Source organism: Peromyscus leucopus, chromosome 10, assembly GCF_004664715.2.
Source record: "Peromyscus leucopus breed LL Stock chromosome 10, UCI_PerLeu_2.1, whole genome shotgun sequence".
Taxonomy (NCBI): Eukaryota; Metazoa; Chordata; class Mammalia; order Rodentia; family Cricetidae; genus Peromyscus; species Peromyscus leucopus.
In genome coordinates this window covers 73,550,617-73,612,680 of record NC_051071.1, presented here as the reverse complement: position 1 = coordinate 73,612,680, position 62,064 = coordinate 73,550,617, and the positions used below count along the sequence as shown (strand labels likewise).

The window sequence follows — 62,064 nt, the reverse complement described above, 5'->3', positions numbered from 1 at the left end:
CCTGTGACCATGTTTTCAAGTTTATTCATTACTTTCTCCTCTGTCAAATTTATATTATCAAGTCTTACATTGAGGTCCTTGATCCATTTGGAGTTGAGTTTTGTGAAGGGTGAGGTAAGAATCCAGTTTGACTCTTCTACATGTAGCTGTTCAGCTTGACCAGCACCATTACTTAAAGATGCTGTCTTTTGTCAATGTATATTGGTGGCCTCTGTGTCAATATCAGTGGCCTCTTTGTCATATATCTGGTGGCTGTAAGAATGTGGGTTTGTGCTTGTTTTCTCTGTTCTACTGGTCAGTCCGTATGTTTTTATGTCAGTACAGTTCTGGCTTTACTCTCAGTTCTACACTATAACTTGAAATGTGGGATGGTGATACCTCCAGCAGTGTTGTTGTTTCAGGATCGTTTTGACTGTGTTGGTTCACTTGTGTTTGCATATGAAACTTGAGATGATTTTTCTATTTGTGTATGGAAATCAGTGTGCAGAATCCTCAAAAACCTAAAAACAGATGATAGCACTTTGGGTATAGGTCTATACCCAAAGGGGTCTGTATCAAATTGTAGTCATATTTAGACATCAATGTTTAATATGTTAATTTCACAACAGCAAGGAAATGGGAACAACCTGTACCCTCATCTATAAACCCGTCAACTGACTAATGGATAATGAAAAGGTGGTATATTTATACACTAAAAATTTATTCACCTATTAAAAACAAAATTATGAATCTGTAAGTCAATAGATGGAGCTGGAACACATTGCACACAATTATCGAAGGACAAATACAAGAAGAAAAATTTAAGAATCCGGTAATCAGATTGGTGAATACCCTAATTGTCATCATAGAGCCTTCATCCAGTAACTGATGGAAGCAGATGCAAAGATCCCAGTCAAGCACCAGGCCGAGCTCCAAGAGTCCAGTCAAAGAGAGTTAAGTGGGATTCTATGTGCAAAGGGCATCAAGATTATAATGGGGAAACATACAGGACAGCTAAACCAAACTAGTGGGAACTCATGAACTGTGGATCAATATCTGGGGAGCCTCCATTGGACTGAACTAAGCACTCTTCATAGGCAAGACAGTTCTGTAGCTTGATATGCTTAAGGGGTACCCTGACAGCAGGATCAGGATCCCTCCCTGGTGCATGAGCAGCCTTTTTGGAGCCCACTGCCTATAGTGGGATACGTTACACAGCCTTGGTGCTGGGGGAGGTGCTTGGACTTGCCTCACCTGAATGTATCAGCTCTGCTGACTCCCCATTTGAGGCCAGGCCTTAGAGGATGTGGGAATGGGGCGTGGTTTGGGGAAAAAGGCTGGGGGACAGGAGAGAGGGGAGGGGGAATCTGTGGTTGGTATGTAAAATGAATAGAAAATTTCTTAATAATAATAATAATAATAAAGAAAAAAGAAATTTCTTAATGTGTGTCTTATGAATTCCTCTACCCTATCACTGTATAGGATATCTATTTGAATAATAAAGAGAAGCAATTAGAGTGTGCATACTCGCTGTATGCATCATTTGTATATACAGTCAACATTGGAAGTACCCTACCTCCACACAATATTTAAGATTGATTATAAGACTTAAATGTGTGTATATTACACCTTTTAAAGTATAGTAGCAACTATATTTAATAACTCTGAATGAGCCATGAGAAGATTTAGATTAATAACTTATGTGTGTAAATAACACAACACTAGAATTTAGATGAACTAACTTATGTATTTATATGACACAACATTAGACTTGTTTTACCAAGCAACTCTTATAAGAAGTTTACCAAGGAACAGATCAACAAAGAAAACTAGAATAAAATCATACTTTTATAAGATAAAAAATAAATTTAAGTGAGGATAATAATTTTAGGAACACCTTTAACAATTCTTACTGACTATGAAGTCTATATTGTCCCAAATGAAAGTATCAGGGATATTAGTTTCACAACAATGTGAATATACTTAGTATGGATATCTATAAAATTTGAAGTTTACAAGATGGAATATATTGTCTTCTATGCCTTTTACTTGGTATAATCCTCTAATAATTTGTAACCTTTTATATTTAATACAAACATTTTCATAATAACCTGTTCAGTTGTATTTATTATTGTTATTTTCTGATGAAACAAATGCTTTAAAAGAAATGGAAAACTTCATCCAGAGATCTGGAGAGTATGGGTGTGAAGGTATTTTCCCTGGGGTGAATGACAGAAATTTAACAGAAGAAAAGTCCAAGGAAATTGCACAGATTCCTTGTACAGATTCCCCAAAAGGTGGCGGTAAAGGGCTCTCATGGAATGCACTATATATCCAGTCTGTTAAAATCTGAGAAAGCCTAACTACAGATATTTAGTATGTAATATATTAAAATGATGATAGCTCTAAGTTAACCTGTTTCAAAGTAAAAGTTATACACGGTAAATGATCCAATACACAGAATGAGTTTTTGATTAACAGTAGCATTGATAAAAAATAACATGAATACAGAGAAGAGTGGTTAATGGACACAGTGAGGAATTCTGAAATTCTGAAGGTATTGCTAACAAGAGTACAGAAAAACAACCAATTCTGCCCAGTCACTTGCTGCTTTCTCTTGAGGTTGAGATACCAAACATATATGAAAGACAATTCAAGAATTTAGTGTGTGAGAGATAAAAAACATTATATTCTAAATTACAGTAAGTAGTTTAGACCTGAGACACTATGCTGTTCTGGAGATAACACTAGCAGTAGTACAGAGAACAAAAGCATTCTGGCAACTCACTTGGTCCTTTTTCCTGAAGATTATCTGAGGATTGTGTGTACACTAAAGATAATTCAGGGAAGAGGTAAACTTTACTTAATAACTGCACTAGCACAATAATATTAATGTGTATTAAAAGATTTTAATGTAGCATGAACTTTAGACACCTCAAGTAAACATAATTTCTTCATCTTAGCTATTATAGTAAATACATGCAAAATATGAATCATTGGTAATTTGTTACACTTCATTATAATAGAGTTTTCCAGATAAAACAATATCTTAAATATAGCCATGAAACATTATTTATCTGATTTGTCTAACATGTTTGGGAAATCGTGACTATATTCAACCTGAATGAATATGAACATAAGCATATACTGTCTCTTGCATTCTTTTTGTAATTCTAAATACTCAATTTCTCTTCTTCCACTTTCTCATCTGTCCTATGAAAGGTATTTTGTTATACAATCTCTGAATTTTAAATGCTACATTGAAAACCATGACTCCTGTAATAAAATATTGTTTTACAACTAATTACTTAAGTTTAACTTTCTTTCTCTAGTTCAGTTATTACATTTTTTTCTGAATGAAGCTAAGCTTTCCCAAATACCATTAAGAAACATTCTTCATTCTGTTTTATTATTAGTTATTCTATTGTAATTGTTTAAAGATTCACAGTCTTTATCATGAAGTGATCACATACTTCCTGTGATTCACATATGCTCTCCTGATTCTCTTAAACACTCTTATGCCCAATTGAGTGAACCCACTGTTTCTGTAGGAAAACCAGTTCTGACACGTTCTTGGACTCTTCTCACAGTGCTTCACTTGACTTATTAAATGATTTCAATGTGTTCAGCTGACAATCAGGTATAGTGGGTAGCCATTCCAGCTTTGATCTGGAAGTTCCAACTTCCATTGAGGTTTCAATAACTGTTACACCTACAAGGCGATGCCCAGAGAGGACCCTGAAGACCTGGCCTCCGTCTTCAGCACCCACATGGTTCTTCACAGGCTTACATAATCCCATTTACAGAAGATTGGATTCCCTCTCCTTGTCTCCAGGCACAACAGGCATTCACATAGTGAACAAACATTAATGCATGCAAAATATTCAGAAACATTAATTAAATAAACATTAAACATAAATAAATGAATTGTAGATACTTAAAGTATAGAAACTTTTATTGAGAATAATTTTTTGTTTTAATAACATTATTTTATTGAGACAAATGATCAAAATACTTGTTTTACATATAATTATTTGCTTTTTAAAATTCTTCCATAATGACTTACGTTGTTAACCAACCGGACATAATCAAGCTCTCCTTTGAATAGTAATTAATGCTCCCCGAGGATTTGCAGCAAATATGTTGACTCCATTACTGACAAATGGCAAACAATGGGGGCTTCAGATTTGACCCATTTAACACCAGTGGGGAGAGATGAGGCTGCTTTTTACATCTGTGCAGATCCTTAGGAGTCAGGGCTGTGGTTGTCTTATTTTGGATAATAATAATAATAAAAGTTTCTTCTCAAAATTATAACATGGTAAACATTTATTTAAAACCTAAGCTATGCAAAGTACAAAAATTCACCTTTCAAATTTTCAGTATATATATGTGTGTGTGTGTGTGTGTGTGTGTGTGTGTGTGTGTGTGTGTGTGTGTGTGTTGTATTATATCATCTCTCCTCATCAGAAATATTCTCTGTATTTTTCCTTTTCTTTACTGACTTTAATAAAAATAGAACACTTTTGTTTGTACAGAAGTGATAAAAAACACACATTTATATACAACATTTCTAGGATTTTAGGAGATATCGGCTATTTAAACCAGCACTTTCTGGAACATGGTTTGTTTTCTTTTATTTGAAAAATAGAGTGTTATGTTATAAACTCATTAAGATAAGCACTCCCACATGAGAAACAGGCCTCTCTCTATGATATTTATAATAGCAGGGAAGAATGTTACCTCTCCTGGCATTCTACTGTGTTATGGTATAGCACACTTCAGAATTCAGGCTGGATTAGCCATGTCCTCAATTGCAAAAGGGAAAAAATTTCTAAGGACATTAATAATTTATCAAAAGGCTCAAATTCACAGAGAGGTATATAAAGAGCAGAAAGGAACAATCAGGGTCATTAAGTATAAGGAACTACCCACAATGAGAGTTATAATCAATTGTGATTATAAATGGTCAATACAAAGTCCAAAGCAATTCCAGTTCCCTCTCAGGTTTGCTTACATAGGCACCACAATGATAACTTGACAGAAATTTGCCTCTTGTCTCGAAACTCTGGTACTGGCATGAACTTTACACACCTGTGTAACTAATAATTATTTACTAGATAACTGAAGTCTCATACACACAAATGATAATTCAGTTCTATTTATTTTTCTGTTTGTATTTAGGGCTTTAGAGGTCCAGTCTGTTGCTGACAAATATTTGTCCTTTTTCATCGGTGTTCAATATTTTGTGGTCTTTTTTTGCCTGAATATTAGGATCTCTTTAATGATGAGTGAAAAAATAATTTATTTTCTTCTACATTTATTGTAATCTTTTATTTACTACCTGGGGAAAAACAAACATGTATGTTTTTAATTTGTTCTCTAAGTTTACTTCCATTGTATTTTCCTTTAGCTATAAAGAGAAAGCTATGTGGTTATCAGCCAATCACCATGACCAGCCTGTGAATCCCCTGGACAGAGCCATCTTCTGGATTGAGTTTGTCATGCGCCAAAACAGGGCCAAGTACCTGAAGCCCCTTGTGTCTAACCTCACCTGGTACCAGTTCCACTCTCAGATGTGGTTGGATTCCTGCTCGTCTGTGTGGCAGCCATGGCTTTCCTTGCTGTAAAATGCTGCTTGACTGTTTACTGACTCTTTGTAAAGATGGGAAAGAAAAAAGAAAATAGGGCTCTTTAATAACATGGATAATATCTACAGCCATGATGGGAAAGACTATTCCATCCAGTTCTAAGACTGTGTATTCTGTGCAGCAAGATTATCCTTCTTAATTTAGAAGATATTGGGATACTTAATGTAGATATATATTTACAGCTTAAAAATTAAAGGATTAACAATTGCAAATCTTTATTTTATCAAGCAATTATATTTCACACTAATTTATTGATGTAATAATTCTGAGAATAATGACAATCACAGAAACATCAACCTGTTACCGGAGGAAAAAATAGAAGGTCTGACATTTTATTGAGATTTTTCAGATATATCATTTTTTTTAGGTAAAATGGAAGGAAATGGACATTCAGTGTCTGTCAAAGAAAACAAAAGCATGATCTGTTTAAAAAATGACAAAGCATATTTTCTTTAAACCAGCAAAGTAGATGGAAGAGAATTGAGGATACACTAAAGCCAAATCTATAAGAAAAAGACAGCTGTTCTGACTCCATTTTGTATTTGATTAGACAGTTCTCCATCCTATCCCTCCCAACAGTCATGGCAGCCCAGTCCACATGTTTGAGATTTCCATACCCCTGACCATTGTCCAGATGTATTGACTAAAATAATTGACAAATTAGGTCTAAAATAACCATGATCTGCCAGGAGTAAAGATTTCAAGGTTACTCTGACCCTGATCTATTGTTGATGTATCTTTGTAGGATTTGCCTATTAAAAATCTGGATCTCTGAACCTGGGCATGAAGATAATTTTTGGTGGATTAACATGCTTTTGATCTGGCCATTAATAAAAATGACTTAAAATAAATAATTCAGATACCAATAGAAAGTATTGTCCTAAATTTTTAAATAAATTATTCAATATTTAAAAATATGTACTCCACTCTTTCTTGTTGATGACGATGAACATTAAGCCATCTGAGAAAGTAGAAACATTTGTAGGATACAATATTTAGAAAAACAAAATATTAGCGCTGAAAGAAAACAGAAATTGGTAAGCCATATAATATTACTTAAAACTGCATTTGTGATCATGCCAAATGTTGTAAGTCTAGTACCCTAGACAATAGCTGTAGTGATACCACATTAAATAGAAATATAGACAAAAATACTTCCTCTTCTAGTAGTTGAGAAGAGTGAGCCCAAATTTGAATTTTCCACATCTCTCCCCATGTTTTCAGTGTGTCTATACTTTGTAGCTTGTTTATTGTATGTCTGATCTATCTGCTTCTCTTGCTTGTCTATATTGCCTGTTTGTCTGTTACAAAGGTCTTTGTTCATTTCTCTGTCATTGGGCGATTCCTGTGTCTTTCTTGGCGTCTTATTTTATAGGTAGCCTCCCTGGAGTTGTGAGTAGCAGTCTAGTCATCATTGTTTTACATCGAGTATCCTCCTATTAGGATACCATGTTAGTCTTTCTCAGTCTGGGTAACCTCACTCAGGATGATTTTTTTTCTAGATCCATCCATTTGCCTGCAAACCTCATGATGTCATTGTTTTTCTCTGCTGAGTAGTATACCATTGTGTATATGTACCATATTTTATTTATCCATTCTTCTGTTGAAGGGCATCTAGGCTGTTTCCAGGTTGTGGCTATTATAAACAATGCTGATAAGAACATACCTGAGCAAGTGCCCTTGTGGTATGATTGAGCATTTCTTGGGTATATGCCCAAGAGTGGTATAGCTGGATCTTGGGGGAGATTGATTCCCAATTTTCTAAGAAAGCACCATATTGAATTCCAAAGTGGTTGTACAAGCTTGCATTCCCACCAGCAGTGGAGGAGAGTTCCCTTAGTTCCACATCCTCTCCAGCATAAGGTGTCTTCAGTGTTTTTGATCTTAGCCATTCTGGCAGGAAAAGGTTGTATCTCAGAGTCGTTTTGATTTGCATTTCCTTGATAATTCCGGATGTTGAGCAATTCCTTAAATGTCTTTCAGCCATTTGAGTTTCCTCTGTTGATAATTCTCTGTTTAGTTCTATAGCCCATTTCTTAATTGGACTGTTGGGGATTTTGATGTCTAATTTCTTGAGTTTTTTTATGTATTCTGGATATCAGTCCTCTGTCAGATGTGGGGTTGGTGAAGACCTTTTCCCGTTCTGTAGGCTGTCGCTTTGCCTTGTTGACTGTATCCTTTGCTCTACAAAAGCTTCTCAGTTTCAGGAGGTCGCATTGATTGATGGTTTCTCTCAGTGTCTGTGCTACTGGTGTTATATTTAGGAAGTGATCTCCTATGCCAATGCATTTAAGACTACTTCCTACTTTCTCTTAGCAGTTTCAGAGTAGCTGGATTTATGTTGTGGTCTTTGATCCACTTGGACCTAAGTTTTGTGCACAGATATGAATCTATTTGCAGCCTTCTATATGTTGGTATCCAGTTGGATGAGATCTATACGAACAACATGGACTTAAGTGGGGGTAATGAAGTGCAAGGGTTGAGGGAAAGAGAACTTAGGGGAGCGGGAAATCCCAACTGGATCAAGAAAAGAGAGGGAGAACAAGGAATAAAAGACCATGATAAATGAAGACCACATGGGAATATGAAGAAGCAAAGTGCTAGAAAGGACCACAGAAATCCACAAAGATACCCCCACAATAGACTACTGGCAGTGGTCGAGAGAAAGCCTGAACTGACCTACTCTGGTGATAGGATGGCCAAACACCCTAATTGTCGTGCTAGAAACCCCATCCAATGACTGAGGGAACTGGATGCAAAGATCCATGGCCAGGCCCCAGGTGGAACTCCAGGAGTCCAATTGGCAAGAAAGAGGAGGGTTTGTATGAGCAAGAATTGTTGAGACCAAGATTGGAAAAAGCACAGGGACAAATAGCCAAATGAATGAAGACACATGAACTATGAACCAATAAGTGAGGAGACCCCAACTGGATCAGGCCCTCTGGATGAGTGAGACAGTTGATTAGCTTGATCTGTTTGAGAGGCATCCAGGCAGTGGGACTGGGTCCTGTACTCAGTCATGAATTGGCTGTTTGAAACCTGGGACTTCTACAGGGACACTTGGCTCAGCCTGGGAGGAAGGGACTGGACCTGCCTGGACTGAATTTACCTGGTTGAACTCAATCCTCTGGAGGAGATGGGAATGGGAGGTGGGCTGGGGGAAAGGTGGGGGAGGGGAGAACAAGGGAATCTGTGGCTGATATGTAAAATTAAATTAAATTATAAAATAAAAAAATCTGGATACACACAAGAGAAAAAAAAGAAAAAAAACAAAGGTCTTTGTTCTATATTTACTGATCAAAATAGAAAACATGCTGTGGGAAAGGAGCAGAGATACTTTTACATATATCTTTACGGGGGTTTCACAAGGGAAGAAGTAACCTTACTGACACCAACTGGCCTGAAACAACACCCAAACCCACACACCGGGGTTATCAACTTATGTCCAAGTGCTGCCTTTGAAATTTATATTTTTGTCTCTTAGGGGTCATATCAGTATGGATTCTGTTTGCAGAAAATTATTACCACCACATACATATGCGCAATATAATACTCTGGGTCACAAGCATGGCATAACACATAGCTTAAAGCTACACACTTATCTCAGGTGTGAAAGGTTGTGACTGGAAGGCATGATGAGGTTGGTGTCACTGCTTTCTTAATCGCAGGTTAAACTTAAACAGGCTAAGCACACAGTAGGACAGCAGATTGAGTACATAATTCTAAACAATCTAAAGGTACATTTTTTCTTTTTTATTGATACTTCATGCAATATATTCTGATCATCATTTCCCTCTCTCATCTACTCCCAGATCATCCCTACTTCCCCACACAACCAATTCCATGCCTTCTTAACTTAGAAAAGTTATCAACAAATAGTACAAGAAATATGCACCTACAATCCTTAAAAACACAAAATCAGAAACCCTAATGTACAAGCAAAAGACCAATAAGACAAAAAGTGCCCAAACAAAGCAATATGAGACATAAATCTACAAAAATACCATTGGGTTTGTATTGTGTCAACAGTCTACAGTTGACATGAGGCTTATATTTAAATGGGGTTTATATATCCCATAACATTTTATTTGGAAAATAAAAACAATTTTCCTTTGCAGCAGTTGTTAATAGGACATATCTTCTTGTTTAGATATGAGAACTGGTGTCCCTCTCTTAGTACTTTGACCCCGTTGGATTGAACATGTTCAGTCCTGTACATGTTACCACCGTCTCTGTGAATTCATGCATGTGTTAGATCCATTGTATCTTGAAGAAACTGTTTGCTTGATGCCATCCATCCCTCCTGACTCCTACAATATTTCTGCATCCGCTTCCAGCATGTTCCCAGAGCCCAGAGGGTAGTGGTTTGATGAAGACATCTCATTTAGGACTGAGTTTTGCCAAATCTCTCATTCTGTATACATTGTCCAGTTGTGCATCTGTGTATTAGCTCCCCTGTACTGCAAGAGGAAGGTTCTCTAATGATGGCTGGATGAGACACTGGTCTAGGGATATAGCAGGGTATCATTGTGAGTCATTCCATTTGAAGTCAACAGATATTTTTGGAAAAAAGTACTACATACCTACCCTAGTACTCTTAGTATCATGACTACTTAGGTATGGTTCATGGCAATATACCATAAGAAAGAGGCATGGAGTTCTTTTAGAATTGAAGTGCTTAAAAAGAAATATAATGTGCAACTATTTTGAGAAAGATAAATATAGAGTTGGATATCATATTGAAACAACACTGATAATTATTTATGAGCTATCCAGAAATATATTTATAATTGACATATAAGCATAGCTGTTGTTTAATTACTGAAATAATTATGTCAATATTGGATAGAGGAGTCAATGTTGGAGGGCCATTGGTTTCCATCTAATATCACAATTCTGTCAAACAGGAACCAAAACAGGAAGTCATTTAAAGAATCAGGCATGGTGGATACTTATCTCTACTAATTCAAGATGTAAGAAAATATAAAATTAGTTTAAATTGCATCTGTCTTCACTCAGAAGTTTTCTATTTGCATAGTTTTTTTTGTAGGTACAAATAGGGTAATTTTTATATTACTCAAACATGTAAACTAAATCATGAGTCATGATGACTCTGAATCAGCATCATTGGAGAAGAAATGAGGTCAGTCATTTTGTGGTATCCTGGTAAAAATTAACCAATAGCTGTTTGTTTAATACGATGACATTTAGAAACAACCAACCTATCTCAATGAGTAGAGATGATGTGAATTGTGAAAGAGAAATTGAGATCAGTTTAAAAATGAAGAGACCCCTTGTGTAAAGTATTGAGAAAACTCATAACTGTTATGCAATTTGTGGGCACCTTCTAGAATACTTAGGAAACACCCATTTCAAGGACAATAAGTCAAGATCCACCAAGGAAAAAGGAAGTTCACTAATTCTTTCACATGATGTTTGTATCTATTATTTTTTTAAAACTCATTCACTTCCATAATAATTGAAATATTTAATCATATCACAAATAAACAATGAATTTACTTATGATTTCTTTCATTTATAAAATTCTACATCTTTAATAACCCAGGCATATGTCTTTAATTTGAATATAATTCTTAAAGGTAGAAATACCAACCACCATTGAGATTGGAGAAAAACTTAGAGAACCATGAGTTTAATTTTGAAAACACATGAAATTGAGTCAACTACTTCAGGAACACATTGTATGACTAACAGTTTTCTGAATTGAAACATGCAGAACTCTTTAGGTATTGAAGGATGTCTTACAGACATAATACTAGGTTTCTTCTTACATTATTTATGTAAAATATGTAATATTTTAAATTAAACACATAGGGTCCCAGGTTCATAAAGATCAATAATCCCCTATTTGGGAAACAAATAATATGTCAAGATTTTCATTTGATATTTAGCAAAGAAAATTTAGAAACTGAGCGAAAGTTAGAAATTGATACAGCAATTAATATGATTTCAAAATTTTCATTTTTTGCATTGCAAATATTAGCAGTCTAGTAGCATATTGCTAGCTATGTGTTGCCTCATGTTGAGAGAATCATATGCAAGAGGTTTGGAGTCCTATTGGAAATGAAATGTTTGAGGAAGAGAACACCCAGGAATTCTAACAAAGGTGAGTTTGGAGCTGGGTGTTGTTCTGTGGCCACAACAGTGGTCATATATCTGACATCCAAATGTGAAATGAGAATGAGTGTAAGTTGAATTGTTTTTCTACATTAGTTAGATCAGTGGAGTCAGGTAGACAGAGGATTTCATATTCTTGGGCCCACTAGTTTTTCTTAAATATCATCATTCCTTATGTACAACTGTCAAGCAGGAAACTGAAAAGTGGTTGTTTTGTGCTATAATTATGATAGATAGATATTTGTCCTTATTAAGCCAGTGTGTAAGAAAAATATTAATTGCAATAACATGTCTAATTATATAACTGAACACTTTTCCAAAGATATGCTATATTCAAGTTTTATTTCTTAATATATTCATATTATATATAAAGAGCATGTATAATAAATATCTGTATCTTTTGAATTTTTTATTTTTATATACTTCTCCTCTTAGGTACAGAAAGAGTAATCTTCACTTTGCTGAATTATTTAAGCTAAACTGATAAGTGATGTTGAAAGTGACTCAGCACTATTTTAGAAGAAATGAGGTCAACCAGTGTGAGATGAACTAGGAATAATAAAGAATTATGGGTCTGATTAGATGACTTCTTAAAAATTTATCTATTGTAATGAGTGATGCTAAGGTATAAGTTAGAAAAGAGATACATCGAGACAACATTGAATGAATTCACAAAATAGTTAAGTTTAATAAATCAGGTAAACTGAAAAGAATGTTAACATACAATTTAGGGACAAAGAAACACTGTAGAGTATTAAGATAAAAGTGCATCTATTTGCTTTACTGACGACTTTTGGAACAGTCAGGAATGACCTATTGGTAACATTACAAGTCAATTTCATTCAAGAAATCAGAAAACCTACCAATTCTGATCCATGCTGACTGTAGACATTTTATTATTTACTCATTCACAAATATTACATTTTAATTATATTACTTTACAAAAAAATGTTCTTATTAATTCCAGAATGTATTAGTTCTTTACTTTATATACACCCTTCTCTCTTTGTAATATGCTGGTCATCAATTAACAACTTATTTATCTCTGGGCATTTGCATTATGCTTATTCTAACACTTTTACTGTCACCTCCACTTGTTAATACAGCCCTTGAGTGCAATTTCCTCAGGGACTTTCATGAATCCTATTCTAATTTCTTCTGTTTTAATTACTTTTGCTTGTCTGGGGACCTGAATTAAACAATTTGTGTTTATTTGAACATTGTCTGGCTTTATGTAGGTACGTGTGCTATAAAATGTCCCCTTTCATCTTCTGCCCTACCTCATAGAATTTGGTGGACTGTGTTTCCATTCATTGATTTCAAGAAACTGTTTTACTTCCTTTATAATTTCTTCCTTGGATTACTGGAAATATCAAATGAAGTTTTCAAATTCTGTGTTTTTACAACTTACAATGTTTCTATGCTAAATTACTGTTTTATTATGCTATGATCATAAACTGTGTTTTTAATTTGTATTAGTTTATTGGGAATAGTTTCTGTGGTCCTATTCATGGTTTTTCCAAGGCAGTGTGCCATGTGCTGTTGAGGGGGATGTGTATCCTATACCTGTTGAATGTAATTTTCTGTAACTATCTGTTTAGCCAGTTGAGTTTATATTAAATTCTTTTTTAATTTCATAATTTGATTTAATTTTACATATCAGCAACAGATTTTCCTGTCATCCCTCCTCCCAACTCCCCCTCTGCCCTCCCCCCAGCCCCCCCCCCATTCCCATCTCCTCCAGGGCAAGGACTCCCCTGGGGATTCAGCTCAACCTGCTAGATTCATTCCAGGCAGGTCTAGTCCCCTCCTCTCAGGTTGAGCAAAGTGTCCCTGCGTAGGCCCCGGGTTCGAAACAGCCAGCTCATGCATCAAGGACAGGTCCCGGTCCTACTACCTGGATGCCTCCCAAACAGTTCAAGCTAATCAACTGTCTCAATTATCCAGAGGGCCTGATCCAGTTGGGGTTTCCTCAGCAATTGGTTCATAGTTCATGTGTTTCCACTACTTTGGCTATTTGTCCCTGTGCTTTTTCCAATCATCGTCTCAACAATTCTTGCTCATACAGTCCCTCCTCTTTCTCGCCGATTGGATTCCTGGAGCTCTACCTGGGGCCTGACCGTGGATCTCTTTGCACAAACTCCAAGAATACATCAAAACAATTATTCACCATGATCAAGTGGCTTCATCCCAGGGACACAAGGGTGGTTCAACATAGGAAAGTCCGTCAATATAATCCACCATATAAACAAACTGAAAGAAAAAAACCTCATGATCATCTCACTAGATGCTGAAAAGGCATTAGACAAAATCCAACGCCTCTTCATGATAAAGGTCTGGGAGAGATCAGGAATACAGGAAACATACCTAAACATAATAAAGGCAATTTACAGCAAGCCAACAGCCAACATCAAATTAAATGGAAAGAAACTCAAAGCGATTCCACTAAAATAAGGAACAAGGTAAGGCTGTTGGCTCTCCCCATACTTATTCAATATAGTACTTGAAGTTCTAGCCAAAGCAATAAGACAACATAAGGAGATTATGGGGATACAAATTGGAAAGGAGGGGACTGGACTTGCCTGGACTGAGTCTATCAGGTCGATCTCAGTCCTTGGGGGAGGCTTTGCTCTTGAGGAGATGGGAATGGGGGTGTGGGCTGGGGGGAAGGGGAGGAGGGCAGGAGGGGGGAGAACAAGGGAATCTGTGGCTGTTATGTAGAACTGAATAGTATTGTAAAATAAAATAATAATAATAATAATAATAAAAGGAAGAAGTCAAGCTTTCGCTATTTGCAGATGACATGATAGTATACATGACTGACCCCAAAAATTCAACCAAGGAACTGATACAACTTATAAACATCTTCAGCAACATGGCAGGATACAAGATCAAGTCAAAAAAAATCAGTAACCCTTCTATATACAATTGACAAACAGGCTGAGAAGGAAATCAGAGATACATCATCCTTTACAATAGCCACAAATGATATTAAATACCTTGGAGTAACTCTAACTAAGCAAGTGAAGGACCTATATATTAAATTATGATAAATTTTTGCCTGAGTGATCTCCCCATTGATTTGAAGTTAGGTGTTCAGAACTCCAATTCTTACTGTGGTAGAGTCTCTTATTCACATCCAATATTTGTGGAATATAAATGAATGTGTATGTATTATAGTGATTTCCATTTGTCAAACTGATATTTTTGTAAATATATAGTGATCTTAGAGATCATATTTTACACGCTTAAGTAAATTCTATTTTTGACACTTATAAGTGTATCTACTACTTGTAGTATGCTTTTGTATATGTATTTTCCAATATTCATGCAAGTGTTTGTTACCTATGAAGTAATTTTCTTATATATAGAGTCTCATGATTAGATGCTTGTTTGATTTAATTAAGGAATTTGACATGTTAACATTAATTATATTTTTTGTTTGTGTATCTATCAGGCCTTTCTTCACTCTTATTGTTTTTTTTTGTGAGTTGATAGAATTCTTATGGCTAAGTTGACTGGTAAAAGCACTATTGAAAGAAATATTTGGGTATATCTGTGAGGGAAATTCCAGAAAAGAATTAACTTCTCAGTTCTCCATGATGTGGGGTGTCCCTCTCACATGATCCCCTCACATTCACTCCTATAGACCTTGCTTGCACTGATGGATATGACCCCTTCAAATCACGGGACAAAATACACCTGTGTTACCAAAATTTGGATTTGATGAAAGACTCTGTCAATGTGATGAGACATTGACTACTACAGGTAGCTTCTATAATGAAAGAAGGTCTCTAGATGATGCCTTCTAGAGTTATTTGAAAATTTATAGCTTCATCAGAATACCAAGGCACACAAAAGATACAGGCAGCTCACATGTCAGTATCCAAGACCTGCCTGGGCAACCTTACAGAGATTGCTGATCTCAGGATGAGTGGCCATGGTGTCTCCTTGAGAGCAGGGAATATATGTACATATATATTAATATTTATTAATAATATATTTTAATAATATAATATTAATAATATATACATGTCTCCATCTATTTCTCAAGGTCTTTGTGGACTAAGATTCTGATAAGAAGCTATTCAGCTTCTTCTTGGGCTTGTGATAAACCAGTGGACATGTAAGTCGAAGCAACTGGATGCCTTATGAGAGAATATCACTCAGGCAAGTCTATTCAGTTGCTTCCCTATGGACATGTGTAGGAGGAGGCTCTTGCATATCTGCTTCCCAGGGCTTCTGTCAGTCAAGTGAGTTAGGCGCACTGTCAAGCTATTTTAGAAATTATATATAAGTGAATACATTAATAAACATCCTTACAAAAACTCTTGAAAATTGATACCCAGAAAATACTTATAAACTGTGTAATTAGTGCATCTTGTGTTCTGTGATGAGAAGAAAGTTGAGACTAACATTGCACTAAACCAATGTTCTTGCTACTATTCAAAACTCTTACAAACAGAAAAGTTATGCAAAGAGTTAACTGACCCTCAATTTGCTTTATTGTAAAACATGACATTAAACACTCATATGCAAATATGAAATAATGAATATTTGCTTTTACTATCTCTAGTCAGTTCCGAAGTTCAGTGCAGTCAATTAGTGTATTTGCTTTAACCAACTTGGGTTATATTTTAACTCATGGCTTTTTTTCATCTTGGATATAAGGATGAACAATGACAAAAAGGAACACACTGTGAACAGAGGATTTGATTTCCTAGGATGCCTGTGAAGTGGATGTCTGTTCTGCTGCTCCTGCAGATGAGTTGCTACTTCAGATCTGGGAATTGTGGGAAGGTGTTGGTATGGCCGATGGAATTCAGTCATTGGATGAATCTGAAGACAATACTGGATGAACTTGTACAGAGGGGTCATGAAGTGACAGTTCTGAGACCTGCATCTTCTATCTCTGTTGATCCGCAAAAATCACCTAGCCTGAAGTTTGAGACTTATCACACATCTGTCAATAAAGACGATTTGGAAAAGTATTTCAACAGGTTTGTGGATGTATGGACTTATGAAATACCAAGAGATACATGTTTATCATACTCTCCTTTGCTACAAAACCTGATGGATGAATATTCTGATTACTTTCTAAGTCTTTGTAAAGACACAGTTACAAACAAACAACTTATGACAAAATTACAGAATTCCAAGTTTGATGTCCTTTTCTCGGATGCCATTGGCCCCTGCGGGGAGCTGATAGCTGAACTTCTCCAGATCCCTTTTCTGTACAGTCTTCGCTTCACTCCTGGTTATACAATGGAAAAGTACAGTGGAGGATTTACACTCCCGCCCTCCTATGTACCTGTGATTCTGTCAGGATTAGGTGGGCAAATGACATTCATGGAGAGGGTACAAAATATGATATGTATGTTTTATTTTGACTTTTGGTTCCAGACATTTAATGAGAAGAAATGGGATCAGTTTTACAGTGAAACTTTGGGTAAGTTATGTTTCTTATCAGGAACTCATTGACCTAAATTTCCCAAGCATTTAAATGTAATATGTCCATGAAATACAAAGTGAAGCTGTCTTTTATAGGTGATCCAATGTAATACGATATTAGTTACCAAACTCACTAACCCTGTAAAAGCTCCCGATATTGATCAAATAGAAGCACGCAGCAGTCCTGACACGGGACATTCTGGTGAGCTAGACAGTAGCAAAGAGATGGAAGCAGACTTCCCTAAGTGATTCTTTACTCATCTGACTGTAATTTTTTCATCTGTTTTAATAAGTCACTAGCTAGTTAACCAAATCTTGATTACTGTAGATTACAGGATGACATATTTTACAGTTTCAATATGTATATGACATTCAAGAAATCATTGTCTTTTACACAGGCCACTGTCTTTATTTAAAATGAAAATGTGGGATCTGAAATCATGACAAAAGGTGGAGTGTTTTCTGTTCATTTTGAGTACCTGAGTTCTGTTCCTAGCACCCACCCAGGTTCAGTGGCTCAAAATTGCCTGTAACTTTGGTTTCAGGGAGCTGCTGCCCTTTTATGGCATCTGCAGGCACCTGAATAAGCATAGCACCTACTCACACAGACACATCAAGAAAAATATAAATCATAAAATATTTTCTCTATTTTCTAGAGAATTCCCTTATTCTCGAAAGATACCATGTCAGTTCACAGGCTTAAAAATGGAACTGAGGTTCCTGCCAATGCCACATCCTTTATTGTGTGCTTTCCTAACCTCCACTGTTTAAACACTACAGAAGCAGAGACACACATGCACTCCGTCTTTACTTTCTGAAGTCATGTTTTATTCTCTTAAAAAATGCCATAGTTAAGACTGGCCATAAATTCCTATTGTTATATTTTCTGAAAATTTTGATATTGTTTTTATAGGATAAGTACTGTTAATTTTTTAATATGAAACCGAAGTAGAGACACTAACGAGAAATTCAGACATTCATCAACTTTACAGCTCCTTAGACAAAACAAGGAAGAAGGACTAACTACAAACCGCAGTGACCCTGGGGAAGTCTGCACAGGGTACACAATGTGGTGTGACTTTTGGACCTGAAATGAGTGCTTATATTTATATTGTTCCTTTTCAAGTTTTAGGGAGGAGTAAGTGTGTGCCCATTCATATAGAGGCTTAGTGAGTTTTTTCATTGACTATTTATTATTTTAAATTACTGGGGAAACATGAGGTAATTCTTACAGTTTGCTTTAAAAATAAACCCACAGTGACATTTATGTATATTATGTGAGCCACAAATGAATTACACATGCAAATTATGTTACATGTCAATAAACACTGGTTCTAAAATGCACATGTTCTACATCAATAATAACTTTTTTCATTTTTAAGAAAATGTATTTTATATTCAGATGACAATCCCGTCAACTTTTCTCTTCCTTATGTGCTCATTTTCTTCATCTAGGAAGGCCCACTACCTTCGCTGAGACAGTAGGCAAAGCACAAATGTGGCTCATTAGATCCTACTGGGATATGGAGTTCCCTCACCCAACTTTACCAAATGTTGACTATGTTGGAGGACTCCACTGCAAACCTGCAAAACCCTTGCCTAAGGTAAATGTGCTTTTGTAATCTCTTTTTCATTTGATTTGATTTCTGGTGAAAGTGATTGAACACTTCTCTTTATATTTTTCTCCCAGTGATAGAGAGATATAGGAAGTGGAATTAAACATCCTGCTAACTAGTTCAATAAACTCAGGAAAGAATGTGATAGACCTGGGAAATATTCCTATCAGTAAGTTAAATTAAGTCAATTAGGGTACTTGGTGGTTAGCCATTTGATAATCCTTAGCAAGCAACTATGAGGACGTAAGTTTCATTCCCAATACCCATGTAAAAAGCTGGATGACGCCACACATTACTATGAATTAGTACTGAGGTTGCAGAAACAGGTTGATACTGGAAGCTTGCTGTCCACTATTCTGTTAAAAATGGTGAGATTTGTGTTCAATGTGAGACAGTCTCAAAAATTATGTTAAAGATTGATAGAAGAAGACATCAGATTTTAAGATTTGGCATCCATGTGCTAAAGCAAAGACAGGGAAGCAATCCAGCATACACACACACACACACACACACACACACACATACACACACACACACACACACACACAAACACACACACAAACAGATGTGCTCAACACATAAGCACATATACATACACAAACACACATGTGCAAAATGCACAAACACATATAAAACCATTCACAAAAGATACAAAAATTAAATTAGTTAAACTCATCGTATCACTATTAATCATCAAAAGCTATGATGAACATATATCCAAGGTAATTGTGATATCTAGAGAAACAACATAGACATAGTTTTTAATCCAACCAGTAAATTGTGGAAGTCATCTCTGAGAATACCCTATTTATGCACAATATCAGGAAATTATGTAGTACATGTTTACCACGAACATATGATTATTTCACAAAGAAACAAAACATTTTATTAATCATAATAGGGAGTTTGTGTTAACTGCCACATACTTACATACTACAACAGAGATATTATTTGATTAAATACTAGTTAATAATATTAAATAAGCTATTAGAGGAGAAAAATGAAATAGCAAGGGGAAAATGTCACCCTTTCTGTAGGATGAAATCATGTAAATGAAGATACAGTTTTATGGTTACTTCATATATGATGCTTGCACTCCTGAGTTTTAATTTTGCGAGAGGAAAATATTTAGAATGTTTGAGGCACAATGTGTGAGTACACGCTGTATTGATGCCTACGGAGTTCAAAGTCTTTGACATTGCCATTTTTGTCTTCTATGTTTTAACACCACTATTCTAAAAATTCCTAGGAACATTTCAATTTTTATTCTCCTAGTCTTCCATAGAGGTTTCATAAGTAACTTTTCTATAATTGTTATTTAGTCATGAAACAAATTCTCATCACAGGAAATGGAAGACTTTGTCCAGAGCTCTGGAGATCATGGTGTTGTGGTGTTTACTCTGGGGTCAATGGTCAGAGACATGACAGAAGAAAAGGCCAATGCAATTGCGTGGGCCCTTGCCCAGATTCCACAAAAGGTGAGGTAAAGTGTTCCATGTTCACATACTAAGTCTATGAAAGTCCTTGAAGGTCTGATTATAGAAATGACTGTGTGAAAGGTAAAGTTGTGAGAAAGCTCTCATCTACCTTAGCCACATTTAGAAACAGATATTCACAACAGATGAACAATGCTACAGAAGGTGTTTTTGACTGAGAGTGACTTGCATAAAACACGATGATCACTGTGGGCACATTCTGAAAGGCTGACTTGATGATGACTCGCTATCTAGAGTACGTAGATAGTCAAATGCATCAGAGTCACTTATTGTGTTTGTTGAATATTTAAAGTTGCTGCATACATTAGATTTTGCAGGAGGGCGCCTTTATTATTTATTATTTCTACCAGAATAACAGTAAGCAGGTATTGAAAAAGTTGGGAATGTAGCATGACTCTACATTATAACTTTCGAGTAGGCCTCCTCAGTGTACAGGTTGTGAGGGCCATATAAAGGAAGGGAGTCCCAGGCTCACCAACTCTCAATCAGAGTATATTTTTGACTAATTGAAAGAAAGGCAGCTAAAAAAAATATCTTTCAGTCTAGTCTCAACCGGACTGCCAATATGTGGAGAAGAAATAGATAAAGGAAAGGTAGAGATGGGAGCTTCCCTCACAGTGATTTCTGTGCATCATAAAAGATGAAAGACAGGACCCTGCTTGTCACCAGTCAGAGTGAAGCTCCTACTATCCAAGGAAGAAATATGAAAATAAACACGGAGTCCAGAGGAACTTAACGTTAAAAAAGTTTCAGAAGACCCACTTCATAAAACATACCACAAACTAATTTCCTATGAATTAAATTTGCATAGTTATGAACATTTTTACCTTTTGTAGAGTAACAGCCTCTCTTTAATCACTTACATTAATTTTTCAATCCTTTACATAATTCAGTCACATAACAAATTCTTGTTAGTCATGTGGATAATGTCAATTTTATGAGATTGAGAATTCTAACATTAGCTGCTATCATAGGCTTTAGTTTGGGACTGGTTTTCATGTCACAGAACATTTTGAACTCTGCAGGAAAATCTGCAATTCATCATAAGGAATACATAACAATCAGTGTGACATAAAGTAGTGTCATTAGTTTTGGAGATATTTTTCAATAACATCACCTATGAATAGCAAATTATTTACAGTAGACTGCAAAGAATCCTTGCAAAGATTAATATGCTCATCAATACCCAAAGCAGTTCCAATCCTGGCCCCAAATAAGTTAATAATTTTAGAATGCCCTGATGAACCTCATAAAATGTAGCATTTACTACATGTTTAACATCTATTTGCTACATCTAATGAACTTCTGAACAAGAGATATGGCTCAGTGTGTTAAATGTTTTCAGTGCAGTGTGATCAGCTCAGTTTTAATCCCCAAATCCCTTTGAAGTCAGGAATGATACTGAATGTTTCTGTAATACCAACATTCCTATCAGAAATAGAAGGCAGAAATAGGAGAATTCCTGTGGGCCAGAAGTAGAAAAAAAACCAACCAAACAAACAAGAGATTCTGTCTCCAAAAGGAGAGACTTCAGAATGAATATCTGAAGAAGGTAGTCTTCTCCATTCCACACAATCGCCTTGGAACTCTTAAACAGCATTAACACACATGAATTGGCTCATATATACTACAACATAACCCAGAACACCCAGGGAGGGAAAGAGAGAATGAGGTAGAGATGGGGGAAGATATTTCCAATCTCAGCGACAATCCAATAATGTGGATTCACCTTCAAAATTCTATATGCAATTTTCCTGCCATTAGTGACTAGACATTTGTATATTGACATTAAGATTCTTAGAATCCTAAAGCAAAATTGACTTCTCATGAAAAAATAATGATTGCTTAGATTTGAATTGATGTGAATCAAAAATGTGAACAAAACTTGTGCAACTAAAAACAGATCAAATCTGATCATGGAGAAGGGAGGTATATATACAATACCACCCAAAGCCATGGAACTATTGACAATGATTAGCATGTGAGAGAGGAAAAGAATAGCTCCTGATAAGTCCATCATTCTAAGATTAGAATATTTAGAGTGCACAATTGACCAATTGTGTTGAAAGATTCTTTTTTTAAGGTCACTAAGTGGAGTGGATAGGGAAGGGGTAGCTTAGGGAATATTGGAGTGGGGAAGTGAATATGATAAAAGCACATTATATGAATGAAATGAAATGTCACTCTCACTTGGTGTGGTCATAGTCATCATTTAGACAGCAGATGGAGTTCCAAAGTGCAGACAATGTAGGCATGTTGTGAGCCTGTTTCTCCACAGAAATTGCTCTACAAAGAACATAAGTCATTTTGGGTGAAAATGATACAGAAGGTTTAATGTCTTGTTTTAAAACCTATACTATCACCATCCAGAGTTAGTTGCACTTAGGAGAATGGAGCCTATACGTGAATCAGACTAAAGTTTCATGAAATAGCCAACTTTATTCAGAGAACTCGACAACATATACTCTGAGAGTTAATAAACATGAGTTAAGATCATATAAGTTGAAGCTCTATACAATCATAATGACAAGCCATGTGTGGCAAAAATATATCTTCCACAGAGGCACCAAAAGGACAGTTTAAACATTCTCTGGATGACAATGGCAAGCAGTCGTGGCTAACCTGAAGTTCACCCACTCCTATCTGCTACACCTGGGAGGAGAGCAAAAATACATTGCAGGAAATAATAGGATGAACGATGAAATTAAAACAGTTTCCTATCCTTCCATAGTAATGCATAAATGAAATTGGAAAATCTATAGAGTTCAGAAACTCTCTTTAAAACTTATTGTTATTTAGGGGTAATATAATACATCAAGACTCAAATCCATATAATTTTGACATTGGGTCCTTCCCTCATTTACTAATTGAGCAAGAAGAGTATGGTAAGCAGTTAGTATTTTTATGGCCCTTATGGTATAAATAAACCCATCCCAATGACTTATCCTCTTGTGATATACTACCTGAAGGAAACAATTTAGTGGTCAAAATAAGTAACTTTAAGGCAGCAAAGGATCTACATATACGCATATGCCTCCTTCATTTTCTTTTCTTTTTTTTTTTAATATTTATTATGTACACAGTATTCTTCCTGCATGTGTCCCTGCAAACCAGAAGAGGGCACCAGATCTCATTACATGTGGTTGTGAGCCACCATGTGGGTGCTGGGAGTTGAACTCAGGACCTTTGGAAGAGCAGCCAGTGCTCCTAACCTCTGAGCCATCTCTCCAGCCTGCCTCCTTCATTTTCAATGCAAAAGCTGTAATTCTTCCCTTGCCTCTCTAGATAAAATAAAGACTGCTCAATGCTGTCTCTCCTTTCAGAGATTTAATAGATTGGTTAGCACATAATATAGTATTCCTACACTAGAGGATTCCTAGTAGGCAATTAATATTTCCTAATAATAGTTGAATGTCATTCTTGAGTATTATTAAATTGTTGAGTCTAAAGGACATTTGTAGGGGGCAGGGGTGGTGGTTCTTAGCACTTGTTCTAGTAACTAGTTACCCCAAATATTACACAGTCCATGATCATTGCACCTTTTGAGGTATAATAATAAGCCTATTTTTATGTAGCACATATTGAATCAAGTCATATATGGATTACAGCTCTTTCTTTTTGGGAGTTACTAACAGGATATCATCCATATAATGAATAATATAGAATGAAAAAAATAAAAAGGAAGGGGAAGCACATGACTGTCCCTAGGTATGATGAAAGAGAAGGTTTATTATAGATATATGAGAGAGCATAGCCAGAGGCAGGGACAGGGAAAGGGGGAGTCCAGAGCGGACATGAACAGACTGAGCTGTGCCATGTGAGGGGAGGGGAGAGGTGAAGGGAAAGGGTAGAGAGGGGACCAGATAGCCAAAGGTACAAAACAGAGCAGGTAACAATAATGGTTGGATTATATAGGGAAGAACAGCAGTCCTCTGGGCTGGAGAGTTCAGAAAAGGGGGCAGATTATACCAGCCAGGAAAGCCCTGTGACATGTAGAAACTGAGGGATTGCCAGGTCAGCCTTGAAATGTGAAATAGGCACCTCAGCCATTTGTCCCAGGTTTAAAACCTAATAAATATAGGCCTCAGGTAGGGCCTCCCTCACAGGCTCTAAAAGCTTTCCTACATAGTATTGACATGTAATAGAGGATTTGCCATGCCTTGAGGGTAATACAGTCAGTCCATTGATATCAGAGCTGAGGTTCTTTATGATTGAGTGAGGAACAGAAAAGGCCAAATATACCTTATTATCAGGATGAATGTGTATAATATAAGCAATCTTTTTAAATGCAAAACTCTTAAAGGCCAATCTTTAACAATAGCTGTCTGTAGGTAAAACAGGCTGTAAACTCCCATTGGCCACATGGTGGTATTAACATTTCAGAAGTCAACAAACCAACTCCATTTACCAGATTATGTCTTAATTACAAAAACAGGAGGATTCCAGGGAGATAAAGAGGGCTCTATGTGCCCATTCTCCACTGTTCTCTGACTAACTTGTGAAGACCCCATAACTTTTCTCTTACAAATAGGCTATTCGGTGTCCAGACAGAGTCACTAGATTTTTATATAATTTTTGGCTTCTATGAAAAACCCAAGCCATGCTTTTGATCTTATCCATGTGGGAATATAGGTTCCCTAATCCCTTTAACTCTTTTCATAGTCCTTTTCATTTTTGGTAACCCAATCTTTTCATCAGCAATTGCGATTGTGAAGAATGGGCAGCCTGAAAGTCCGGCATATAGATTTCTGCATGAGTTTGTTAGAGAAAGTCTCTGAATCAGAATTTGAGTAATATAAGACTCGAGAACTTCCAATATGCCTCCTGGGCCCATACCTTGCAATTTTGTAGCATTTTGTTTAATCTTGCTAGAGTTCATAGTTCTCAACCTTATCAGGGTGGAGTTTTACTCCCCTATAACAGGCCATTCAGAAGGCCATTATTTCATGGTTATAATAGAAACATTATTTCCATGACCAATGAATTTTGTAAACATTTTTTCCTCTTATTTTTAAATCCAATAATGGTTTATTATTTTCTTTTAGTAAGGTGCTTAATGCTACAGTCTTATCTGTACTACTAAATCCTCATTCACACAGCTAGGTTTTTTTTTTTGTTGTTTTTTTTTAATGTAGGGATTATACAGACCACAAAAATAACTGCATTTTTTTCTCCTGCTTTAAATGACCAATTAGTAGGCACTGTGATCAAGTTGGCAATTTCACCTGTACAATCTTCATCAATGACTCTTGTATGAACTATGATTCCTTTCAAGGATAAACTATTGCAACCCGATAAAAGTCTAACTGTTTGAGGCAGGATAGGACCCCTCAACATGCTTCCCTGGTGTTGACTGGTACTGTTATTGTTGTCAGGCAATGTATTGCCATCCTTATCACATTTAGATCAGCATTTCTTAACCCAATGTTTTCCTTTCTTGCATATAGGGAACACCAGGAATTCATTGATTCTGAACATTCAATATTTGTAGGGGCAATTTACATTGCTTCTTTAAGTGGACACTTTGCTAATACCTGTTTTTGTATAGCATAGATTACTATAGCAGCTAATTTTGCTCTATGTTTATAGATCCATACATTTCTGCATAACTTTAGAAAGTCCATAACATTTTATGTCTCTCTTTGAGGCTTGATTAATCCTTGGCAATCTTCATTGTCATTTATCAGAAGAAATTGTTTTAATAATAACTCTTGAATTTGTTCTGCTTTATTGATTTTTAAATAGCAACTTTGAGTCTCCCTATGAAGTTAACATAAGGCTCAGAGGGACTATGCATAGATTTTTTTTAACTAGACACAAAGTCAGATTCCATATCAGTCTCCAGGCAGCCATGGCTACTACCCTAACATGTGGGAGAGCTGCAGGAGGCATGTTATGCACCTGATAATCTGTTGAAACCCACCTACCAGTCCCTATCATTATTACACATTTGACATTTCTAGGATTACTCCTCAGTCCTAGCTGTAGAACTTTTTTATGGGCTTCATCTGCAGGCCACAATTGCCACTGAAGAAGTTTGAAAGGGCTAAGAACTATTTTAGAAATTATATGAAAATCATATGGCAAACATTGTGCATTATTGTTCCAATCAAAAAGATATTCATAAGTACATGGAGCAGTAGGTACATAGGAAATACAAGCATTCTTAAAATCTTTCATTGTATCCATTCTAGTCACTGATAAATATTTTGATTTTCTTGAAATTTCACTGGAAGTACCAAACTCAGCTTATGGTGCCAGAGAAGAATTCGTAAATAAACTCCTTTTCGATGCCATACACTAGCTTGTCTAGATTGTAAAGCTAGCTTTCTCATAAGCTCTCCTAAATCCTCGTCAAAACAATAAAGAGAATTTAAGGTTAGATTTATTATCAGATTCCTCACCCCATGATTCAGGATATTCTTTAGGCAATACAGGAAACATCTTTAGAGGAGACTCAAGTAAGGGAGCTGAGGGAGTCAACACCTGCGCAGTTATCAGTGGTGCTATTTTTACTTTTCATTTATCTACACTGGGAAAATCTTCTCTTGTTTTTCCTTTGCCTCGTTTACCAGTTTTAAGATGTGATCATCCAGTTTGTATTCATGCCAAGGATTAGCCATCTCTTCCTCATGTTAATAATGTCATCTTGTTTAAGTATTGTAATAATGGTCCAAATCAATGCCCAAGTGACCCAAAATTGAATGGGAATCTTTTCTCCTTATTTATATTCCTTTTGTATTCATTCAGACTCTGTGCTACACTTCTTCTTCTGAAGAACCTTCTTCTGGAAACTAGGGATTATAGTCATAAGAAATTTGTACAGACTAATAGCTGTGATTTTGATACCTGTGCTCCTCCTTTAAAAAAAAAAAAAAGGATGCACAAGCCTCAACATGAGGCAAAGCCTTCCCCAGTTTCTGCCCCATTTTTCTCATTCACCTCCTTCTGTGAGATTCCCCCACTCTTATCACATAGCCAATTTCATCTCCCTGTTCAGAAGCAGCTTGTCACAGCTCCAGAAACAGTGGGTCTTGGGAGAATGGAGTTAATAAATGAGGCAGACTAAAGTCTCATGCAATAGGCAATTTTATTCAGAGAATCAGATAATGCATACTCTGAGGGTTAAGAAAGGTCACTAGAGCAAAGATCACATGAGTTGAAGCTGTGTACAATCAAAAGAACAAGCCATGTGTGACACAAAACAAACATGTTATTCCATAGAGGCTGTCTTAATTAGGTTTTTATTGCTGTGAAAAGACATTGTGACCACGGCAACACTTACAAAGAAAATATTTCATTGTGATGGCTTAATGAGAGTTTCAGAGAATCAGTCCATTATCATCAAGGGGAGCATGGTGGCATGCAGGCAGACATGGCACTGGAGCTGAAAGTGCTACATCTTGCAGGCAACAGGAACTCCCCAGAAAGTAACACTGAAGGAAGTTTGAGCAAAAGAGAACTCAAAGCCCCCCCCTCCCCCCCAGTGACACAATTTCTCAAACACAGCCACACCACCTAATAGTGCCAACTGCCTAGGGGGCCATTTTCTTGCAAGCCACCACAGAGTCACAGAAAGGACAGTTTAAACATTCTCTGGATAACATTAGCAAGCAGCAGTGGTTAACCTGAAGTTCACCCACTCCTCTCTGCTACACCTGGGAGGAGGGTGAAAACACATGCCAAGAACAGTCATGTGTTTTGAAGAAACTGAGGTCACAAGACTCTTGTCCTGTTTTCTTAGAGTGTTCTCTCAAGCACTCAGCATTCTCTTCATGTGACTCCATTCCTGGACAATATTCCAGCGCTACACTATGCAAGGTTTCTTCAGGATGGGTCAGATGGCTCCATATTGGTATTGGCCAACATGATGGCATTGTTTCAAAGAACTCCAGACCAGAGAGGGTTGTACAACACAAATATTTGTCATGAATAAATAATCAAGGACAAAGACTTGAAATTCATTTAAAAACATGGAAAAAGTGAATAAAAGTAAACTCTGAAGCATTTACAATGATATTAAAACTAGACTATTCAAATTATCAAAATATATTTATATAAAATAAAAATTATTAGTAATGTGCTAGCTACTCTTTCTGAAATTGAATTATATCACCATGGTAGTGTATTAAATATTTTCATACATCATCAACCATCTCATTTGTCTAAATATCTCTGCTTGGAAAATGATGATGCTCAATCTGTCTGAATGGAAAAATAATCACAGAGACTGCTTACACATTCTTCATCTCAGTCTCTCAATAGTTCTCATTTCTCACCTCCTCTGATTTCTTCCTCCCTCCTATGGAAGGTATTTAGCTATGCTTATCTAAACTTAAAAGGTTCTATTTAGATTATTTCTATTTTTGAAATTATAATACAATTGCATCATTTTCCCCTTTCATTCGTCACTCCAAGCACTCTCATATCCATGTTCCTTGCTATCTTTCAGATTCGTAGATTTTTTTTATTATTTTGATTATATATACATATGCATATATATGTATATATACCCACTTATATTCCTAAATATAACCTGCTCAGTCTATATAATTTTAAATTTCTCCAGCAATAAAGATTATCTAACACTTAACAGGTACTTTGGAGATTTGATGGTAAAACACCGGACACCTTAGGAACCAATACCAGAGTCTACAAATGGCTCCCTCAGAATGACCTTCTAGGTAAGACTGGAAAGCAAACCTATTCTACTTGACTTCAAAATACCTTATATTACATCTAGTGAATGAATTATTTATTTACAATAACAAGTTCTGGTATACACTTTTGTGTCTTTTTTAACACTCATTTCCTCTTATCTGCCATGTACTCCATGTGTTCAACTGGAAATCAGTATTTCATAGTTCAAGTCTCACGTCATAAACCAATCTGCAAACATCTCTCTAAAATTTAGTATCTTCTTGCTCTAAGATAGAAAAACATTTCACTGAGGTTATGAGGATAGGATCTTCATGTAGGTTTTCTTGTGATAAGGAGAGAGTAAACTAAATAAATGATGTAAACTAAATAAACAAATGTAATTAATAAAAAAAGAATATGTAGAAAATCTGCTCTCAGTTACTGATAGTATACATTTTTCATTGCAAGACTAAGTATGCTAACTAATGCTAACCAGAATTCATCTTATTCTAGGTCATCCAAAAACCAAAGCCTTTGTAACTCATGGTGGAGCCAATGGCATCTATGAGGCGATCCATTTTGGAATCCCTATGATTGGCCTTCCTTTGTTTGGAGATCAACATGATAATATTGCCTACATGGTGGCCAAAGGAGCAGCTGTTGCATTAAATATTAGAACGATGTCAGGGTCAGATTTGCTCAAGGCATTGAAGGCAGTCATAGACAATCCTTCGTGAGTATAACATTTTAACATGTGTATTTGTTATTTATTTATTTTTCATTTTGCTTCTTGCTGAAGACCAAAGGAGCAAGAATTTTCCTGAAGGCAAAAATAGTGGTAGGAAGAGAGAAATTAGGGCATGATTCAGTGCATTGGTGTTTCTCTTTCTGTTTTACACAAATCTGCACCACCAATCAGATTTGAAAGGGATTTGTCTTCTTCTTTTTTTTTTTGGGGGGGGGGGGGAGTTTCGAGACAGGGTTTAGTTTTTGCGCCTTTCCTGGAGCTCACTTGGTAGCCCAGGCTGACCTCGAACTCACAGCGATCCGCCTGGCTCTGCCTCCCGAGTGCTGGGATTAAAGGCGTGCGCCACCACCGCCCGGCTGGGATTTGTCTTTTATTGAAACCCCCTGACAATAGTATGCAGTTGGCACACCAAGTTATTAATAATTGCTTATGGATAGCTGAATTTTATATAATCAAATAATATCTCATTTTGATTTATTTGATATTAAGGCATAGCTATCCCCAAATTCTAATTTAGGAATATTTAATCTTTTCCCATTTTCATTTTCTATGCTCAAGGAGCTCTGAAGATCTTCCTAGTGATGAACAGAAAACATAATTCATTTTCCTTCTACTTTTGTGTAATTATCTTTACTATCTACACAAAAATTACACACGTGCATTTTCATTCATTATGTAAGTTGATGTAAATTTTACTTCTTTCAGCTATAAAGAGAATGCTATGTGGTTATCAACCATTCACCATGACCAGCCATTAAAGCCCCTGGACAGAGCCATCTTCTGGATTGAGTTTGTCATGCGCCACAAAGGGGCCAAGCACCTGAGGCCACTTGCCTACAACCTCACCTGGTACCAGTACCACTCTCTGGATGTGGTTGGATTCCTACTCGCCTGTGTTGCAGCCATAACTTTCCTTGCCATAAAATCCTGCTCATTCATTTATCAAAAGTTTATAAAGATGGGAAAGAAAATGAAGAATGAGTAGAGCTCATTGAGAATGTACTACATGAGCTAAATTTCAGCATCATTCTAATTTATGAACTGCCTTCCAAATGTTCACTGATTAATTTATCTTGTCATATCTTGTTCATATCTTCATGCTTTGACAGATGAAAGGGAAGGGGAAAATAATGTAATTACATCATATTCTCAAAAAATAAAAGACATAATAAAAATGAAAATGCTGAGCAAGCTATAAGGAACAATCTAGTGACCAGAGTCCCTCCATTACATCTGCTTCAGTTCTGCCTTCTGATTCCTGCCTTTAACCTCTGACCTACTTTTCCTCAGTAATGGACAGGGAGCTATGAGATGAAATAAACCCTCCCCTTTCTCAAATATAAACGAATATTTAAAAAAAAATTCAAGCAAAGGAGAGGCCTGGGCCTGGGCCTCTAAATGTTTAAGTTTATCCCTAATGTCAGGGAAGCTCTGTGAGACAAAGTGGGTCATTAGTAGCTGCCTGCCCTCAGGGCTCTCCAGGTCTAAGCTGGTGAACTGAAGTAGAGCCTTGGTGAGCTGCTCTAAGAAGTGAGACGGATTTTCATCCTTATCCTGAATTACCATTTTTAGTTTTTCATAGTTTACTGGTTTTAGGCAGCCTTATGGAGGCCTGTCAGGAGACAGGTAATAAACCTATCTCTGGCTAGACAGCCACTCTGGGTGTTGTAGTCCCAGTGTGGCTCTCGGTCAGGAACCTCCTCAGCTCCCAGGGGGTATGAAAGGTTAGTTTGATGAATTTCGTCTGCATGAGTCCTAGCCTGCTCCCATACCCGCCTGCGCTCCTCCGGAAGTAAATTATTAGAAAGTATCATGTATATATCATGAAAGGTGAGACTATAAGATTGAGTTATATATTGAAACTGTTTAATAAAGGAAGCAGAATTAGACGTATAAGAACCCAGCTTACTTTCTATCTGAGAGAGTTCTGCTAGAGAGAATGGAACATGAACTTTAACCAGTCCATCCACTCCTGCCACCTCTCGCAAAGGGAGAACAGTGGAAGGGTCTGGATGGCTGGAATCAGCCGATTTAGCAGCTCGAGAGCAGGTGGTAGGGGGAGTGAGGTTTGGAGCCAGGGCAGGGCCTTTGGAAGCAGCCGCTGCCGAGGAAGAAACAGCTTTCGAAGAGGAAGAGTCTGGAGCAGAAGGAACGGTTGTTCTAGGAGCTGGAGCCGGAGGTCGGATGGAGGGGGGTTCATTAGCAGGATCTAAAGTTAGAGAGTCCGGAGTCAGAGAATCCTCCGGTTTAGGCATAGCTAACATCATATGAGCAGGAGAAAAAGAATCTAGAAGAGACAGTTTAGCACTGAGAAAGAAAAATGCTATCACATAGGGCAACTCTTTCCATTTGCCTGAACGCTGACAGTAATTGGATAGCTCCTGTAAAATATCGGTATCCAAGGAGCCACTCGGCGGGCATTTTTTGTTATTTTCTAAGGCATACTTAGGCCACTTTTTTGAACATAGACGAGTAGAAATCTTTATGTAAGGCATTAAACTGAGAGGTTTTAAAGCTTCAACAAGACAGCCTAACGGAGAGGAAGGACTAACAGGGTTGGAAGCCTTGTTTTCCATGTCTGCAGTGGAGAGGCAGAAAAATAAAAAAATAATAAAAAATAAAAAAATAAACATGATCCGGAGCCAAGGCCCCAGGAGTCCCCAAGGCCAAGGACGGATACCGGGCACAGGCTGCTCCTTGACTCGTCAGTCAGAGAAGCAGGGTCCCCCTCCACGGTGAGTAAAGGATTCCTCGGGAATCCAGACAACATTTGCCCCTTCGTCAAGGGGATAGACGTGCCGGCCTCACGTGGTTCCCAGGACACACCAACGGCAGTGGCCCTAATGCGAGAAATATCTCAGGCTGCAGACGTGGGAGACAGCTAGAAAAGTTAGGCCTGCGATAGGGGCCGACCATAGCCAATTAAGACTGTGGTTGGGGGTTCCCCCGTCTCAAGAATATGTGTGGGGCGCTGGATGATCAACAGTCGTTCTCACAGATTCAGGAAACCGTTTACGCTGGCGGAAAAATGGGGGGAATCACCAATCGAAGAAAGCGGTGCTGGATGCAATTTGGATGTGGTTCAGGCGAATGGAGAGTGGTCTGTCGCGTATGGAGCAGATTCCCCGGTTCACGGGTTTCCAGGCACAGGGTGCCCGGAAGCGCCCGCTCGGTTCCGGCACCAAAATGTTAGTTATACACATAATAGTCATGATCACAGCTGGATGTTGGGTAATTGCATGTATATGAGGTAGTTGGTTCAATGATTGATTTAAAACAGATAACTGAAAAATTCATATATCTTATCATAATATCCTACTGATGATTTTCTCAGAACAGAAAAGGCAGACAATGTTAAGTGGAGTTAAAGAAAAGAATGAAATTGTATTGTAAAAGATGTAGAAAATGTAAATAAAATGTACTGTCTTTTTATCAGAATGCTGAATAAGACAAAGATCTATATTTAATAAATTCAGAAATACACTATCTGACAAACATCCTTCCTCAGTTAACATTTTTTCAAAGATCAAAGTTTATGGTTAAGGATAAATGTTGCTCTCACAATTGCACTTTGCTCATCAGCTGTAGCGTTTGATTAGACAACCAAGTAAGAGTGAGGATGCAGAGGGCAAGGCCAGTGGGCAGTGGGGACCTCAGCAACTAGCATGCCCACACAAGATTTGTCTTTTGAATATAATCAGTTTGTTCACAACAAACATTTCTTATAATTTCATGTTAATAAAAGTCAAACAGAAACCTCACCAAGCAGAGATCAGTTGTCAGGCAGAAAATGCTGCTGCAGGTTTCCATTGGGAAATCTCTTCCCATGAGGATGCTTAGGAAGCATGCCATGGTGAAGTCCTTCATCTGTGTCAGGCCACCACATGTGAGGGGCCAGAAGGTCCCTGCAAGCACAGGTGGACATGTGTGAGCTTATCGACAATGCTGGAAGTGCAATGGTAACCAAAGCTAGGGTCACACACAGAGGCCAGTTTCAAAGTCCTCTTTCAGATGAGTATCAACATAAAGCTCCAGTAAACTGTTTCTCAGAAGGAGCACAGCATGTGATCCAAGGAGCCACTCCCAAAGTTCCAATGCTTGTCTCTTTTCATTTTGCCTTATCTTTGTGCTATTAGGGGTCACAGCTTACATCTGATTCACTCACATATCAGTGCTACCTTGTGGTTAGTTCATTAGCATATCAATGCCTAGCTTTATCTTGGCTCTATCTGGGCTGCCTAGTGTCATCTCTCCTGGGACTGGAATTACAAATAGTTGTGAGCTACCATGTGGTTGCTGGAAATTGATCTGGGTCTTTTGGAAGAGAAGCCAGTAATCTTAACTGCTGAGCCATCTTTTCACCTGATATTAACATTATTAAAAAGGAACATATTAATAAACACAACGCGCCGGGCGGTGGTGGCGCACGCCTTTAATCCCAGCACTCGGGAGGCAGAGCCAGGCGGATTTCTGTGAGTTCGAGGCTAGCCTGGGCTACCAAGTGAGCTCCAGGAAAGGTGCAAAGCTACGCAGAGAAACCCTGTCTCGAAAAACCAAAAAAAAAAAAAAAAAAAAAAAAAAATAAACACAACGCAAATTTAAACATTACAATAGTATTGCAGATAGGCATATCCTTCTAGCTTGCTCTTTTGCTAGCAAAATACCTAAAGGCAATGTGTCACACAGAACAGATGCTGTCAGAGGATGTCAGGTTGTTTAAGTGGATGAGCATGATAAAATACATGAAACTCTGATATGTATGATGCAGTATGTATTTGATACTGACAATATTTGTATTGCTTATATATTGGAATAGTCATGTCCACGAGCTTCTTAAAGTGCTATCAGAGAGAAAGGTGGATGAGACACACCAACTCTGAGTCAGGTACCTACCCAGCCAAATGTCTTTAAGAGGCACCAAAAATCAACCCACATAGGGAAGGATAGCTCTATCTTTATTTGAAGTAGGAAGATTTAAGAGAAAGAGTAAAAACAAAAAGGCCTGGCCTTGAAGGAGGTGGGAATGGGAGGTAGGTTGCGGGGGAATGTTGAGGGACAGGAGAAGAGAAGGGAGGGGCATCTGTGGTAGGTATGTAAAGTGACTCGAAAATTTCTTAATAATAATAATAAAGAAAAAAGAAATTTTCTTAATGTGCTTCATGAATTCCTCTACCCTATCATTGTATAGGATATCTATTTGAATAATAAAGAGAAGCAGTTAGAGTGTGCATACTCACTGTATGCATCAGTTGTATATACAGTCAACACTGGAAGTACCTACTTTTACACAATATTAAAGAATGATTATAAGAGTTAAATGGGTGTACATTACACCTTTAAAGTTATAATATCAAATACATTTAATAACTCTGAAGGAGCCATGAGAGGACATTTAGATTAATAACTTATGTGTGTATATAGCACAATTTAGATGAACTAACTTATGTATGTATATGACACAACATTAGACTTGTTTTACCAAGCAAATCTTATAAGAAGTTTACCAGGGAACAGATCAAAAAGAAAACTGGAATAAAATCATACTTTTATAAGATAAAAAATAAATTTAAGTGAGAATAATAATTTTAGGAACACCTTTAACAATTCTTACTGATTATGAAGTCTATATTGTCCCAAATGAAAGTATCAGGGATATTAGTTTCACAACAATGTGAATATACTTAGTATGGATATCTATAAAATTTGAAGTTTACAAGATGGAATATTTTGTCTTCTGTGACTTCTACCTGTTATACTCCTCTAATAATTTGTAACATTTCATTTTTAATACAAAAACTTTATAATAATCTGTTCAGTTGTATTTATTGTTGTTGTTTTCTGATGAAACAAATGCTTTAGAAGAAATGGAAAACTTCATCCAGAGCTCTGGAGAGTATGGTGTGAAGGTGTTTTCTCTGGGGTGAATGACAGAAATTTGACAGAAGAAAAGACCAAGGAATGTGGAGGTAAAGGGCTCCCATGGAATGCATTATTTATCCAGTCTGTTAAAATCTGAAAAAGTCTAACTCTAGATATTTAGTATGTGATGTATTAAAATTATGATTCCTCTAAGTTAACCTGTTTCAAACTATAAGTTTTACATGGTAAATGCTCCAATAATACAGAATGAGTTTTTGATTGATGGTGGCATTGATAAAAAAAAAATAACATGAATACAGAAAAAAGTGGTTAATGGGCACAGTGAGGAATTCTGGTATTCTGAAGGTATTGCTAACAAGAGTACAGAAAAACAACCAATTCTGTCCAGTCACTTGCTGTTGTCTCTTGAGGTTGAGATACCAAATACATATGAAAGACAATTCAAGAATTTAGTATGTGAGAGATAAAAACCATTATATTCTAAATTACATTAAGTAGTTTAGACGTGAGACACTATGTTGTTCTGGAGATAACGGCATCCCTTTATTTGGGGAACAACGTGATAACATTACTCACATGAAAGCCAAAGGAGCCTCTGTTGGGTTGGAAATCAGCATGATGTCCAGTTCAGATTTGCACAATTGACTGAAGGCAGTCATTAACAATCCTTTGTGAGTATAACTTCTTCCATATTTACTCACGTATCTACTGCTTTATTTGTCCTGCCTTTGAACATGATTTTGCACAAGATGGGCATGTGCTTTAACAGTGAGCTCTGTCTTAATCTTTTTTTTTATTTAGTTACCTATTAATTTATACATTCATTATATAGTATTTCTTTCATAGCTATTTGGTGCAGTTATAAGAGTAAAGACAAAAATAAATACGGCAAAGATAAATCAGTATGATTGTCAAAGTGGAATTACTTTTGCTGTTTTCTGGGTTTTGACAAGGTGGGTCTAACTACATATAGAGATGAGATATGTTCTTAAAATTTCAATATTTCTTGTTTCATCTTCAGAGTACTAAGACTATAAACATGTACTACCACCCTGAACAATTTCCCTTTTCCTTCTTTCATTGAAAAATCATTGCCAGAATTGGAAGAACAATAAGTACAATATTTTGAAAAAGTCTTGCAAATAATGACTTAAACTTTCAAGGGTTATTTTACAAGGAAGAATTAGGGCAAAAACTGATGATGAGAAACATTAATGTCAAATGGAAATCTGAATCACTTATCAGAACTATGATTTTTAGCATTAGATTTCAGTAAGGGAGTTAATGTAAAAATTCACAACTTGATATATGGCTCAGTGGTTTAAAAATCTGCTGTTGTAGCTGAAGACATTTGCCTCAGTCTCCAGCACCCACATGATTCTTCACAGGCTTACATAATTCCATTTACAGAAGATTGGATTCCCCCTTCTTGTCTCCAGGCACAACAGGCATTCACATAGTGAACAAACATTAATGCATGCAAAATATTCAGAAACATTAATAAAATAAATCTTAAAAATAAATAAATGAATTGTGGATATTAAAATACAGAACCTTTTCTTTAGGGCAATTTTATGTTTTAAAACATTATTTAGTGAAACAAATGATAAGAATACTTCTTTTTGCATATAATTCTTTGCTCTTTAAAAATTCTTCTGTAATGACTTACATTGTTAACCAACCAGACATAATCAAGCTCTCCTTTGAATAGTAATTAATTCTCCACGAGGGTTTTGAGCAAATATGTTGACTCCATTGCTGACAAATGGCAAACAACGGGGGCTTTAGATTTGACCCATTTAACACCAGTGGGGAGAGATGAGGCTGCTTTTTACATCTGTGCAGATCCTTAGGAGTCAGGGCTGTGGTTGTCTTATTTTGGATAATAATAATAACAAAAGTTTCTTCTCAAATTATAACTTGGAAAACATTTATTTAAAACCTAAGCTTTGCAAAGTACAAAAAATCACCTTTCAAATCTTCAGTATACATATCAATATTAATTGTATTATATCATCTGTCTTCTCATCAGAAATATTCTCTGTATTTTTCCTTTTCTTTACTGACTTTAAATAACAAGAAAACACATTTGTTTGTACAGAGGTGATAAAAACACACATTTATACAGAGCATTTCTAGGATTTTAGGAGATATAGGTTATTTAAACCAACACTTTCTGCAACATGGTTTGTTTTCTTTTATATGAAAATAATGTGTTATGTTGTAAAACTCATTAAGATTTGCACTCCCACATGAAAAACAGTCTTCTCACTATGATATTTATAATAGCAGGAAAGGATGTTATCTCTGCTGGCATTCTACTGCGTTATGGTATAGCACACTTCAGAATTCAGGCTGGATTAGCCATGTCCTCAACTACAAAAGGGAAAATTTTTCTACAGGACATTAATAATTAATCAAAGGCGCAAATTCACAGAGAGGTATATAAAGGGCAGAAAGGAACAATCAGGGTCATTAAGTATAAGGAACTACCCACAATAATAGTTATAATCAATTGTGATTATAAATGGTCAATACAAAATCCAAAACAATTCCAGTTCCCTCTCAGGTTTGCTTACATAGGAACCACAATTATAACTTGACAGAGATTTGCCTCCTGTCTCGAAACTCTGGTACTGGCATGAATTTTGTACACCTGTGAAACTAATAATTACTTACTAGATAACTCAAGTTTCATACAAACAAATGATAATTCAGTTCTATTTATTTTTCTGTTTGTATTTAGGGCTTTAGAGGTCCAGTCTGTTGCTTACAAATATTTGTCCTTGTCTATCTTTTTCATCTGTGTTCAATATTTTGTGGTCATTTTTTTTTTTTGCCTGAATACTAAGATCTCTTCAATGATGAGTGAACAAATAATGTTTTTCTTCTACATTTATTGTAATCATTTTTACTACCTGTGGAAAAACAAACATGTATGTTTTTAATTTGTTCTCTAAGTTTACTTCCATTGTATTTTCCTTTAGCAATAAAGAGAAAGCTATGTGGTTATCAGCCAATCACCACGACCAGCCTATGAATCCCCTGGACAGAGCTGCCTTCTGGATTGAGTTTGTCATGCGCCAAAACAGGGCCAAGTACCTGAAGCCACTTGCGTTTAACCTCACCTGGTACCAGTACCACTCTCGGATGTGGTTGGATTCCTGCTCGCCTGTGTGGCAGCCATGGCTTTCCTTGCTGTAAAATGCTGCTTGACTGTTTACTGACTCTTTGTAAAGATGGGAAAGAAAAAAGAAAATAGGGCTCTTTAATAACATGGATAATATCTACAGCCATGATGGGGAAGACTATTCCATCCAGTTCTAACACTGTGTATTCAGTGCAGCAAGATTATCCTTCTTAATTTAGAAGATATTGGGATACTTAGTTTATCTATATATTTTACAGTTTAAAACTTAAAAGACTAACAATTCCAAATCTTTATTTTATCAAGTAATTATATTTCACACTAATTTATTGATGTAATAATCCTAAGAATAATGACAATCACAGAAACATCAACCTGTTACCGGAGGAAAAAAATAGAAGGTCTGACATTTTATTGAGATTTTTCAGATATATCATCTTTTTAAGTAAAATGGAAGGAAATGGACATTCAGTATCTGTCAAAGAAAACAAAAGCATGATCTGTTTAAAATATGACAAAGCAGATTTTCTTTAAACCAGCAAAGTAGATGGAAGAGAATTGAGGATACACTAAAGCCAACTCTATAAGAAAAAAAGACAGCTGTTCTGACTCCATTTTGTATTTGGTTAGACAGTTCTCCATCCTACCCCTCCCAACAGTCATGGCAGCCCAGTCCACATGTTTGAGATTTCCATACCCTTGACAATTGTCCAGATGTATTGACTAAAATAATTGACAAATTAGGTCTAAAATAACTACCATGATCTGCCAGGAGTAAAGATTTCAAGGTTACTCTGACCCTCTTCTAATGTTGATATATCTTTGTGGGATCTGCCTGTTAAAAGTCTGGATCTTTGAACCTGGGCATGAAGATAATTTTTGGTGGATAAACATGCTTTTGACTGGCCACCAATAAAAAGGACTTAAAATAAATAATTCAGATACCAATAGAATGTATTGTCCTAAATTTTTAAATAAATTATTTAATATTTAAAAATATGTATTCCACTCTTTCTTGTTGATGACGATGAACATTAAGCCATCTGAGAAAGTAGAAACATTTGTAGGATACAATATTTAGAAAAAGGGCAGGCGGATCTTTGTCAGTTCGAGGCCAGCCTGGGCTACCAAGTGAGTTCCAGGAAAGGCGCAAAGCTACACAGAGAAACCCTGTCTCGAAAAACCAAAAAAAAAAAAAAAAAAAAAAAAAAAAAAAAAAAAAAAAGAAAAACAAAATATTGGAGCTGAAAGAAAACAGAAATTGGTAAGCCATATAATATTACTTAAAACTGCATTTGTGATCATGCCAAATATTGTAAGTCTAGTACCCTAGACAATAGCTGTAGTGATATCACATTAAATAGAAATATAGACAAAAATACTTCCTCTTCTAGTAGTTGAGAAGAGTGAGCCCAAATTTGAATTTTCCACATCTCTCCCCATGTTTTCAGTGTGTCTATACTTTGTAGCTTGTTTATTGTATGTCTGATCTATCTGCCTATCTTGCCTGTCCATATTGCCTGTTTGTCTGTTACAAAGGTCTTTGTTCATTTCTCTGTCATTGGGCAATCCCTGTGTCTTTCTTGGGGTCTTGTTTTCTAGGTAGCCTCCCTGGAGTTGTGAGTAGCAGTCTAGTCATCTTTGTTTTACATCTAGTATTCTCCTATTAAGATACCATGTTAGTCTTTCTCAGTCTGGGTAACCTCACTCAGGATGATTTTTTCCTAGATCCATCCATTTGCCTGCAAACCTCATGATGTCATTGTTTTTCTCTGCTGGGCAGTGGTGGCACACGCCTTTAATCCCAGCACTCAGGAGGCAGAGCCAGGCGGATCTCTGTGAGTTCGAGGCCAGCCTGGGCTACCAAGTGAGTCCCAGGAAAGGCGCAAAGCTACACAGAGAAACCCTGTCTCGAAAAACGAAAAAAAAAAAAAAAGAAAAAAGAAAAAAGAAAAAAAGAAAAAAAGAGAATTCTCTGTTTAGTTCTATAGCCCATTTCTTAATTGGACTGTTGGAGATTTTGATGTCTAATTTCTTGAGTTCTTTATATATTCTGGATATCAGTCCTCTGTCACATGTGGGGTTGGTGAAGACCTTTTCCCATTCTGTAGGCTGTCGCTTTACTTTGTTGACCGTATCCTTTGCTCTATAAAAGCTTCTCAGTTTCAGGAGGACCTATTGATTGATTGTTTCTCTCAGTGTCTGTGCTACTGGTGTTATACTGGTGTTATATTTAGGAAGTGATCTCCTATGCCAATGCATTCAAGACTACTTCCTACTTTCTCTTAGCAGGTTCAGAGTAGCTGGATTTATGTTGTGGTCTTTGCTCCACTTGGACCTAAGTTTTGTGCATGGTGACAGATATGAATCTATTTGCAGCCTTCTACATGTTGATATCCAGTTGGATGAGATCTATATGAACAACATGGACTTGAGTGGGGATAATCAAGGGCAAGGGTCGAGGGAAAGAGAGCTTAGGGGAGCAGGAGATCCCAGCTGGATCAAGAACAGAGAAGGAGAACAAGGAATAAAAGACCATGATAAATGAAGACCACATGGGAATACGAAGAAGCAAAGTGCTAGAGAGGACCACAGAAATCCACAAAGATACCACCACAATAGACTACTGGCAGTGGTCGAGAGAAAGCCTGAACTGAACTACTCTGGTGATAGAATGGCCAAACACCCTAATTGTTGTGCTAGAAACTCCATCCAATGACTGAGGGAACAGGATCCATGGCCACGCCCCAGGTGGAGCTCCAGGAGTCCAGTAGGCAAGAAAGAGGAGGGTTTGTATGAGCGAGAATTGTTGAGACCAAGATTGGAAAAAGCACAGGGACAAATAGCCAAACGAATGGAAACACATGAACTATGAACCAATAAGTGAGGAGCCCCCAACTGGATCAAGCCCTCTGGATGAGTGAGACAGTTGATTAGCTTGATGTGTTTGAGAGGCATCCAGGCAGTGGGACTGGGTCCTGTACTCAGTCATGAGTTGACTGTTTGAAACCTGGGGCTTCTACAGGGACACTTGGCTCAGCCTGGGAGGAGAAGACTGGACCTGCCTGGACTGAATTTACCAGGTTGAACTCAATCCTCTGGAGGAGATGGGAATGGGAGGTGGGCTGGGGGAAAGGTGGGGGAGGGGAGAACAAGGGAATCCGTGGCTGATATGTAAAATTAAATTAAATTATAAAATAAAAAAATCGGATACACACAAGAGAAGAAAAAAAAACAAAGGTCTTTGTTCTATATTTACTGATCAAAATAGAAAACATGTTGTGGGAAAGGATCAGAGATACTTTTACATATATCTTTATGGGGGTTTCACAAGGGAAGAAGTAACCTTACTGACACCAACTGGCCTGAAGCAACACCCAAATCCACACACCGGGGTTATCAACTTATGTCCAAGTGCTGCCTTTGAAATTTTTATTTTTGTCTCTTAAGGTTCATATCAGTATGGATTCTGTTTGCAGAAAATTATTACCACCACATACATATGCACACATATAATACTATGGGTCACAAGCAAGGCATAACACATAGCTTAAAGCTACACACTTCTTTTAGGTTGTGAAAGGTTGTGATTGGAAGGCATGATGAGGTTGGTGTCATTGCTTTCTTAATCGCAGGTTAAACTTAAACAGCCTAAGCACACAGTAGGACAGCAGATTGAGTACATAGTTCTAAATAATCTAAAGGTACATTTTTTTCTTTTTTTATTGATACTTCATGCAATATATTCTGATCATCATTTCCCTCTCTCATCTACTCCCAGATCATCAATACTTCCCCACACAACCAATTCCATGCCTTCTTAACTTAGAAAAGTTATCGACAAATAGTACAAGAAATATGCACCTACAGTCCTTAAAAACACAAAATCAGAAACCCTAATGTACAAGCAAAAGACCAATAAGACAAAAAGTGCCCACACAGAACAATATGAGACATAAATCTACAAAAATACCATTGGGTTTGTAGTTAACAGTCTACAGCTAGACATGAGGCTTATACTTAAATGGGGTTTATATATCCCATAACATTCTATTTGGAAAATAAAAACAAGTTTCCTTTGCGGCAGTTGTTAATAGGACATATCTTCTTGTTTAGATATGAGAACTGGTGTCCCTCTCTTAGTACTTTGACCCCATTGGCTTGAACATGTTCAGTCCTGCACATGCTACCACAGTCTCTGTGAATTCATGCATGTGTTGGTCCCATTGTATCTTGAAGAAACTGTTTGCTTGATGCCTTCCATCCCTCCTGACTCCTACAATATTTTTGCCTTCTCTTCCAACATGTTTCCTGAGCACTGAGGGTAGTGGTTTGATGAAGACATCTCATTTAGGACTGAGTTTTGCAAAATCTGTCATTCTGTATACATTGTCCAGTTGTACATCTGTGTATTAGCTCTCCTGTACTGCAAGAGGAAGTTTCTCTAATGATGTTGGAATGAGACACTGATCTAGGGATATAGCAGGGTATCATTGTAAGTCATTCCATTTGAAGTCAACAGATATTTTTGGAAAAAGGTATTACACACCTACCATAGTTCTCTTAGCACCATTACTACTTAGGTACGTTTCATGGCAATATACTATAAGAAAGAGGCACAGAGTTCTCTTAGAAATGAAGTGCTTAAAAAGAAATATAATATGCAGACATTCTGAGAAAGATAAATATAGAGTTGGATATCATATTGAAACAACACTGATAGTTATTTATGAGCTATCCAGAAATATATTTATAATTGACATATAAACGTAGCTATTGTTTAATTACTGAAATAATTATGTCAATGTTGGATAGAGGAGTCAACGTTGGAGGGCCATTGGTTTCCATCTAATATCACAATTCTGTCAAACAGGAACCAAAACAGGAAGTCATTTAAAGAATCAGGTATGGTGGAGACTTATCTCTACTAATTCAAGATGTAAGAAAATATAAAATTGGTTTAAATTGCATCTGTCTTCATTCAGAAGTTTTCTATTTGCATAGTTTTCTTGTAGGTACAAATAGGGTAATTTTTATATTACTCAAACATGTAAACTAAACAATGAGTCATGATGACAGTGAATCAACATCATTGGAGAAAAAAGGAGGTCAGTCGTTGTGTGGTGTCCTGGTAAAAATTAACCAATAGCTGTTTGTTTAACATGATGACATTTAGAAGCAACCAACCTATCTCAATGAGTAGAGATGATGTGAATTATGAAAGAGAAACTGAGATCAGATTAAAAATGAAGAGACCCCTTGTGTAAAGTATTAAGAAAACTCATAACTGTTATGCAATTTGTGGGCACCTTCTAGAATACTTAGGAAACACCCATTTCAAGGACAATCAGTCAAGATCCACCAAGGAAACATGAAGTTTACTAATTCTTTCACATGCTGTTTGTATCTATTATTTTTTTAAACTCATTCACTTCCATAGTAATTGAAATGTTTAATCATATCACAAATAAACAATGAATTTAATTATGATTTCTTTCATTTATAAAATTCTACATCTTTAATAACTCAGGCATATGTGTTTAATTTGAATATAATTCTTTTTTTCAATTCCTTTTTTTTTAATTATTGTTTTACAACACCATTCAGTTCAACATAATAGCCACAGATTCCCCTGTTCTCCCCCTCTCGCCCCCCCTCCCCCCAGCTCACTCCCCATTCCCACCTCCTCCAGATCAAGGTCTCCCCCAAGGACCAGGGTCGACCTGGTAGACTCAGTCCAGGCAGGTCCATTCCCCCCCTCCCAGACCGAGCCAAGTGTCCCTGCATAAGTCCCAGGATTCAAACAGCCAACTCATGCAACGAGCCCAGGACCCGGCACCAATGCACAGCTGCCTCCCAAACAGATCAAGCCAAATGACTGTCTCATGCATTCAGGGGGCCTGATCCAGTTGGGGGCCCCTCAGCCTTTGGTTCATAGATCCTGTGCTTCCATTCATTTGGTTATTTGTCCCAGTGCTTTATCCAACATTGGCTTCACCAATTCTCGCTCATATAAACCCTCTTCTTTCTCACTAATTAGACTTCCAGTGCTCCACCAGGGGCCCAGCCATGGATGTCTGCATTCAGATTCCTCAGTCCTTGGATGGGGTTTATGGCACAACTATCAGGGTATCTGGTCATCCCATCACCAGAGTAGGTCAGTTCCTGCCTTCTCGCGACCATTGCCAGCAGTCTTTTGCGGGGGTATCTTTGTGGATCTCCGTGGGCCTCCCTAGCTCTCTGCTTCCTCCCCTTCTCACCTTCTCATGTGGTCTTCATTTACCATGGTCTCCTATTCCTTGTTCTCCCTCTCTTTTCTTGATCCAGCTAGGATCTCCCACTCTCTTTCCCTCGACCGTCCCCCTTCATTGTTCCCACTCATGACCAGACTGTTCATGTAGATCTCGTCCATTTCTCCATGTCTTTTTTGGGGGTCCCGTTTTCCAGGTAGCCTCACTGGTGATGTGAGTAGCAGTCCAGTCATCCTTGTTCCACATCTAGCATCTTCCTAGGAGTGAGTACATACCATATTTGTCTGTCTGAGTCTGGGTTACCTCACTCAGGATGATTTTTTCTAGATCCATCCATTTGCCTACAAACCGTATGATGTCATTGTTTTTCTCTGCTGAGTAGTATTCCATTGTGTATATGTGCCACAATTTATTTATCCATTCTTCAGTTGAAGGGCATCTAGGTGGTTTCCAGGTTTTGGCTATTACAAACAATGCTGATATGAACATAGCTGAGCAAGTGCTCTTGTGGTATGATTGAGCATTTCTTGGGTATATGCCCAAGAGTGGGATAGCTGGATCTTGGGGGAGATTGATTCCCAATTTTCTAAGAAAGTGCCATATTGATTTCCAAAGTGGTTATACAAGCTTGCATTCTCACCAGCAGTGGAGGAGAGTTCCCCTAGTTCCACATCCTCTCCAGCATAAAGTGTCTTCAGTGTTTTTGATCTTAGCCACTCTGACAAGCGTAAGGTGGCATCTCAGAGTTGTTTTGACTTGCATTTCCCTGATGATTAGGGATGTTGAGCAATTTCTTAAATGTCTTTCAGCCATTTGGGTTTCCTCTGTTGAGAATTCTCTGTTTAATTCTAAAGCCCATTTCTCAATGGGACTGTTGGTCGTTTTGATGTCTAATTTCTTGAGTTCCTTATATATTCTGGATATCAGTCCTCTGTCACATGTGGGGTTGGTGAAGATCTTTTCCCATTCTGTAGGCTGTCGCTTTGCCTTGTTGACCGTATCCTTTGCTCTACAAAAGCTTCTCAGTTTCAAGAGGTCCCATTGATTGATTGTTTGTCTCAGTGTCTGCGCTACTGGAGTTATATTTAGGAAGTGATCTCCTATGCCAATGCGTTCAAGACTATATCCTACTTTCTCTTCTAGCAGGTTCAGAGTAGCTGGATTTATGTTGAGGTCTTTGATCCACTTGGACTTAAGTTTTGTGCATGGTGACAGATATGGATCTATTTGCAACCTTCTACACGTTGATATCCAGTTATGCCAGCACCATTTGTTGAAGATGCTTTCTTTTTTCCATTGTACACTTTTGGCTTCTTTGTCAAAAATTATATGTTCATAGGTGTGTGGGTTAATGTCAGGGTCTTCAATTCGATTCCATTGGGCCACATGTCAGTTTTTATGCCAATACCAAGCTGTTTTTATTACTGTAGCTCTATAGTAGAGCTTGAAGTCAGGGATTGTGATGCCTCCAGAAGTTGTTTTATTGTACAGGTTTCTTTTAGCTATCCTGGGTTTTTTGTTTTTCCATATGAAGTTGAGTATTGTTCTTTCCAGGTCTGTGAAGAATTGTGTTGGTATTTTGATGGGGATTGCATTGAATCTGTAAATTGCTTTTGGTAAGATTGCCATTTTTACTATGTTAACCCTGCCTATCCATGAGCATGGGAGATCTTTCCATTTTCTGACATCTTCAATTTCTTTTTTCAGGGACTTAAAGTTCTTGTCATATAGGTCCTTCACTTGCTTGGTTAGTGTTACCCCAAGGTATTTTATGTCATTTTTGGCTATTGTAAAGGGTGATGTATCTTTAATTGCCTTCTCAGCTTCTTTGTCCATTGTATATAGGAGGGCTACTGATTTTTTTGAGTTGATCTTGTATCCTGCTATGTTGCTGAAAGTGTTTATAAGCTTTATCAATTCCTGGGTGTAATCTTTGGGGTCACTCAAGTATACTATGTCTGCAAATAGGGAAAGCTTGACTTCTTCCTTTCCAATTTGAATCCCCTTAATCTCCTTATGTTGTCTTATTGTTCTGGCTAGACCTTCAAGTACTATATTGAATAAGTATGGAGAGAGTGGACAGCCTTGTCTCGTTCCTGATTTTAGTGGAATTGCTTTGAGTTTCTCTCCATTTAATTTGATGTTGGCTATTGGTTTGGAATATATTGCCTTTATTATGTTTAGGTATGTTCCCTGTATTCCTGATCGCTCCAAGACTTTTATCATGAAGGGGTGTTGGATTTTGTCAAATGTCTTTTCTGTATCTAGTGAGATCATCATGTGGTTTTTTTCTTTGAGTTTCTTTATATGGTGTATTGCATTGTTGGACTTTCATATGTTGAACCACCCTTGCATCCTTGTGATGAAGCCTACTTGATCATGGTGGATAATTGTTCTGATGTGTTCTTGGAGTCTGTTTGCCAGTATTTTATTGAGTATTTTTGCATCAATGTTCATGAGGGAGATCGGTCTGTAGTTCTCTTTCTTTGTTGCATCCTTGTTTGGTTTAGGAATCAGGGTAATTGTAGCCTCATAGAAGGAGTTTGGTAATGTTCCTTCTGTTTCTATTATGTGGAACAATTTAGAGAGTATTGGTATTAACTCTTCTTTGAAGATCTGGTAGAATTCTGTGCTGAAACCATCTGGTCCTGGGCTTTTTTTGGTTGGGAGACCTTTAATGACTGTTTCTATTTCCTTAGGGGTTATTGGACTATTTAAATAGTTTATCTGGTCTTGATTTAACTTAGTTATGTGGTATATATCCAGAAAAATGTCCATTTCTTTTAGGTTTTCCAGTTTTGTGGAGTAGAGGTTTTTGAAATATGACCTTATAATTCTCTGGATTTCCTCAATGTCTGTTGTTATGTCCCCCTTTTCATTTCTGATTTTGTTGATTTGGATTCTCTCTGTGTGTCTTTTGGTTAGTTTGGATAAGGGCTTGTCTATCTTGTTGATTTTCTCAAAGAACCAACTCTTTGTTTCATTAATTTTTTGTATTATTCTCTTAGTTTCTAATTTATTAATTTCACCTCTCACTTTGATAATTTCCTGGCGTCTATTCTTCCTGGGAGACTTTGCTTCTTCTTGTTCTAGAGCTTTCAGATGTGCTGTTAATTCACTAGTGTGGGATTTCTCCAACTTCTTTATATGGGCATTTAGTGCTATGAATTTCCCTCTTAGCACTGCTTTCATAGTGTCCCATAAGTTTGGGTATGTGGTGTCTTCATTTTCATTGATCTCTAGGAAGTCTTTAATTTCTTTCTTTATTTCTTCCTTAACCCATTGGTGATTCAGGTGAGCATTATTCAGTTTCCACGAGATTGTAGGTTTTCTGTAGTTTTTGTTGTTGTTGAAATCTAGCTTTAAACCATGGTGGTCTGATAGAACACAGGAGGTTATTCTGATTGTTTTGTATCTGTTGAGATTTGCTTTGTGGCTAAGTATGTGGTCAATTTTAGAGAAAGTTCCATGGGGTGCTGAGAAGAAGGTATATTCTTTCTTGTTAGGATGGAATGTTCTGTAGATATCTATTAGGTCCAATTGGGTCATGACATCAGTTAAGTCCTTTATTTCTCTGTTAAGTTTGATTTGGGAGATCTGTCCAGTGGTGAAAGTGGGTGTTGAGATCTCCCACTATTAATGTGTGGGGTTTTATATGTGGTTTAAGCTTTAGTAATGTTTCTTTTACATATGTGGGTGCCCTTGTGTTTGGGGCATATATGTTCAGAATTGAAACTTCATCTTGGTCGATCTTTCCTGTGACGAGGATGTAATGTCCTTCTTGATCTCTTTTGATTGATTTTAGTTTGAAGTCTATTTTGTTGGATATCAGGATGGCTACCCCTGCTTCTTTCTTAAGACCATTTGATTGAAAAGTCTTTTCCCAGCCTTTTATTCTTAGGTAGTGTCTGTCTTTGAATTTGAGATGTGTTTCTTGTATGCAGCAGAAAGATGGGTCCTGCTTTCGTATCCATTCTGTAAGTCTATGTCTTTTTATAAGTGAATTAAGTCCGTTGATATTAAGGGATATTAATGACCAGTGATTCTTCATCCCTGTTATTTTTGGTGGTAGTGTGTGTGTACTTCTCTTCTTTGGGGTTTACTGTTGTGGCTTTATCTATTGCCTGTGTTTTCGAGTGTGTATCTGACTTCCTTCGGTTGGAATTTTCCTTCTAGTGCTTTCTGTAGGGCTGGGTTTGTGGATAGGTATTGTTTAAATCTGGCTTTGTCTTCGAATGTCTTTTTCCTTCCGTCTATGATGATTGAAAGTTTTGCTGGGTATATTAGTCTGGGCTGACATCCATGGTCTCTTAGTGTCTGCATTACATCTGTCCAGGTCCTTCTGGCTTTCAAAGTCTCCATTGAGAAGTCGGGTGTTATTCTGATGGGTTTACCTCTATAGGTCACTTGGCCTTTTTCCTTGGCTGCTCTTAATATTCTTTCTTTATTCTGTACATTTAGTTGTTTAATTATTATGTGTTGAGGAGACTTTTTTGGGGGTCTAGTCTGTTTGGTGTTCTGTAGGCTTCTTGTATCTTCATAGGCATTTCCTTCTTTAAGTTGGGAAAGTTTTCTTCTATAATTTTGTTGAATATATTTTCTGTGCCTTTGAGTTGGTATTCTTCACCTTCTTCTATCCCTATAATTCGTAGGTTTGGTCTTTTCATGGTGTCCCAAATTTCTTGGACATTTTGGTTCATGACTTTGTTGGCTTTAGTGTTTCCTTCGACTGATGAAACTATTTCTTCTACTGTGTCTTCACTGCCAGAAATCCTCTCTTCCATCTCTTGCATTCTGTTGGTTATACTTGCATCTGAAGTTCCCGATCTTTTACTCAGGTTTTCTATTTCCAGCATTCCCTCTGTTTGTGTCTTCTTTATTTTTTCAATTTCCCTTTTCAGTTCTTAGACTGTTTCCTTTGTTTGTTTCATTACTTTTTCATGATTTTCTTGCAGGGCTTTATTGTTTTCTTGCAGGGCTTTATTGTTTTCTTCCAGGAGTTTATTGCTTTCTTGGAGGGCTTTATTGTTTTCTTGGAGGGCTTTATTGTTTTCTTCTAATTTGTTTGCCCTTTCCTCTAGTTGTTTACAGCGTTCTTCCAATTTTCTTGTCTTTTCCTCTACACAAGCCTCTACCTTCTTCATGCAGTTACTCATAAGGCTACTTTCTTCTGCTTCTTCCAATTTTTGGTGTTCAGGTCTAGATGTTGGAGGGGGGCTAGGTTCTGGTGATGCTGTATTGCTCTTCATTTTGTTTTATGTACTTCTGCCTTGATGTCTGCCCATCTCCTTGTGGTTCCTTCTTGGTCTTATCAGTGTACTTGTTTCAGAAAGAGCTGACAGATTCAGGAAGTCACTCTCTCTTGTCCAAAAGGGAGCTCTCTTGTACAACTCTCTGGTCCAGGAGGGAAGTCAGGGGCAGGATGGGAGCTGGGGGCTGGTCTCTAAGTCTCAGGAAGTGGCTGGGGTCTCGGGCAGATGGGCGTGGGGGCAGGGCACGGGGATGGCAGGGGCTGTCGGGGGGGGCTTGGAGAAGGGGATCCCTCCAGGTGGGGCTAGAAGGGGGACCCGCCGGGTGGCCAGAGCCTGTGGCCAAGTTGGGCAGGTCTTCCCAGAGTGGCTGGTGCCCAGGGATGGGGTCCAGGTTGGAGCCGGATACTCACCTCTGATCCAGAAGGGAAGTCTCTGAATATAATTCTTAAAGGTAGAAATGCCAACCACAATTGTGATTGGAGAAAAACTCAGAGAACCATGAGTTTAATTTTGAAAACATGAAATTGAGTCAATTACTTCAGGAACACATTGCATGACTAATAGTTTTCTGAATTGAAACATGCAGTACTCTTTAGGTATTAAAGGATAAGTCTTGCAGACATAATATTAGGTTTCTTCTTACATTATTTATGTAAAATGTATAATATTTTAAATTAAACACATAGGGTCCCAGGTTCATAAAGATCAATAATCTCCTATCTGGGAAACAAATAATATGTCAAGATTTTCATTTGATATTTAGCAAAGAAAATTTAGAAACTGAGTGAAAGTTAGAAATTGATACAGCAATTAACATGATTTCAAAATTTTCATTTTTTGCATTGCAAATATTAGCAGTCTAGTAGCATATTGCTAGCTATGTGTTGCTTCATGTTGAGATAATCATAAGTAAGAGGTGTGGAGTCCTATTGGAAATGAAATGTTTGAGGAAGAGAACACCCAGGAATTCTAACAAAGGTGAGTTTAGAGCTAGGTGTTGTTCTTTGGCTACAACAGTGGTCATATATCTGACATCCAAATGTAAAATGAGAATGAATATAAGTTGAATTCTTTTTCTACATTAGTTATATCAGTGGACTCAGGTAGATAGTGTACTTAATATTCTTGGGCCCACTAGTTACCCTTAAATACCATCATTCCTTATGTACAACTGTCAAGCAGAAAACAGAAAAGTGGTTGTTTTGTGCTATAATTATGGTAGATAGATATTTGTCCTTATTAAATCAGTGTGTAAAAAAATATTAATTGCAATAACATGTCTAATAATATAACTGAACACTTTTCCAAAGATATGCTATATTCAAGTTTTATTTCTTAATACATTTATATTATATATAAAGAGCATGTATAATAAATATCTATATCTTTTGAATTTTTTATTTTTATATGCTTCTCCTCTTAGGTACAGAAAGAGCAATGTTCATTTTGCTGAGTTATTTAGGCTAAACTGATGAGTGATGTTGAAAGTGACTCAGCATTATTTTAGAAGAAATGAGGTCAACCAGTGTGAGACGAACGAGGAATAATAAAGAATGATGGGTCTGATTAGATGACATTTTTAAAAAGTTGATCTATTGTAATGAGCAAAGCTAAGGTGTAAGTTAGGAAAGAGATAAATTGAGACAACATTGAATGAATTCACCAGCCAGCTCATGCACTAAGGACAGGTTCTGGTCCCACTACCTGAGTGCCTACCAAACAGTTCAAGCTAATCAACTGTCTCACTTACCCAGAGGGCCTGATCCAGTCAGGGGCTCCTCAGCAATTGGTTCATAGTTCATGTGTTTCCACTACTTTGGCTATTTGTCCCTGTGCTTTTTCCAATCATGGTCTCAACAATTCTTGCTCATACAATCCCTCCTCTTTTTCGCCGATTGGATTCCTGGAGCTCCACCTGGGGCCTGACCATGGATCTCTGCACAAACTCCACGAACACATCAAAACAAATATTCACCATGATCAAGTGGCTTCATCCCAGGGACACAAGGGTGGTTCAACATACGAAAGTCCGTCAATATAATCCACCATATAAACAAACTGAAAGAAAAAAACCTCATGATCATCTCACTAGATGCTGAAAAGGCATTAGACGAAATCCAGCACCCCTTCATGATAAAGGTCTGGGAGAGATCAGGAATACAGGAAACATATCTAAACATAATAAAGGCAATTTACAGCAAGCCAACAGCCAACATCAAATTAAATGGAGAAAAACTCAAAGCGATACCACTAAAATAAGGAACAAGGCAAGGCTGTCGGCTCTCCCCATACTTATTCAATATAGTACTTGCAGTTCTAGCCAGAGCAATTCTTATTATGTCTTATTATGTCTTCAACATAAGGAGATTATGGGGATACAAATTGGAAAGGAAGAAGTCAAGCTTTCGCTATTTGCAGATTACATGAGTGACCCCAAAAATTCAACCAAGGAACTGATACAGCTTATAAACATCTTCAGCAACATAGCAGGATACAAGATCAAGTCAAAAAATCAGTAGCCATTCTATATACAATTGACAAACAGGCTGAGAAGGAAATCAGAGATACATCATCCTTTACAATAGCCACAAATGATATTAAATACCTTGGAGTAACTCTAAGCAAGTGAAGGACCTATATATTAAATTATGATGAATTTTTGCCTGAGTGATCTCCCAATTGATTTGAAGTTAGGTGTTCAGAACTCCAATTCTTACTGTGGTAGAGTCTCTTATTCACATACAATATTTGTGGAATATAAATGAATGTATATGTATTATAGTGATTTCCATTTGTCAAACTGATATTTTTGTAAATATATAGTGATCTTAGCGATCATATTTTACACACTTAAGTTAATTTTATTTTTGACACTTATAAGTGTATCTACTACTTGTAGTATGCTTTTGTATATGTATTTTCCAATATTCATGGAAGTGTTTGTTACCTATAATGTGATTTTCTTATATATAGAGTCTCATGATTAGATGCTTGTTTGAATTAGATAGTCTGTTTGATTTAATTAAGGAATTTGACATGTTAACATTAATTATATTTCTTGTTTGTGTATCTATCAGGCCTTTCTTCACTCTTATTGCTTATTTTTGTGAGTTGATAGAATTCTTATGGCTAAGTTGACTGGTAAAAGCACTAATGAAAGAAATATTTGGTTATATCTGTGAGGGAAATTCCAGAAAAGAATTAACTTCTCAGTTCTCCATGATGTGGGGTGTCCCTCTCACATGATCCCCTCACATTCACTCCTATAGACCTTGCTTGCACTGATGGATATGACCCCTTCAAATCACAGGACAAAATACACCTGTGTTACCAAAATTTGGATTTGGTGAAAGACTCCGTCTGGTGATGAGACATTGACTACTACAGGTAGCTTCTATAATGAAAGAAGGTCTCTAGATGATGCCTTCTAGAGTTATTTGAAAATTTATAGCTTCATCAGAATACTAAGGCACACAAAAGATACAGGCAGCTCACATGTCAGTATCCAAGACCTGCGTGGGCAACCTTACAGAGACTGCTGATCTCAGGATGGGTGGCCATGGTGTTTCCTTGAGAGCAGGGAATATATATATATATTAATTAATATTTATTAATAATATAATGTTAATAATATATATACATGTCTCCATCTATTTCTCAAGGTCTTTGTGGACTAATATTCTGATTAGAAGCTATTCAGCTTCTTCTTGTGCTTGTGATAAACCAGTGGACATGTAAGTTGAAGCAACTGGATGCCTTATGAGAGAATATCACTCAGGCAAGTCAGTTCAGTTGTTTCCCTAGGGAAATGTGGAGGAGGAGGCTCTTGCATATCTGCTTCCCAGGGCTTCTGTCAGTCAGGTGAGTTAGGTGCACTGTCAAGCTATTTTATATATTTTAGAAATTATATATAAGTGAATACATTAATCAACATTCTTACAAAAACTCTTGAAAAATGATACCCAGAAAATACTTATAAACTGTGTAATTACTGCATCTTGTGTTCTGTGTTGAGAAGAAAGTTGAGACTAACGTTGCACTAAACCAGTGTTCTTGCTACTATTCAAAACTCTTACAAACAGAAAAGTTATGCAAAGAGTTAACTGACCCTAAATTTGCATTATTGTAAAACATGACATTAAACACTCGTATACAAATATGAAATAATTAATATTTGCTTTTACTATTTCTAGTCAGTTCCCAAGTCCAGTGCAGTCAATTTGTGTATTTGCTTTAACCAACTTGGGTTATATTTTAACTTATGGCTTTTTTTTTTAGATATAAGGATGAGCAATGACAAAAAGGAACACACTGTGAACAGAGGATTTGATTTCCTAGGATGCCTGTGAAGTGGATGTCTGTTCTGCTGCTCCTGCAGATGAGTTCCTACTTCAGATCTGGGAATTGTGGGAAGGTGTTGGTATGGCCGATGGAATTCAGTCATTGGATGAATCTGAAGACAATACTGGATGAACTTGTACAGAGGGGTCATGAAGTGACAGTTCTGAGACCTGCATCTTCTATCACTGTTGATCCCCAAAAATCACCTAGCCTGAAGTTTGAGACTGTTCCCACATCTCTCAGTAAAGACGATCTGGAAAAGTATTTCAACAAGTTTGTGGATGTATGGACTTATGAAGTACCAAGAGATACATGTTTATCATACTCTCCTTTGCTACAAAACCTGATAGATGAATATTCTGATTCCTTTCTAAGTCTTTGTAAAGACACAGTTACAAACAAACAACTTATGACAAAACTACAGAATTCCAAGTTTGATGTCCTTTTCTCGGATGCCGTTGCCCCCTGTGTGGAGCTGATAGCTGAACTTCTCCAGATCCCTTTTCTGTACAGTCTTCGCTTCACTCCTGGTTATACAATGGAAAAGTACAGTGGAGGATTAACACTCCCGCCCTCCTATGTACCTATGATTCTGTCAGGATTAGGTGGGCAAATGACATTCATGGAGAGGGTGAGAAATATGATATGCATGCTTTATTTTGACTTTTGGTTCCAGACATTTAATGAGAAGAAATGGAGTCAGTTTTACAGTGAAACTTTGGGTAAGTCATGTTTCTTATCAGGAACTCATTGACCTAAATTTCCCAAGCATTTAAATGTATTATGTCCATGAAATACAAAGTGAAGCTGTCTTTTATAGGTGATCCAATGTAATACAGTATTAGCTACCAAACTCACTAACCCTGTAAAGCTCATGATATTGATCAAATAGAAGCAGGCGGCAGTCCTGACACGGGATATTCTGGTGAGCTAGACAGTTACAGAGATGGAAGCAGACTTCCCTAAGTCATTCTTTACTCATTTGACTGTAATTTTTCATCTGTTTTAATAAGTCACTAGCTAGTTAACCAAATCTTGGTTACTGTAGATTACAGGATGACATATTTTACAGTTTCAATATGTATATGACATTCAAGAAATCATTGTCTTTTACACAGGCCACCGTCTTTATTTAAAGTGAAAATGTGGGATCTGAAATCATGACAAAAGATGGAGTGTTTTCTGTTCATTTTGAGTACCTGAGTTCTGTTCCTAGCACCCACCCAGATCCAGTGGCTCAAAATTGCCTGTAACTTTGGTTTCAGGGAGCTGCTGCCCTTTTATGGCATCTGCAGGCACCTGAATAAACATAGCACCTACTCACACAGACACATAAATAAAAATATAAATCCTAAAATGTTTTTCTGTATTTTCTTGAGAATTCCCTTATTTTTGAAAGATACATGTCAGTTCACAGGCTTAAAAATGGAACTGAGGTTCCTGCCAATGCCACGTCCTTTATTGTGTGCTTTCCTGACATCCACTGTTTAAATACTACAGAAACAGGGACACTCATGCACTCGGTCTTTACTTTCTGAAGTCATGTTTTATTCTCTTAAAAAATGCCATAGTTAAGACAGACCATAAATTCCTATTGTCATAGTTTCTGAAAATATTGATATTGTTTTTATAGGATAAGTACTGTTAAATTTCTTAATATGAAACAGAAGTAGAGACACTAACCAGAAATTCAGATATTCATCAACTTACAGCTCCTTAGGCAAAACAAGGAAGAAGGACTAGCTACAAACTACAGTGACCCTGGGGAAGTCTGGCCAGGGTACACAGTGTGGTGTGACTTTTGGACCTGAAATGAGTGCTTATATTTACACTGTTTCTTTTGAAGTTTTAGGGAGGAGTAAGTGTGTACTCATTCATATAGTGACTTAGTGGGTTTTTTCATTGACTATTTATTTTTTCAAATTACTATGGAGACATGAGGTAATTCTTACAGTTTGCTTAAAAAAAAAAAAACCCACACTGACATTTATGTATGTGAGCCGAGCCACAAATGAATTACACATGCAAATTATGTTACATGTCAATAAACACTGGTTCTAAAATGCACATGTTCTACATCAAATATAACTTTTTTCATTTTTAAGAAAATGTATTTTATATTCAGATGACAATCCCGTCAACTTTTCTCTTCCTTACGTGCTCATTTTCTTCATCTAGGGAGGCCCACTACCTTCACTGAGACAGTAGGCAAAGCACAAATGTGGCTCATTAGATCCTACTGGGATATGGCATTCCCTCACCCAACTTTACCAAATGTTGACTATGTTGGAGGACTCCACTGCAAACCTGCAAAACCCTTGCCTAAGGTAAATGTGCTTTTGTAATCTCTTTTTCATTTGATTTGATTTCTGGTGAAAGTGATTGAACACTTCTCCTTACATTGTTCTCCCTATGATAGAGAGATATAGGAAGTAGAATTAAACATCCTGCTAAGTAGGAGTTCAATAAACTCAGGAAAGAATGTGATAGGCCTGGGAAATATTCCTATCAGTAAGTTAAATTAAGTCAATTAGGGTACTTGATGGTTAGCCATTGGGTAATCCTTAGCAAGCAACTCTGAGGATGTAAGTTTCAATCCCAACACCCATGTAAAAAGCTGGGTAACCCCACACATTACTATGAATTAGTACTGAGGTTGCAGAAACAGGTTGATACTGGAAGCTTGCTGTCCACTATTCTGTTAAAAATTGTGAGATTTGTGTTCAATGTGAGACAGTCTCAAAAATTATGTTAAAGATTGATAGAAGAAGACATCAGATTTTATCATTTGGCATCCATATGCTAAAGCAAAGACAGGGAAGCAATCCAGCATTCGCACACACACACACACACACACACACACACACACACACACACACACACACACACTGAACAGATGTTCTCAACACATAAGCACATACACATACACAAACACACATGTGCAAAATGCACAAACACATATAAAACCATTCACAAAAGATACAAAAATTAAATTATTTAAACTCATCATATCACTATCAATCATCAAAAGCTATGATGAACATATATCCAAGGTAATTGTGATATCTAGAGAAACAACATAGTTTTTATTCCAACCAGTAAATTGTGGAATTCATCTCTGAGAATACCCTATTTATGCACAATATCAGGAAATTATGTAGTACATGTTTACCACGAACATATGATTATTTCAAAAAAAACAAAACATTTTATTAATCATATTAGGGAGTTTGTGTTAACTGCCACATACATACATACTAAACAGAGATATTATTTGATTAAATATTAGTTAATATTAAATAAGCTATTAGAGGAGAAAAAATGAAATAGCAAGGGGAAAATGTCACCCTTTCTGTAGGATGAAAACATGTAAATGAATATATAGTTTTATGATTACTTCATATATGATGCTTGCACTCTTGAGTTTTAACTTTGCCAGAGGAAATTATCTAGAATTTTGCAGCATAATACGTGAATAGACTCTGTACTGATTCCTGTGAAGTCCAATCTCTTTTGCATTGCCATTTTTGTGTTCTGTATGTTTTAACACCACTATTCTAAAAATTCCTAGGAACATTTCAATTTTTATTCTCCTAGTTTTTCGTAGAGGTTTCATAAGTAACTTTTCTATAATTGTTATTTTGTCATGAAGCAAATTCTCGTCACAGGAAATGGAAGACTTTGTCCAGAGCTCTGGAGAGCATGGTGTTGTGGTGTTTTCTCTGGGGTCAATGGTCAGAAACATGTCAGAAGAAAAGGCCAATGAAATTGCGTGGGCCCTTGCCCAGATTCCACAAAAGGTGAGGTAAAGTGCTCCATGGGAGGCAACTGTATACTAAGTCTGTGAAAGTCCTCATAGGTCTGATTATAGAAAAGGCTATGTGAAAGGTAAAATTGTAAGAAAGCTCTCATCTACCTTAGCCAAATTTTGAAACAGATATTCACAACAGATGAACAATGCTACAGAAGGTGTTTTAGACCAAGAGTGACTTGCATAAAACACTGTGATCACTGTGGGCACATTCTGAAAGGCTGACTTGATGATGACTCGCTATCCAGAGTACCTAGATAGCCAAATGCATCAGAGTCGCTTGTTGTGTTTGTTGAATATTTAAAGTTGCTGCATACATTAGATTTTGCAGGAGGGCGTCTTTATTATTTCTACCAATATAACAGTAAGCAGGTATTGAAAAAGTTGGGAACGTAGCATGACTCTACATTATAACTTTGGAGTAGGCCTCTTCAGTGTGCAGGGAGAAAAAGAGGGCTCTATGTGCCCATTTTCCACTGTTCTCTGACTAACCTGTGAAGACCCCATAACTTTTCTCTTAGAAACAGGTCATTAGGTGTCCCGACAGAGTCACTAGATTTTTTATCTATTTTTTGGCTCCCTTGAATAACCCATGCCATGCTTTTGACCTTATCCATGTGGGAACATAGGTTCCCTAATCCCTTGTAACTCTTTTCATAGTCCTTTTCCTTTTTGATAAGCCAATCTTTGCATCATCATTTGCGAATGTGATGAATGGGCATCGTTAAAGTTGGGCATATAGATTTCTGCATGAGATTGTTATAGAAAGTCTCTCAATCAGAATTTGAGAAACATAAGGCTGGAGAACTTCCATTATGCCTCATGGGCCCATCTATTGTAATTTTGTAGCATTTTGTTTAATCTTGCTAGAGTTCATAGTTCCCAACCTTACCAGGGTGGAATTTATTCCTCTATAGCAGGCCATTCAGAAGGCCATTATTTCATGGTTATAATAGAAACATCATTTCCATGACCAATTAATCCTGTAAAAATTTTTCCTCTTATTTTTAAATCCAATAATGGTTTATCATTTTTTTAATAAGGTGCTTAATGCTACAGTCTTATCTGTACTACTGAATCCTCACTCACACAGTTTTTTTTTTTGTTCTTGTTGTTGTTCATGTAGAGACTATACAGACAACAAAAATAACTGCAATTTTTTCTCCTGCTTTAAATGACCAATTAGTAGGCACTGTGATCAAGATGGCAATTTCACCTGTATAATCTTCATCAATGACCCTTGTATGAACTATGATTCCTTTCATGGATAAACTATTGCAACCTGGTAAAAGTCTAACTGTTTGAGGCAGGATAGGACCCTCAACATGCTTCCCTATTGTTGACTGGTACGGTTATTGTTGTCAGGCAATGTATTACCATCCTTATCATATTTAGATCAGCATTTCTTAACCCAATGTTTTCCTTTCTTGCATATAGGGAACACCAGGAATTCATTGATTCTGAACATTCAATTTTTGTAGGGACAATTTACATTGCTTCTTTAAGTGGACTCTTTGCTAACACCTGTTTTTGTATAGCATAGATTACTATAGCAGCTAATTTTGCTCTATGTTTATAGATCCATACATTTCTGCATAACTTTGGAAAGTCCATAATATTTTCTCTCTCTCTTTGAGACTTGATTAATCCTTGGCAATCTTCATTGGCATTTATCAGAAGCAAATTGTTTTAATAATAACTGTTGAATTTGTTCTGCCTTTATTGATTTTTGAATAGCAACTTTGAGTCTCCCTATGAAGTTAGCACAAGGTTCATAGGGATGACATTTTTTTTTATAACTAGACCCAAAGTCAGATTCCATATCAGTCTCCAGGCAGCCATGGCTATGACCCTAACATGTGGGAGAGCTGCAGGAGTCATATTATGCACCTGATAATCTGTTGAAACCCACCTACCAGTCCCTGTCATTATTTCACATTTGACATTTCTAGGATTACTCCTCAGTCCTAGGTGAGGAACTTTTTTATGGGCTTCATCTGCAGGCCACATTTGCCACTGAAGATGTTTGAAAGGGCTAAGAACCATTTTAGAAATTATATGAAAATCATATGACAACCATTATGCATTTTTGTTCCAACCAAAAAGATATTCATAAGTACATGGAGCAGTAGGTATATAAGAAGCACAAGCCTTCTTAAAATCTTTCATTGTATCCATTCTAGTCACTGATAAATGTTTTGATTTTCTTGAAATTTCAGTGGAAGCACCAAGCTTAGATTGTGATGCCAGAGAAGAATTGGTAAATAAATTCCTTTTCGATGCCATACCCTAGTTTGTCTGTATTGTAAAGCTAGATTTCTCATAGGCTCTCCCAAATCCTCATCAAAACAATGGAGGGAATTCAAGATTAGATTTATTATCAGATTCCTCACCCCATAATTCAGGATATTCTTTAGGCAATACAGGAAACATCTTTAGAGGAGACTCCAGTAAGGGAGCTGAGTGATCCATCACCTGCGCAGTTATCAGTGGTGCTGTTTTTACTTTTGATTAATCTACACTGGGAACATATTCTCTTGTTTTTTCCCTTGCCTTCTTTACCAATTTTAAGATGTGATCCAGTTTATATACATGCCAGTAATTAGCCATCTCTTCCTAATGGTTAATAACCTCCTTATCTTTCTTAAGTATTTTAATAATAGTCCAAATCAATGCCCAAGTGACCCAAAATTGAATGGGAATCTTTTCTTATTTATATTCCTTTTATATTCATTCAGACTCTGTGCTACACTTGTTCATCTGAAGAGCCTTCTTCTGGAAACTAGGGATTATGGTCATAAGAAATTTGTACAGACTAATAGCTGTGATTTTGATACCTGTGCTCCTCCTTTAAAAAAAAAATAAGATCCATAAGCCTCAACATAAGGCAAAGCTTTCCCCAGTTTCTGCCCCATTTTTTTCATTCACCTCCTTCTGTGAGATTCCCCCACTCCTATCACATAGCCAATTTCATCTCCCTGTTCAGAAGCAGCTTGTCACAGCTCCAGAGACAGTGGGTCTTGGGAGAATGGAGTTAATAAATGAGGCAGACTAAAGTCTCATGCAATAGGCAATTTTATTCAGAGAATCAGATAATGCATACTCTGAGGGTTAAGAAAGGTCATTTGAGCAAAGATCACATGAATTGAAGCTGTATACAATCAAAAGAACAAGCCATGTGTGACACAAAACAAACAAACGAACAAACATGTTATTCCATAGAGGCTGACTTAATTGGGTTTTTATTACTGTGAAAAGACATTGTGACCACTGCAACTCTTACAAAGAAAACATTTCATTGTGATGGCTCAATGAAAGTTTCAGAGAATCAGTTCATTATCATCAAGGGGAGCATGGCGGCATGCAGGCAGACATGGCACTGGAGCTGAAAGTGTTACATCTGACAGGTAACAGGAAGTCGACTGAAAGTAACACTGAAGGAAGTTTGAGCAAAAGAGAACTCAAAGCCCACCCCCTCAGTGACACACTTCCTCCAACAAAGCCACACCTCCTAATAGCGCCACCTGCCTAGGGGGCCATTTTCTTGCAAACCACCACAGAGTCACAAAAGGACAGTTTAAACATTCTCTGGATAACAATAGCAAGCGGCCATGGTTAACCTGAAGTTCACCCACTCCTCTCTGCTACACCTGGGAGGAGGT

General features: G+C 37.0%; 2 protein-coding genes across 2 annotated transcripts in view; both read left to right on the top strand.

Moving 5' to 3' along the window:
• Positions 1 to 16,493: 16,493 nt before the first annotated feature.
• Positions 16,494 to 30,924, top strand: LOC114707680 (UDP-glucuronosyltransferase 2B17-like). Its single transcript, XM_028890522.2, has 6 exons — positions 16,494 to 17,217; positions 18,675 to 18,823; positions 20,182 to 20,313; positions 28,928 to 29,015; positions 29,485 to 29,704; positions 30,425 to 30,924. The coding sequence occupies exons 1-6, from the start codon at positions 16,494 to 16,496 to the stop codon at positions 30,702 to 30,704; spliced, it is 1,593 nt and encodes a 530-aa protein (XP_028746355.1). The 3' UTR covers positions 30,705 to 30,924.
• A 23,636-nt stretch (positions 30,925 to 54,560) lies between these two features.
• LOC114689681 (UDP-glucuronosyltransferase 2B17-like) overlaps positions 54,561 to 62,064 on the top strand; it is a 10,702-nt gene continuing 3,198 nt past the window's right edge. The window contains exons 1-3 of the mRNA XM_028864087.2: positions 54,561 to 55,313; positions 56,770 to 56,918; positions 58,260 to 58,391. Coding sequence (XP_028719920.1) covers positions 54,590 to 55,313; positions 56,770 to 56,918; positions 58,260 to 58,391 — 1,005 coding nt within the window. The 5' untranslated portion in view covers positions 54,561 to 54,589. The remainder of the gene's footprint in view (positions 55,314 to 56,769; positions 56,919 to 58,259; positions 58,392 to 62,064) is intronic.

What these genes read in the sequence shown, in the direction of transcription:
- LOC114707680 (XM_028890522.2), top strand. Translation starts at nt 16,494, where the DNA reads ATGCCTGTGAAGTGGATGTCTGTTCTGCTGCTCCTGCAGATGAGTTGC. An exon ending in CTGCAAAACCCTTGCCTAAG is followed by an intron (nt 18,824 to 20,181) that starts GTAAATGTGCTT and finishes TTCTCATCACAG; the next exon opens with GAAATGGAAGACTTTGTCCA. An exon ending in CCCTCAGAATGACCTTCTAG is followed by an intron (nt 29,016 to 29,484) that starts GTAAGACTGGAA and finishes ATCTTATTCTAG; the next exon opens with GTCATCCAAAAACCAAAGCC.